The sequence below is a fragment of the Elephas maximus genome, chromosome 7 (genome assembly GCF_024166365.1).
Source record: "Elephas maximus indicus isolate mEleMax1 chromosome 7, mEleMax1 primary haplotype, whole genome shotgun sequence".
NCBI lineage: Eukaryota > Metazoa > Chordata > Mammalia > Proboscidea > Elephantidae > Elephas > Elephas maximus.
Window position 1 is genome coordinate 128,428,831 of NC_064825.1, and position 70,339 is coordinate 128,499,169.

Genomic DNA, 70,339 nt, shown 5'->3' on the forward strand with positions numbered 1-70,339 from the left:
GAGGCACAACTCAATCCATACCTGTTGCCATGAAGTCAATTCTGTCTCATAGCAACCCTATAGGACAGAGTAGAAGTGCCCCATAGGGTTTCCAAGGCTGTAATCTTTACAGGAGCTGACTGACTGCTCCATCTTCCTTCCACGGAGTGACTGGTGGGTTCAAACAACCGATCTTTCAGTTAGATCTGAGTACTTTAACCACGGCACCGTCAGGGCTCCTGTAGGAAAGAACTCCACCCAAAAAAGAAGGAGTACTCCTCTGTGGAGCACAATGCTACCCTGAAACACATGGGGTCACCATGAGTTGGAATTGACTCCGTAGCAACTGGTTGATTGTCAGCCAAAAGCGTCCCCCATGATGGCTCCCTGGGAATTTTGTTTCCTGTTCAGTGGCCTTTGTCAGATCACATGATCTGTGCTTCAGTGCTTAGTGACCAGCCAGCGTGGCAACCCAGAGTCCACCTGGATCCATCTGTCCAGCTCAGTGTGCGGATGCTAGAGGCTGCAAAGGGCCAAGAGCTAAGCAGAGCTTCCCAAGGGTGAGTGGTGGAGAGGCTACAGGTGTGCCTGAGATATTGATGGCAACGGGAAATAACATTCGCACGTGATTAATGCAGCTTCCTCTGGTAATTATTGATATAGCTCCTAAATTTGGCAGTTATTATTTTGATATTTTCAGTTATTTTGGGCATATACCTAGAAGTTTTTTTTATGGTAGTTCTGGAGCCCTGGGGGCGCAGTAGTTAAGAGCTCAGCCGCTAGCCAAAAAGTCGGCAGTTTGAATCCACCAGCCGCTCCTTGGAAACTCTATGGGGCAGTTCTACTCTGTCCTATAGGGTCGCTATGAGTTGGAATCAACTCGATGGCAATGGGTTTTTTTGTTTTTTGTTTTTTTGATTTATCGTAGTTCTATGTTCAACTTTTTTAGGAACCCCCAAACTTTTCCACAGTGGCCGCACCATTTTACATTCCCACCAGCAGTGGGTTCTCATTTATCCATATCCTCCCCGACACTTGTTATTTTCTGTTGCCTACACTCAGGTCCACCTGCAGAGGTCAAAGCATTCTGAATCTAGATTCTATATTAGTCTGTGCTGTCCAATCCAATTGCTACTGTCACAAGTGGCTATTAAATTTTACATTGATCAAAATTAAATGAAATTTCATCAGTTTCACTTGCTACATTCTAGGAGCTTGATAGCCACAGGTGCTCGCGGCTACCCTACTGGCAGCACAGATCTAGAATTTTCTATTGTCATGCTGCTCTAGACACTTCCTGTCCAGCTAATTGCTTTTCAGGTTGATTTCCTACTACTTCTAGGCCGAAGTATCAAGAGCACTTCTGTGCAAGAGGGGATGACTATGCAAAATGGTAAAAATGAGCTTGAAGAATGGGTCCTTTGTTGTCTCCTCAGGGCAGACTTTTATTGGGTTCCCAGGCCCAAGGCCACTTCTCTCTTTGAATAAGCATTCATTCAAAGGCACACCAAGGTCAGTTGTCAGATAATCGTAGCCCACACCAAGCCCTGCCTAGATAGGGAACCCAGCCAGGTCTCCTATTTCCCCAGCAAAAGTTGTTCCCAGTACACCTTTCTCCTCTCACAAGCAAGCAACAGGCTGCAGAAGGAAGTAGTGAGAGAATAATGCAGACCTATGGAGCTTTTTTTTTTTTTTTTTTATGGAGCAGAAACAGAGCAGCTGAGGAGCCCAAGTCTCAAGGAGGGCAGCCTGCCCCAGTGGTCCTGGCCCACTGCTAATACTGACTGGGGGGACCCTCTGGCACTAACCAGTAACGTATAATCTGTGCAGTCACACAGAGCTGCTCAGATAGCCGCCGTTGAGTCAACTCTGACTCGTGATGACTTTGTGTACAACAGAACGGAATGTTGCCTGGTCCTGCATCATCCTCATGATGTTTGAGTCCCTTATGGTGGTCGTTATGCCAGTCCATCTCACTGAGCGATTGATTTCCCCCTGATGATGTGTCCAAAGCAAACAAGTCAGACAGTGTTCCATTCTGATCCATAAGGTTTTTACTGGCTAATTTTTGATGGTAGATTGCCAGGCCTTTCTTCCTAGTCTGTCTTAAACTGGAAGGTCTGCTGAAATCTCTCCATCATGGCTGACCCTGCTGGTATTTGAAATATAAGTGGGATAGCTTCTGACATCACCGCAACACTCAAGCCACCACGAACTGGCAAACGGGTTAATGTTCTGCTGTTGCCATCTTGAAATTCTTAATATTTTTTTTTAACCAGAGGCCTTGCATTTTCATTTTGCACCTGACCTCTAAAATTATGTAGCTGGTCCTGATTGTGGAAGGCTAGTCCTTTTCCATGGAAGTTGTTAGTCTGTGAGCAAAAGACCAAAGAGGCAAGGAAGGAGGATGTGGTGAGAAGCTGAGGGGAGAAGGTGGAAGCAGCTGGGGCAAGAGCCACAGAGGAGCCCAGAGGTGGGCCAGGGAGAGGCTGAGCGGCAGGTGGAGGGTGGAGAGAAGCAGCAGCTTTCGGACCCAAGGCCAACTCAGGCGCCCTCGAAGTTCAGGTATTTAAGGGGTAAACTCTTGACTATCAGGGAAAACATTCCTCTTCAGAGAAACTCCGATTGTACGTAAGCAGTAAGCCAATCGCTGCTGAGTCCACTCTGAGTCACGGTGACCCTGTGTGTGTCAGAGGAGAACTATGCCCCACAGAGTTTTTAATGGCCGATTTTTTAGAAGTAGACTGGCAGGCGTTTTTTTCAAGGCACCTCTGGGTAGACTCAAACCTCCAACCTTTTGGTCAGCGGATAACATGAGCCTAGATAGAGAGAAAATCCCAAAGAATCCACAAGAAAGCTACTAGAACTAATAAAGGAATTCAGAAGTGTTGCAGGGTATAAAATCAACACACAAAAATCAGTTGTGTTTCTATACACCAACAATGAACAATCTGAAAAAGGAAATTAAGTACATAATCCCATCTCAAAGTTCACCCTTCAACCAAAGATTAGACAGGTCTATAAAACAATAACACACATGAGGAACATGCTTCTTAGTTTACTCGTTTATATGAGACCAAAAGTAACGCCCAAAGTAATGTTACCAGACCGTCAGGTCTCGCTTGGTGCAACACTGAGGCACAAGTCGGACAAAAGGGAAAGGAGAAAAACTCCATTTGGTTGGCCAAACAAAGGAGCTCACCAGGACCTGGGACACCAAGATGGTGCTCTGATGGGCAGGCACAGGGGTTTACATATGGAGAGGGAACAGAATAGGGGTGGGGTCTTGTTCAGGGCATATTCAGGCACATGGTCCATCAGGACCGGTGGACAGCCCCTGTAATGATGCTGACATCAGGTTGGTGCAGTGGCACTGGGGCCATGACGGAGGGGAAATGGCGGATGGCAGCTTAGCTCTGCAAAGCCACCATCCGGTGATTCCCCCTCCCCCCCTCACTAATGAAAAGAAGGCAGGAAGAGACAGGAAAAATGGACAAATGGAAACAGGGAATTGGGGTGTGGAAGGGGAGAGTGTTGACACATCGCAGGGATTGCAACCAATGTCACAAAACAATTTGTGTATAAATTGTTAAATGAGAAATTAATCTACTTTGTAAATTTTCACCTAAAGCACATTTTTTTTTAAATTCCGTTTATGTAAAAGAATAAAATACCCAGGAATAGATTTGACCAGGGAGATGAAAGAATTGCTCACTAAAAACTATAAAACATTGCTGAAAGGAATTAAAAAAAAAAAAAAAAAAAACATTGTGGTCAAGTTGATTCTGACTCATAGTGACCCTACAGGACAGAGTAGAACTGCCCCATAGGGTTTCCAAGGAGTGGCTAGTAGGTTTGAACTGCCAACCTTTTTGGTTAGTGGCCGAGCTCTCAACCACTGTGCCACCAGGGCTTCAAAAGAAATTAAAGAAGACCTAAATAAATGGAAAGACATCCCATTGTTAAGATGTCAATATCCCCAAAACAATCGATAGATTCAACACAATCTCTATCCAAATACCAACAGCCTGTATTGCAGAAATGAAGAAGCCAATTCTCAAATTGCGGAGGCAAATCTGCATTCAGTTCTAGGTTGGGATTTCTACCAGTTACAGACCCAAAGCAAGTCTCTCTCTTTCAGCTTCCTCCTTCGTTCATTCAGGGAATAAGCATTTATTGAATGCCTACATGTGTAAAGTACCAGGGACGTAAAAATAGACATGCTGTCTGCCCCCGTGGAGCTTATGGTGAAATGAGCTGGAGAGATATTAATCCAAGAACGAGAAATAAATGCGAAATGGAAGCCACGATCAGGGCTATGTAGGAGAGCTCGCAGAGGTCAGGGAAGACAGCTCTGAGAAATGCTGCTGAGATATGAAAGATGAGTTGGAGTTAACTCTGTGAAGACGGGAAGGAAAAGCATTCCAGACAGGGGCACAGTGAGGGCGAAAGCTCTGTGGCAGACGGGCTAGTGTGGGTGGGCAAAGGAGAACAGGGCAAATAAAACCCCACCTCATGGTGTCTCATGGGCCAGGATGAGCGGCAGTGTCTTCATCCTCAATCTAAGAGGAACCCACCAAAAGGGCGCTAAGCAGGGTTTTGAACTGGTTCCTTCCAGCTCCAACCCCTGCTGAAAATTTGCATTTCTACTTCAGATATACTGAATCAGAATCTACAGTTTAACAAGATCCACAGGTGATTCTTATGTATCATAAATTTTGAGAACCACTGCTTTACTAGTAGCACAAATTCTCAGCAGGGGTTTGAACCTGTCCTTGTGTTAAGCAGCAGACAGGCTTGACGTGATCATATTTGGAGTTCAAGCAGATACACTGGCCACAATATGGAGAACACAGCGGTGTAGGGGTGGGCAACAGGAATGGGGGATCCTCATTTGTCCATTGGCAACAGCGACACCAGACACACAGCGTTGTCGTAAGGAGTAAAGATAACATGGAGACAGCCAGCACAGTGTCCAGCTGTCTTAGTTATCTAGTGCTGCTATAACAGAAATACCACAAGTGGCTGGCTTTAACAAACAAATTTATTTTCTCACAATTTAGGAGGTTAGAAGACTGAATCAGGGTGCTGGCTCTAGGGTAAGGCTTTCTCTCTCTTGTCTCTAGAGGTAAATCTTTGTTTCTTCTGAGCTTTGGCTCCTGGGCCATCTTCACGTGGCTTGGTATCTCTCTTCCCCAACTCTGCTTCTCTCACTTGCTTGTTTAATCTCTTTATCTCAAAAGAGATTGATTCAAAACACAGCCTATACTAATCCTGTTCATTAACATAACAAAGACAACCCATTACCAAATGGGATTATAACCACAGGCATAGAGGTTGGGATTTACAACACACATTTTTGGGGGACACAATTGAATCCATGACACCAGCACATGGTGAGCACATGTGTGATTAAATGAGTTCCTTTATGTGGCCCTTTGCCTTGGTTCTTTGGAAATACAGCTTGAGAGGTTTTTCCCCTAAACCCTGAGGAGTTACCTTTGCCTGGTTTTCTACCCCAGAGGGTTTGTTACATTTCCTGGGTAAACTGTAAATAACTTGGTTTGATACTTTTTGTCTGGCCCTGGTTGCAGCCTTCCCTGTGACTGATACCTACCTTGCAGGGATGGATCAATAGGCTATGCAAATGAGGTATCTGTGGCCTACTGAGAGGGGATTGGTTGGTTAGTGCCCCCCCCCCCCCCGCTGAGGGCGGCATGCCTTAAAATTGACAGGAAGTTAGTTGTGTATATTAGCAGCCAACCCCACAGAGCTTTTTGAGACAGAAAGAAGCAGGAAGAGAAGCAGAGGGAAGAAGCAGAGAGAGAGAGAAAAGACCAGGAACCTCCTAAAAAAGCTGTAACATGGGTGAAGGGCTGTAACACTGAAGGAACTGACAGGCCTGAAAGGGTCCCAGTGGCAGAGCTGGCAGTGAGAGACGGCAGGGCCCAGAGGAGCCCATCTGAGGGAGCTGAGAGGAGTTGAGAGAGCTGTCCTGCACAGAAGAAGGGAGACTTTGCCTACATGCTTCTAAATCCTGATCCCAAGTTGTACCCTGTTCCTTAATAAACCTCTTAACTATAAATATGGTCTGTGAGTTCTATGTGGCCATTGCAATAGATTATTGAACCCAGAAGAAAAGTAGAGAGTGCCATGGGAGGGAGGGGAAAAAAGCTTGGAGAGTGGAGGTGTGTCTGACCTCCACCTGATCACCCAAGGCTGACCTTGATTCGCATTATCCCCCGGAGTTAGACAGGTTTGGACACTACTACTACTGGTAGATCCCCACTGCTGTTATTACTCCCTCTGTGCTCCCAAGGCTTACTCCTCTTGGTAAACCACCCTCCTCCCTCCACCTCTCCACCACAGATCCGGCCGAGTGCCTGAGGAAAAAAAAAAAAGTAGTAATTCAATAAACAGCTATTAATTGGTTTAAGGCTCACAGCTGGTTTTTAAAATCTTGCCTCCAAACTAGGGCTTGCTCCAGAAAGCCCTAAAAGCCATTGCCATCAAGTCTTAGTTTCACATAAACGACGTGTAGGGACTCTGGGAAGGAAGGATGAGGCTGAGCAGCATTTACAATCCTGGAGAAACTCAGACCCTGGGACCCTGCTACACTGCCGCCATCTGGTGGCAACATACCTACAGCGCAGAGCAGCGCCTCCAGGCAACATTAGTGGAAAAGTGAGAGAGAACGAAAGAAAGAAAGGCATAAAGAAAGTTCTTTCTCACTTGACTTGAGATACAACGTTGCTTACCTTGGGATTATGTTGTGTCCCCACTTGTATTGTCAAAAATATTTCCATCCTGATTGGTCCAAAAACCTCACGGGAGTCCAAAGGACTGATGGACCACAACTACTACAGCCTCCACCAGACCGAGTCCAGTACAACTAGCTGGTGCCCGGCTACCACCACAGACTGATCTGACAGGGATCACAATAGAGGGTCCCGGACAGAGCTGGAGAAAAATATAGAACAAAATTCTAACTCAAAAAAGAAAGACCAGACTTGCTGGCCTGACAGACAGGAGAAACCCTGATATTACGGCCCCCAGACACCTTTCAGCTCAGTAATGAGCTCACTCCTGAGGTTCAGCCAAAGATTGAACAGGCCCATGGAACAAAACAAGGCTAAAGGGGAGCATCAGCCCTGGGGCAGGGACTGGAAGGCAGGAGGGAACAGGAAAGCTGGTAATAGGGAACTCAGGGTTGAGAAGGAGAGTGTTGACATACCACGGGGTTGTTAACCAAGGTCATAGAACAATGTGTGTACTAACTGTTTGATGAGAAACTAGTTTGTTCTGTAAACCTTCATCTAAAGTTCAATTAAAAAAGAAGAAAATATTTCTCTCCTACCCGCACACTTTCCTCCAAGCCCTTTAAAACTTCACTCTGACACCTTTTGTGTATGTGTGTAATTATATACTATTATGCATTATAAGGAGCCCTGATAGCTCAATGGTTGAGTGCTTGACTGCTAGCCAAAAGGTCTGCTGTTTGAACATATCAGCCAGTCCATGAAAGAAAAGCCCTGGCAATCTGCTCCCATAAAGATTACAGCCTAGGAAGCCCTTCGGGGTAGTTCTGCTCTCTCCTATAGGGTCACTATGACTCAGAATCAACTCGACAGCACACAACAACATATATTATATATATTATTAATTATACATGTTGTTAGTTGTTGTTAGGTGCTGTCGAATCGGTTCCGACTCATAGCGACCCTATGCACAACAGAACGAAACACTGCCACACTGCACGGTCCTGGGCCATCCTTATGATTGTTGCTATGCTTGAGCTCATTGTTGCAGCCACCGTGTCAATCCACCTCGTTGAGGGTCTTCCTCTTTTCCGCTGACCCTGTACTCTGCCAAGCATGATGTCCTTCTCCAGGGACTCATCCCTCCTGACAACATGTCCAAAGTATGTAAGATGCAGTCTCGCCATCCTTACCTCTAAGGAGCATTCTGGCCGCACTTCTTCCAAGACAGATTTGTTCGTTCTTCTGGCAGTCCATAGTATGTTCAATATTCTTCGCCAGCACCACAATTCAAAGGCGCCAACTCTTCTTCGGTCTTCCTTATTCATTGTCCAACTTTCACATGCATAGGATGCGATTGAAAATGCCATGGCTTGGGTCAGGCGCCCCTTAGTCTTCAAGGTGACATCTTTGCTCTTCAACACTTTGAAGAGGTCCTTTGCAGCAGATTTGCCCAATGGAATGAGTCTTTTGATTTCTTGTCTGCTGCTTCCATGGCTGTTGATTGTGGATCCAAGTAAAATGAAATCCTTGACAACTTCAATCTTTTCTCCATTTATCATGATGTTGCTCATTGGTCCAGTTGTGAGGATTTTTGTTTTCTTTATGTTGAGGTGTAATCCACACTGAACTGTGGTCTTTGATCTTCATTAGTAAGTGCTTCAAGTCCTCTTCACTTTCAGCAAGCTTGTGTTATCTGCATAACGCAGGTTATTAATGAGTTTTCCTCCAATCCTGATGCCCCGTTCTTCTTTATGTAGTCCAGCTTCTCAGATTATTTGCTCAGCATACAGATTAACTAGGTATGGTGAAAGAATGCACACCTTTCCTGACTTTAAACCAATCAGTATCCCGTTGTTCTGCCCGAACAACTGCCTCTTGATCTATGTAAAGGTTCCTCATGAGCACAATTAAGTGTTCTGGAATTCCCGTTCTTAATTATACGTGCTATACAATTTTTTTTAAATATATTATATAAAATATTATACACTTGCTGTTTCTGGCTCAATTCTCTACTGATAACCCTCTCAAAGCCACGTTTTCTACTTCAGTTTGCAATTTCCAAGCGTACATATTCTCAGCACCACACTTCATTTGATTTTCACTCTGCACCCGCTCCTGCGGGGTATAGAATACCTGTGACTTGCCCATTCTGTATGTGCCAACAACAGTGTATGACGGTGCCCTGGCATTAACACCTTCTAGCATTTTCCACCAACAGACTTAAGTTCCACGAGATTCCAGCTTGTAGTCAATGTCCAGGCAATCAGCAATGGGAGCTGGTTTCAACTCTCACCTCGTTATTCCCTGAAGGCCCCCCACAATAGATTATGCAGGCCTACTTAACTGCCACATAAAAGACCTGGTCCACAGTTCATTCTCTGTTACTTTCCAGCTCTGTGACCCCCAGCAAATTACTTAACCTCTCTGAGTTTATGGAATCCTATCAGTAAAACAGGATTAATCATGTCTTTCTCAGAGGAATGTGGTAACTATCAAATAATAAGGTATTGTAAAAGAATTAAAAATTGCAAAGCACTATGCAAATATTACATTCCTTTTCACGATGACATTTTTTTTTTTTCCCTGAAATTAAAACAGGGACATGGAGTCAAGCCCTGGGCTGGGTCTGCCTCTGCCATCTAGCGGAGGACTCTCCCTGGACGTATCCCCTCAGCCCATGAGCTCCCACATTTGTGTGGAGAAAACAGAGGCAGCAACACCAACATTTCATGGTCGCTGTGATCATTACCTGACATCCGCCACCACCACCAGGTGCCATGGAGCTGATTCTGACTTCCAGCCTTTCCATTAGCAGCTGAGCTCATTATCCATTTGTGCCACCAAGGCCTCCCAGTGCAAGGATTGTTGTTAGGTGTTGGTTCCAGCTCACAGTGACCCTAAGTACAACAGAACGAAACACTGCTCAGTTCTCGGCCATCCTCATACTCATTGCTATGTTTGAGCTCATTGTCGCAGCTACTGTGCCAATCCATCTCGCTGAGGGTATTCCTCTTTTTTCTTTTTCACTGACCTTCTGGTTTACCAAGCATGAAGTCCTTCTCCAGTGACTGATCCCTCCCGATAACATGTCCAAAGCACGTGAGATGAAGTAAGAAGCTTTCTGGCTGTACTTCTTCCAATATAGATTTGTTCATTCTTCTGGAAGTTCATGGTATATTCAATACTCTTTGCCAGCACCATAATTCAAACGCACCAATTCTTCTTCATTCTTCCTTATTCATTAAACGTGCATATGAGGTGATTAAAAATACCATGGCATGGGTCAAGCGCACCTTAGTCCTCAAAGCAACATCTTTGCTTTTGAACACTTTAAAGAGATCTTTTGCAGCAGATTTGTCCAATGCAATATGTCATTTGATTTCTTGACTGCTGCTGCCATGAGCATTGATTGTGGATCCGAGTAAAATGGAACCCTTGACAACTTCAATCTTTTCTCTGTTTATCATAATACTGTTTATTAGACCAGTTGTGAAGATTTTTGTTTTCTTTATGCTGAGGTATAATTCATTCTGAAGGCTATGGTCTTTGATCTTCATCAGTAAGTGCTTCAAGTCCTCTTCACTTTCAGCAAGCAAGATTGTGTCATCTGCATATCAAAGGTTGTTAAAGAGTCTTCCACCAATCTTGGTGCTGCATTCTTCTTCATATAGCTCAGCTTCTCAGATTATTTTCTCAGCACACAGATTAAGCACACCTACTCCTCACTCATCAACTACCTTGTTATCCAACATTTCGCATTTGTGGCAATAGTAAAAAAAAATCTACTACCCAACTATTTTGTGCATTGCCAATGTATATCTGACAGTAACAAATGCCGAGGTGTGAGGCAAGAGTAACACTGGCTATGATGGCTAAGGTTACGTGTCAACTTGGCTGGGCTGTGATTCTCAGTGGTTTGGCAGTTATATAATGATGTAATTCAGAAATTATGTAATGATGTAGCCATTCTCCACTTTGTGATCTGATGTGGTTATCTTCTATTTTTGCAAAATGCCAATTTTCACATAATGACCTGGTCTTTGGAACTTAACCATGTTGATAAGTGAGGAGTGGGTGCATAGTGAAAGGATACAACCCTGATGTACACCTTTCCTGAGTATATCCCACCTGAATTTAGAGACCATCTTAAGAAAAGATTTGATGTATTGAACACTAACGACCAAAGAGCAGACGAATTATGGGATGACATCAAGGACATCATACATGAAGAAAGCAAAAGGTCATTAAAAAGATAGGAAAGAAAGAAAAGGCCAAAATGGATGTGAGAAGAGGCTCTGAAACTTGCTCTTGAATGTAGCATAGCTAAATCGAACAAAGAAATGATGAAGTAAAAGAGCTGAACAGAAGATTTCAAAGGGTGGCTAAAGAAGACAAAGTGTTATAATGAAATGTGCAAAGACCTGGGGAAAGAAAAACCAAAAGGGAAGAACACGCTTGACATTTCTCAAGCTGAAAGAACTTAAGAAAACATCCAGGCCTCGAGTTGTAATTTGAAGAATTCTATAGGCAAAATACTGAATGATGCAGGAAGTATCAAAAGAAGATGGAAGGAATACACAGAGTCACTATACAAAAAGAATTAGTTGATATTCAAACATTTCAGGAGGTAGCATATGATCAAGAACCAACAGTACCAAAGGAAGAAGTCCAAGCTGCACTGAAGGCATTGGTGAAAAACAAGGCTCCAGGAATTGACAGAATACTAATTATTTCAACAAACGGATGTAACGCTGAAGGTGCTCACTCGATTATGCCAAGAAATTTGGAAGACAGCTATCTGACCAACCAACTGGAGAGAGCCATGTTTGTGCCCATTCCAAAGAAAGGTGACCCAAAAGAATGCAGAACTTATCAAACGACATCATTAATATCATATGAAAGTCAAATTTTGCTGCAGATCATTCAAAAGCGGTTGTGGATGTGGAACCAGGGATATCATTGCTGATGTCAGATGGATCCTGGCTGAAAGCAGAGAATACCAGAAAGATGTTTACCTGTGTTTTACTGACTATGCAAAGGCATTCGACTGTGTGGATGATAACAAATTATGGATAATATTTCAAAGAATGGGAATTCTAGAACACTTAATCGTGCTCATGAGGAATCTGTACCTAGACCAAGACGCAGTCGTTTGAACAGAACGAGGGAATACTTTGTGGTTTAAAGTCAGGATCCAAGGGTAGTGGAGCAGAAAGATGGAAGCACCCAATTCCTAATGAACGTGAAGTCACCATATCATCCCTGGGCTGCCTATCTCTGGAATTCTTTTATATGACGGAGAAATAAACTTCTATTTTGTCTAAGCCACTGTTGTTGTAGGATGTGGTTCTATGTTACTGGTCCAAACCCTATTTGATACACTACCGTAATTAAAGCTTTATTATATTGACACAGAAAGACAACAAATAAATCAGGGGAGTGGAACAGAAAATCCAGAAATACATCTAAGCATTCATGGGGACTTAATATGTAAGATCACAGTTTATTCAGTTGGAAAAGGATATTTTATTTCCCAAAAGTAGCTGACATACTGGCCATTTATCTGCAAGAAAACAAAACTAAATCTTCCTTCCATCATAAATAAAATCAATTCCAGATGCATTAGAGATTTAAAGGTAATATGTAAAGCAATTAAGCTAATAAAAGAAATTAGAAGAATATTTGCATAAGCTTAACGTTGGGGAGACCTTATTAAGCAAAACAGGAAAATCAAACATCATAAAGGCAAAGATAGACATAAAAAATTTAAAACTTTGTCTGGCAGAAGAAACTACAAACAAAATTAAAAAACAGGCAGGGAAAATATATGTGCAACACATTTGATACACAGTGGTCATTGTCTATGATGATGGTTGGCAAACATTTTCTGGAAAGGGACCAGACAGTAAATATTTGAGGCTTAAGGGCCACATGGTCTGTGTCACAAGAGCAGCAATAGACAACATGCAAACAAATGAGCATGGTTGTGTTCCACTAACACTTTCTGGACACTGAAATTTGAATTTCATATAATTTTCACAAATCAAGAAATCTTCTTCTTTTGACTTTTTTCCCCAACTATTTAAAAACATAAAAACTATTCTTTGCTTGCACGTCATACAAAAGGAGGCAAGAGACTGAATTTAGCCTTCAGGCCATACTTTACAGACCCCTGGTCTATGACATACAAAGATTTTCTGGTATTGGGTAAGAAAACGCAAAAGACAAAGGATATGAAATTGCAAGTTGCAGAAGAGGAAATCCAGATGGTCAATAAACATTTGCAACAAGATGTGGAATCAGATTTTCCTGTTGTTTGAGTACAATAAATGACAAATAATCCAAAGAGGGGCATGTGACACACTCTGGAAGACTTTCTAAAGGAGAGTAGAACCAGTCCTGTGACTATCAACCTCCATCGCTCACCTCCAAATAATGACCAACAATCATTCAGAAAAGGAATGAAAAGAGAGAGTAAGGTGCAATGTCAGACCTAGAGTATTTGACACACAGAGCGGATTATTTTTTTAAATTTCCCTCCTTTATACGACAAAATTATTTTCAGTAGTTATCATGAAATGAAACTATGCCCAATGTTAAAGACATTGCATGTTTCAACATAGATCCAGCCATTATTTCAATAACCTCTTCTTTTGCCTTTTATTTTTCTTTGTTGTTCTCCAATGGGTCAATGTCTTTTCACATTGGGATGGTGCCCCCTCTTCACACTAATGTAGATACTACTGTGAAAGGATTTTGCAGAAGTAATTATGGTCCCAAATCTGCTGACCTTAAGAAAACAAGATTTTCTGGGGCGGGGGGGTGGAGGGGGGTGGGAATCCATTGCCGTCAAGTCAATTTTGACTCATAGCAACCCTGTAAGACAGGGTAGAGCTGCCCCATAGGGTTTCCAAAGCTGTAAATCTTTACAGAAGCAGACTGCTACATCTTTCTTCGGATACCTCCTGTCTTCTGGTTAGCAGTTGGCTGTTTTAACACTGCACCACCACGGCCCCTTTCACATGACCTAATCACATAAGTCCTTTAAAAGCAAAGAGTTTCTCTGGCTGGTGGCAGAAGAGGAAGTCAGAGATTTCAAAGCATAAGGGGGATTCGAGTCCCCGTTGCTGGCTGGAAGATGGAGGGGGGCCATATGGCAAAGAATGTGGGTGGCCTCTGGAAGCTGAGGGTGGCCACTGGCTGACAACCAGTAAGAAAACAGGTCTATAAAATATTAAAAAAAAAAATAGCCACATGGAAATGAATTCATCCAACAGCTTGAATGAGTTTGAAGAAGATTTATTCCCTAAACCTCTAGAAAAGAATGCAGCCTGGTCAACAACTTGATTTTAGCCTTGGGAGACCATGAGCAGAAAACCCAGCTAGTACATGGGTGTTGTTTTAAGCCAATAAGATTATGATAATTCGTTAACGTGTCAACAGGAAACTAATACACCCCTATTGCCTGCGCCCAAGGTGGACTATGCCCACCATCAACCCTTGGAGCCCACCAGAAAGAGGTCTTAGGGGAGAGCAAGGTGGCTTTTTCTCCCTACCCCTCCCTTGACTGTGAAAGCAGACCACACCTTGCTCCACTGTGACTGAGACCCCGAAGGGGTGCTTCAGCTCAGCCTGGGCCCCTGATCCTTGTCTTATGCCCTGAGGTGCTCCCAGAAAGTCTTTAGCCTCCTTGGTGCCCAGTCTGAGAATTGCAGCTCTGGTGAGACCCCAATACTTTCCTTAATCAGCTCCCTAATATTGAATGTTCAAGAAGTTTCCAATTTTTTGATGTTGTAAATAAGGCTATGATGAACATCTTTGTGCAAAAAGCTTTGTCTGGATTTTGGATGGAAATGTTGATCCAAGAGGGGATGAACATTTTTATGGCTCTTGACATATACTACCAAACAGTATTCTACAAAGACTATCAGTCTACCATCCCAGCAGCAGAGTAGGATACAAAAAACCAATTGTTGTCCAGTCAATTCTGATTCATGGTGATCCCGTATGCATCAGAGTAAAATTGTGCGCCATAGGATTTTTCAGTGGCTGAGTTTCTGGCAGTAGATGGCCATTCTTTTGAGGAGCCTCTGGGTAGAATCAAACTGCCAATCTTTCAGTTAGCAGACCTGCATTAATCCTTTGCGTCACCCAAGGACTCCACCTAAGCTTATCTGAGCTGAGCAAATGGAGAAATTAGGAGAAGTTTTTTTGGAAGGAGTCCTCATCTTGCCCCTAACCTCCTCCTTAGCGACCCATGGGTCTAAATGGATGTTTACCAGAGCCACAGCTCCAGCTCCACCCAAGTTTTCAATCACCCGACGCTCCACCTGAAAATTCCACAGGCATCTCAAAACTAACGTGCTCAAAACAGAATCATTTGTCACTTTCCCCCTCTATATCCACCAAAATGCCCCGGAGTCAGAAAACAGGATTACAGTGCCGGGACTACGTTGATCACATGGCAACCAGGTCCTATGTCACCCTTTTAAGTTGATCCAAAGGCAAGACAAGAGCAGGGATGATGGGGTGGGGGGACAGAGCGCGTACTGCACTCTCATGCGTCAGCCAACGCATGTTTAAGTCATTCGAGGCATGTTCCGGACAGCGCCTGCACACCAAAATATAGGACAAAAGGGTGACGCGCCTGGGTCACCAAGCTTCGCCGAGTAGGCGATGCCCGGAAAACAAGCACTCTCAGCTGCCACAGAAACGCCACTGCCCTGCCGGTGCGGTCAGGGCGTAGCCCGAGCCCGGCTGTCCAGCCCGGTAGGAACCAACTGCGCAGCCGCAGTAGGGCGGGCCCCGAGCCCGGCTGTCCAGCCTGGTAGGAAACAACTGCGCAGCCGCAGTAGGGCGGGCCGCCGGGCGCGGGCGTACGGCTGAGCCTGCTGTCGTTTGTGCGCACGCAGCCACGAGGGCGCGTGCGCGCGCGGAGGCCGGAAATGAGGGGCGGGGAGCAGAGACGAAGGGGTGGAGTTGAACCCAGGTCTCGCGCCTGCGCGCTCTTCGCGAACCGTTTGGCGCGTTTTTCCCGGCACCTCGGTTCTTCCTCTGCTTCTGGGAGGCTCAGGGGTAGCTTTTAGGAAGTGGGACGTTCTCCCCTGGAAAGCGACTTCTGGAGATTTCTTCTCCCTCCCTTCGGGACGTCTTGGGACATCCTCCATTTTCTTTTAAGTGTTGCCCTGTGACTGACGACACGAGCCTTCTTGGTCACCTCCAGTCTCGGTGCCCCGGAGGGTGAAAGGGGGCCTCCCGGGCCACCATGGCAGTGACCGCCCAGCAACTGGCGGAGGAGTTGGAGATCTTCGGCCTAGACTGCGAGCAGGCCGTGATCGAGAAATGTGAGTCCGTCAGACCGTCCCCGACCCCGGCCGTGGTCCGCGCTCTCCCTCCGAGTCGCCTAGAACAGACAGGGGGGCGCTTCCGAGTTTCGGAGTTCTGGGTGGTTGTGAGATAAAGAATTAAGCAGAGGTTTAAGATTTGGGGTGTGGGGGCTTTGAAATGCTGACGGGTACTGCTTGGATCTCAAATCAAAAATCGGAATATGAAGCATGAGTTAGATCGTCGCGCTTCAGAAAGGTGGAATTGGGGTGCGTTAGGAGCAGGCATCTGCTCCAAGGTGGCATCTCTGAGAAGTCCTGACAAGGAAGCGAGAAATGCGGGGTGTAGAATGTAGCTTCTTATGCCTGACCTCACTTTCCAGCCTACACCTTAAACCTCCGCTGATTTCCTCGCTTCTGTCATCTGCACGTTGGTGGTTTGTGCAAATATGAACCCCCTAAGCTGGGCTCCTGAAAGTGATCTTCAGCTGTGGAAAGAGCTTTTAGGAGCTAGCTTGTCAGCTCCTCTGTTTCGGTGAGAGTTCGGTCCCTGAACTGGGTCCCTGGCCCCAGGTGCTGCCCTCCGCGCCGGTGCACTTGCCAGCATACTCGGCAGTCTGGAGGGCAGTGTAAAGACCTGTTTAAGGACGACAGAGAAGTCTCAGGAGATTGAGAATCGGGATGAATGTGCCTTTGCCTTACCCAGACATGGACACTTTCTTTGAGCTTCTTTTGTGTGTGTGTGTGTGTGTGTGTGTGTGTGTATATATAAGGCCTGAGTACAAATGTTAATTTAGAAGGAGAAATTGCTTTCACAGAATCCAAAATACTGTTCAAATTCTTATGCTCAGTGTATTCTCTTCCTAAAAGGAGACCTAAATAAGAAACCCAATCAGAGCAATTTATCTGCTGAGCATGAAATCAAAGCAAGAGAAGTTATGGGAACCAGACTTTGTAATGGCTTCAGCCCAAGATGCTTGTTGCTTCCATCTCACATGGCACTACCTTGGCAGTGTGACGCAGTGGTTAAGAGCTTGGCCACTAACTAAAATGTCAGCAGTTCAAATACACCAGCCACTCCTTGGAAACCCTATGGGGCAGTTCTACTCCATCCTACAGGGTCCCTATGAGTCAGAATGGACTTAATGGCAATGGGTTTAACTTGGTGGCGCAGTGGTTAAGCAGTTGGCTGCTAGCCAAAATGTTGACTGTTGAAATCCACCAGCTACTCCTTGGAAACCCTGTGGGGCAGTCCTGCTGTGTCCAGTAGGGTCTCTAGGAGTCAGAATCAGCCTTGCAGCAAAGGGTTTTTTAACCTTGAGTGAAGGAGCCCTGGCGGTACAGTGGTTAAGCACTTGGCTGCTAACTGAAAGGTTGGTTTGAACCCACGAGCTGCTCTGTGGGAGAAAGATGTGGCAGTCTGTTTCCTTAAAGAAACCCTATCGAGCATTTCTACCCTGTCCTGTAGGGTCACTATGAGCTGAAATCAACTCAATGGCAGTGGGTTAATGCGTAACTTCAAGTGAGACTTTAATGTTAACCTAACCAAAACAAGGATGGCAAGACTACATCTCACAGGAGGGATGAGTCCTTGGAAAAGGACATCATGCTTGGTAAAGTAGAGGGTGAGGGAAAAAGAGGAAGACCCTCCGTGAGGTGGACTGACACAGTGGCTGCAACAACGAGCTCAAGCATAACAGTGACGTGAGGATGTCAAAGGACTGGACAGTGTTTCATTCTGTTGTACGCAGGGTTGCTGTGAGTCAGAACCGACTCAACAGCACCTAACAACAACCAAAACAAAACCAAACCACTGCTGCCAAGTTGATTTCGACTCCTAGTGACCCTATAGGACAGAATAGAACTTCCCTATAGGAGCAGCTGGTGAATTACCTATTTTCCTGGTCTGTACACTGAGTCTTCTAGATGATTGTTTTCCGTCTTCTCAGCCTTAAACATCCCCCTCCCCCATTGTCTTCGTGTCCTAGTGCTGCCATAACAGAAATACCACAAGTGAGTGGTTTTAAAGAACAGAAATGTGTTTTCTCACAGTTCTAGAGGCTAAAAATCCAAATCAGGGTCTCAGCCATGATTCCTTCTGTGAGTCTTCTCTTAGCTTCTGGTGTCTGCTAGCAACCCGTGGTGTTCTTTGGCATCCGTCTTTCTCCTTTGTGTGTCTCTGTGTCTGTTCTGGTCTTTGTAATGACTCAGAAGTGATTCGGTTTAGGATCTACCTTACAGGGATAACCTCATTAACATAAAAGAAAAATCTATTTCCCAAGAGGATCATATCTACAGGCACGAGGACCAGGAGTTCAACACATATTTTGGGGGGACACAATTCAATCTCTCACACCCACCCTTGCTCTCAGCTGATGAACTTCCTGTTTCACTGGAAAAATAGAAGCAGTTAGAAAACTTCCATAAACTACCACCATTCCTTCTCACCTACCTGCTTCTATTGCAGTGAATAAGCTCCGTATTCCTAGTAAAAGCCAAACCCTCCACTTGAGTCCTCTAGCCTACTCCTTCCTGCCTGCTTAAGAACTTCACTCCAGTAATCCTGCCCTCTTACCTATTTTGTCTACTTTTCTCTCTCCGAGATTTTTTTTCCTGTTAGCATAGAACCATGGTTCTTCCTCCTGCCTTTGAAACAGTGTTCACCCCACTTCCTACTCCAGGTGCTCCCCCGTGCTCTCCCTCCAGTCACAGAACCACCTCAAAGAAGCTGTCTGTACTCACTGCCTTAACCCCATTTCAGTAAGCATTTTCACCTCCTCCTCCTGAATTTTCAGCAGCATTTGACAGTGTTCATCATTTCCTCTTCTTGAAGACACTTTTTCCTTAGCTTCTCTGACACTACCAGCTGCCGTGGAGTCGATTCCGACTCATGGAAATCCCCTGTGCTGTGTCAGAGTAGAGCTGTGTTCCACAGGGTTTTCAGTGGCTGATTTCTTGGAAGTAGATAGCTAGGCCTTTCTTCCAAGTGCCTCTGGGTGGACGTAAGTCTCCAACCTTTTGGTTAGCAGCCGAGCACGTTAACCATTTGGACTACCCAGGGACTCCACTCTTAGTTTTTCTCCTACCTTGCTGGTTGCCAGTTCTCAGACTTTGCAGATTCATTCTCATCTGAATGCTGGAGCACCCCATGGCTCAGTCCTTGGACTACTTGTTGTTTCTAGATATGGTCACTCCCAGGTGATCTCCGCTGGTCTCAAGGCTTTACGTCACGTGTATTTGCTGCTGATTCCCAAATTTATATCTCAGCCCAGACCTGTCACCTGAATTGCAGGCTGGTCCATCCAGTTGCCTACTTGGTGTCTCCAGTAGGAGATCTAAGTGGACTCTTAAGCTCTACATGTCTAAAACCAAGTTCTGGTCTCTCCTCCCACTCCTCAAAGCAGTGTTTCCTGCTGTCTTCCCAGCTCCATTGATGGCAGCTCTACCCTTCCAGTTGCTCAGGCTGAAAACGCTAGAGTCACCTTTGACTCCTTTCCTTCTCTCATACCTCACATCCAGCCAGTCAGCAAATCCCACTGGCTTTACCTTCAGGTATATCCTGCTCAGAGTTCAACCCTCTCACCATCTCCATTGCCGCCACCCTGATCCAAGCCCCCATCATCCCTTACCTGGATTTCGCCATGATTCTCCTAACTGGTCTTCCTGATTCTGCCCTCTCCCCCTTCAGTCTATGCTGAACACAGCAGCTAGAGCTAACCTGTTAAAATGGAGTCAGATCCCATCCCTTTTCTACCCAAAGCCCTCTAATGATTTCCCACCTTACTCAGAGTACTAACCAAGTGTCTTAGTTACCTAGTGCTGCTATAACAGAAATACCACAAGTGGGTGGCTTTAACAAACAGAATTTATTTTCTCACAGTCGAGGAGGCTAGAAGTCCCAAATGAGGGCTCTAGCCCTAGGAGAAGGCTTTCTTTTGCTGTCAGCTCTGGGGGAAGGTCCTTGTCTCTTCAGCTTCTATTCCTTGGCTCTTTGTTGATCTTCATGTGGCCTGGCATCTATCTTCCCTTCTTCTCTGCTTGCTTGCTTGCTTTTCTATCTCAAAAAAGATTGACTTAAAACATATCCTGTATTAATACTCTCATTAACGTAACACAACCCATTCCCAAGTGAGATAATAACAGAAATATATGTTAGGATTTACAACACATATTTTGGGGGACACAGTTCAACCCATAACACAAGGTAATTACAATGGCCAACCAGGCCCTGCACAATCTGCCCCCTGTTTACCCTTTCGGCCTCATCTTCGGTCCCACAGTGGCCTTGCTGATCCTGCTTCCACCTCAGGATCTTTGTACTTGCTGCTCCCTCAGCCTGAAAGCTCTCCCCCTAAACACTGCTTGGCTCACTCCTTCACTTCCTTCAAGTCGACTCAATTGTCTCCTTCTCAGTGAGGCCTTTCCTAATCGGCGTATTTAAAATTGCCAACCCCTCTCCCCACTTTGTTTTTCTACATAGCACATTTATTTAACCATCGAACATACTACCTCATTTATTTATTTGTTTTCATGTTTTCTGTCCTCCTTCTCCCCACCAATAAGAAGCTTCCTGAGAGCAAGGATTCTTCTGTCTCGTTCACTGCTGTATTCTCAGTGCCTGGAACAGTACCTGGCATTAGCAGGTGCTGAATAAATATCGATGGAATAAATAGAGGATTATTTTTTCACATTTCAAGGTAAAAGCAGCAAGAAATGAACCTAGTTCTTGTCCACTTTTCCTTCCTCCAGTGGTAGAACTGTGTATTCTGCATGAACAGAATGAGGAGGAAATGGCAGGTGAGCTCGTCGCCTTCGTCAGCACACACGGAGTTAACCTTACCTCAGAGACCTTAAACTCTTTTCAGCATGAGGTAAGAACAAAATGTAAGCAAACCGAGAATGCAATTCTCCATTTCTGTCCTACTGGGGAGGCACCATGACATATTGAGAAGAGTGTGGGCTTTGAAATCAGCCAGACCTGGATTCCAGTCCCAATGTGAGCTTGGGCAAGCTGTTTAATATCTCTGAGCCTCAGTTTCCTCTTCTGTCACATGGCCCTAACAATCCTTCTTTTTTATGGTTGTTATAAGGATTTAATGAGAATAAATGACATACTGTGCCCAGCAGTGGTAGCTATTCAACAAATAATTGGTGTTATTAGAATTGTGTATCGTAAAGAAACAGGGTAAGTCTTCATTTTTAGTCAGTGGTACATCTTCTTAAGGAATTAATTCTTACTTTGAGGAATTTTATGTCTTTTGATTTTTTTTTTTAAAAAAACCATCTACTGAAAACGCCATGGAGCACAGTTCTACCCTGACATACAGGGGGGCCATGAGTTGTAATCGACTCGTTGGCAGTTGGTTTTTTAATTATTACCTCAAGGATGTACAAAATGCCTCCTCTGTTACTTTACTGGAAACCTTGGTGGCATAATGGTTAAGAGCTACAGCTGTTGACCAAAAGGTCGGCAGTTTGAATCCACCAGGCACTCCATAGAAACCCTATGGGGCAGTTCTAGTCTGTCCTTTAGGGTTCCTATGAGTCAAAATTGACTCAACGGCAATGAGTATTACTTTACTATGAAATAACATATTCACTATCTTTTATTCCTCAGTTTCTGAGCAAAAGGCTGTCCAAAGCCCGGCACAATGCATCCAACGACAGTGGGCACGCAGGAGCTAGAGACATTGTGTCCATTCAGGAGCTGTATCCTTTCCTGCTGAGGGTCTCTGCATGGAGTGACATATTTTATTTTATAATTTCTCTACAGTTGCATGTGTAATTTAAAAACAAATAGTAAAAATGGCCTAATAATCACATTTCTTATTGAATCAGCCCTTGCCTTAGATTTTGGGTGGAAGTTTATTTTTATCCATTTATTTTATTTTTGTTGTTGTCGTTGAGAATATACACAGCCGAACATATACCAATTCAACAGTTTCTACATGTACAATTCAGTGACATCGATTATGTTCTTCGAGTTGTGCGTCCATTCTCACCATCATTTTCCAAGTTGTTTCTTCTCCATTATCATAAACTCCCTGCCCCCTAAAACTCCTATCTAATCTTTCAAGTTGCTCTTGTCAATTTGATCCCGTATAACCAAACCCATTGCCATCAGGTTGATTCCAACTCATAGCAACCCTACAGGACAGATTGAAACTGCCCCATAGGGTTTCCAAGGAGCAGCTGGTGGATTTGAACTGCTAACCTTCTGGTTAGCAGCCGAGCTCTTAACCAATGTGCCACCAGGGCTTCTTGATCCCATATGGATAGATCGTGAAAGAACACAATGCTCAAGGCAGACAGCTTTAAGTGAAAGTTTACAAATCAAGTCAGTCTCTCATACAAAAATTTATATACACCTTGCTATGTACCCCTAGTTGCTCTCCCCCTCATGAGACAGCATATTCCTTCTCTCCACCCTCCATTTCCATGTCCATTTAGCCAGCTTCTGTCTCTCTCTAAGTTAGACATTCTTTACTAGTTAAGTAAACTGTTGTTTGGTTTTAAGCAGACTTCGGGGGATATTTTTGGTTTAAGGCTTAAAGATTATCACAGGGCAATAATTTTGGGGATTTACCAGCCTCAGTGGCTCCAGAAAGTCTGGATTCCATGAGAATTTGAAATTCTGTTCTACATTTACCCTCTTTTGATGAGGATTTGTCTATAGTACCTGATCAGAACATTTAGTAATGATAGCTAGGCACAATCGTTCTTCTGGCCTCATGGCAAAGGGGGCAGTTGTTCATGGAGGCAGTTGGCCACACATTCCATATCCTTCTCCTGATCCTGACTTTCCTTCTTCTGTTGCTCCGTGTGAATAGAGACCAATTGTACTTTGGATGTCCACTTGCAAGCATTTAAGACCCCTGACACGACACAACGAGCTAGAAGTACTAAACACAGTATTAGGCCAATTAAGTAGGACGTCCCTTGAAACTATAACCCTAAATCTTGGGTGGAAGTTTATTATAGTTTTCCTTAACCAGTGTTTTTAGAATTGAAGTGGAAGAAGAAGAGGAAACCCTCTTAAACTCTTACACCACACCCTCTAAGGTGAGTACACAGTGTTTGGAAATTGCATTTTACAAGTAACATTTTTTTTCCTTTTTTCTAAAAGCATTATCACATTTGAAAATCTAAGGGAGAACATTAACTACTCATACAGTTCCTACCTACTCTATTTCCACTTACGCGTCTTCCTTTCCGATCACCTGCACAGATGTTTTTACCTAGTGGCTGTCTTTGTGAATGAATAGTTATCTTGCTTTTTTCAGTTGGTATATCATAAACGGGAACCCTGGTGGTGTAGTGGTTAAGTGCTATGGCTGCTAACCTAAAGGTCAGCAGTTCAAATCCTAGGGCAGTTCTACTCTGTCTTATAGGGTCGCTATGAGTCAGAATCGACTTGATGGCAACGGGTTTTTTTATATCATAAACATTTCCATAAACACAGTTTCTCCATACCTGCCCTTTTAGTGGTTGCATAGTTTTGTATCAAGGGTACTATAGTGGAATAATCCAGTTCTGTGGTGTTGGATCTTAGTGTGAGTGGTAGAGTCAGAAAAACTAAACCTGTTGTCGTTGAGTCTATTCTAACTCAGAGTAACCCTGTAGGACAGAGTAGAACTGCCCCATAGGGCTTCCAAGGCTGTAAATCTTTGCAGGAGCAGAAAGCCACATCTTTCTCCCACAGAGCGGCTGGTGGGTTTGAACTTCCGATGTTTTGGTTAGCAGCCAAGCAGTTAATCACTGTGCCACCGGGGCTCCATAGAGAGGTAGAGTAGGGTCCTGGAAAAGCATTGTCTTCAGAGTCTGAGTCAGAAGGCCTGCATGACCTTGGGTGAGTGATTTTATCTCTGAGCTACAGTTTTCTCACCTATAAAATTACAATTCGTTCATTCATTTATTGAGCAGCTGTATATTGTAGAGTCCCTGGGTGATGCAGATGGTTTAAGCACTTGGCTACTAGCCAAAAGATTAGTGGTTCAAATCTACCCAGAGGCACCTTGGAAGAAAGGCCTGGTGATCTGCTTCCAAAAGAAAACTCCATGGAGTACAGCTCTACTCTGAAACACAGGGCTGCCGTGAGTTAAAACTGACTCAGTGGCAACCGGTTTGGTTTTTTATTTGTTTTGTTTTGTTTTTTAGTATTTGCCAGGCAGTGCACTGAAAAACAAAGCCGTTGCCATCGAGTTGATTCCAACTCATGGCAACCCAATGTGTTATAGAGTAGAGCTGCTCCACTGGGTTTTCTTGGCTGTAATCTTTACAGAAGCAGATTGCCGAGCCTTTCTTTCATGATGCTTTTGGGTGGGTTCAGACAGCCAACCTTTAGGTTAATGGTTGAGTGCAAACCATTTGCACCGCCCAGGGATCTCTGGTACAGTTCTAGGCACTGGGTAAACAGTGGTGGATGAGATCAGCATGGAGGGGCACTGCCCTCAGGAAGCTCACAGCCAGGGGATAATACGTCCACTCTTAGAGGGCTTGCAGATAAAACGAATATGTAAAATCCCAGAACCAAAGCAAAGTATACAGTAATAGTAGTTACTCTTTATATATACTAAATAAATTAGTGGAGATTCATAATCATGGAGTAAGCCTTAGTTTTCCGAAGTAGTTTTCATCACAAGAAAGAAGGTAAGTAGTTGAGGAATGCCTGTGGGGAGTGAGAAAGCACAAAAGTGTCCCATGAAGTTGCTGAGACAAAACCAAGTGCATATAATTAAAGGCAACAATGAGATTTTCCTTAGAGTTTGTTGAAATCAGAGAAGCCTCAACTCCTGATTTTCTCCCTCAAGATGGTCCTCTCGCAGAGTCCATTTCTCAGTTAAGGGTGCTTCTCTTCTTCCATTTGCCCAGACCAAGAACCTTGGAGACCGCCTTGAATCTTCTTTTTTTCTCACACCCTATATCTCACCTACCTGCCAGTTTCATCAGCCCTCCTTCCAGGATGTGGCTGCCTCTCACCTCCTGCCACCACCAGGTCCACAGCACCATTGCCTCTCTCTGAGCGACTGTGTTAGCCTTGCTGGTCCTCTTGCTTCTTTCTGCCTTGTCCACCTCCAGCCAGTTCCTCCCCACAGCTGCCAGAGTAGTGGTTTCGAGTGAATATCAGGTCATGTTTTCCTTGCTCACAGGACTCCGCTGGCTTCTCACCTCTGCTAGTAACATTTGAAGACTGAACCAGAGTGGTTAAGGTTCTGAATGAGCTGGCCCTCTGCTCCCTCTCTGTCCTCTTTTCTCCCCATTCTCCCTGTCCCTTCATTCCTCCTCTTCGGCTACACTGGTCTCCTTGCTGTTCGTCAAACATGTCAAAAGTGTTCCACCTCAGGACCTTTGTACTTGCTGTTCCCTTTGCCTGGAACACTCTTCCTCCAGATACCTGCATAGCTTATTCCCTCACTTCCTTCCTTCTCTCATCGGTCCTCTTGTCAGAAAGAATATTCTGCCTAAAATAGCAAACTCTCTTCTTCCGCTTCTTCATCTTCTTTATTTTTCTTCACAGGACGTAGTACTACCAGACACGTTATAATTTTATTTCTCTGTTTTGTAGTCTGTCTCCACTCCATTGGAATAGAGGCCCTTTGAGGACGGAACTCGGTTTTATCCGTGGCCGTTTTGCCAGCGCCTGGCACATAAGAGACATTCATTCACAGTCGGAAGAAAAACAGAATCAGGGAGGTTAATGGCTCTCTAGGTAGGATCTTCTAAGATTGCAGTACCTGATGGGGCCGTTACAGTTTTGACAGAGTCACAGACCCAGAATTTATCCGATTTGTCTGTCTTGGAGTACTGGTCCAAGCTGATCATACGCCTGGAAACTAACTCATGCTAACCCAGCTCTTGGTAGACTAGTGCAAAAGCCAGGTGCAAATGTATTGAACTTACTGTTGAAGTATGTACCTTTCCAGTGACTGGAATACCATATTTTGGACACCCCATCCCTGCTATGAAAGTACTTAAGCTATATTACAAATCAACGTTTCTGGCCATGGAACCGGAGCTAAGTGAGTTGGATTGAAATGTTGAGCAAACAATTTGGAATATGTGCCTGAAGCTCGGAGGAGACACAGTATGTATCGAGGCTGGAGATGTGTGCAATGCTTGGAACAGTACTCATCACGTGGAAATGCTTGGTCATTGTTAGACCATGTATCATGGGCAGCATGGTAAAAGTCCTGGTGCCAAGCGTTGTCCTTTCCCATACAAACAGAGCCAGGTGCAGTGCCTGCCCTTGTCAGGTCCTGGGGGCAGATAAACGTCTGCTGCGGTGGTGACTCCATCAGTGGTCTTAGCTTATCGTCATTAAATATTTGACTTGGGCGATTGACAGCCATACTGCAACCGTAAGTCTTCTGGTTAGAGTTGGCTTTCCTCGTGTCTTGTCTACCCAGAGAGATTTTGTTAGTCGCAGGATTTGAAGTTTCTATGCCTCAGCGTGTATGTTTCTGAGAAAATAATAAACTGGCATGCTTGGTTATAAATCGGTTTTCTATGTGGTATGAGAATGTGCTTACCGCAGGATATGAGTACGGTGCCCTCAGTGACTGTATTTCTTGTTAAAAATGAGTAAACTGGCATTTAGTGATAATAATGAATCCTAGGAGCTTGATTAGAGTGAGCACATCCCTGAGAACTGTAGCCGGAGTTGGTGTGTTGACACAACCAGGATTCACCGTAAGGCTGAGGACTAGACGCACTGGACTGGTTTGTTGACCAAAGTGCCGTCGTGTTGCCATGTCCTGGGAGACGGACTGCCCTTCTGTGGAAATATCCCTGTACCACTACACTGGCCCTCAAGGATTATAGCCCACTGTGTATTGGAAGAGTTGTCTGAGGAAATAGTTTGAGAACGCATATCAGAGCCATAAAATCTTTACTGTCCTTTCACCCTGTAATTCCTCCTCGTGAGACTCTCCTAAGGAAACGATCCAAAATGCAGGAAAAGCTGTATCCAGATGTGTGTCTCAGCAGCGTTTATAATCGCCCAAAGTTACAAGCAGCCCAGACATCCAGCAATAAAGTAGGTACAAAAGTTATTACACGTCGATTGAGTCAGATGACCCCACTACTAAAGAAGACGAAGATCGCAGCAATGTAGGAGAATGCTCATAATTAATATGGAGTGAAAAAATCAATACGTAAAATATTTAAGATTATAACTGTTACAATTTGTATATTTAATAGGAAAAATATTAGAAAAGTAATCAAAAATGGCTATTGTATGAGGGCAGTACAAGCCTAGTTTCCATTCTGGCCACGGAATGATGCTTCTGAGCCCCCTCTCACTTTCTGTCCTTCAGTCGCCACAGTAGACGGCTTGGTGGCACAGCTTAATTCAGCAGCCAGGAGGAGCCCGAGGGCAGGAGAAGCCGCTGCAGAGGAGCTGGCTGTGGTCCAGGCAAGGACTTTGTCTTTTCCCTGTCACAGCCTATTCTCCTATGGAGTGGAAAAAAAAAAAAAAAACCAAACCCCTTGTCATCGATCGATTCCGACTCATAGCGACCCCACAGGACAGAGTAGAACTGCCCCGAAGAGTTTCCAAGAGATGCCTGGTAGATTCGAACTGCTGATCTTTTGGTTAGCAGCTGTAGCACTTAACCACTACGCCACCAGGGTTTCCCTGTGGAGTGGAGACAGACTAAAAACAGAGAAGTAAAAATAAAACATGTCTGGTGGTAATAAGTCCTGTAGAGACAAGGGAAGAAAAGATACATGAGGGGAAGAGGAAGGGTTTGCTATTTTAGGCGGGGTCTGACGAGGGATCATAGAAGAGAATGAAGTAAGTAAGGGAATAAGCTGTGTAGATATCTGGAGGAAGAGTGTTCTAGGCAGAGGGAAGAGCAAGTACGAAGCCCCTGAGGTAGAACACTTTTGACACGTTTGAAGAATAGCAAGGAGACCAGTGTAGCGGAAGCGGAGGAAGGAAGGGACAGGGAGAGTGGGGAGAGAAGAGGACAGAGGGAGCAGGGGAACAACAGCCTCTGGACTATGGGTTTCATTCTGGGCGTATCTTCAGATTCCTGTTGATGACCAAAACAAAAACCAGAAGTGACCGTCCATGAGGTATTTGCTAAGGACTCTCCAGACATGCGCCCAACCATGTTGTCTGCCTGGAGTCATTCCCTTCTTTAATTCAGAAAAAATGTGGTAGATTTTGTCAAAATACGTAGCAACATGGTCCTATCCCTTCTCAGAAAGCATATAGGCAGGTCAGAACACTAGGTGTCACAAAGCTCAGATCTGTGCTAAGGGAAAGAGGTGGGAGAAAGTGAACGCCTGAAAGACTTGATGGGGCAGGCTACCCGCCAATGCTGTCCTTTCTGAGAAACGTTTGCATCTTTCATAAATGCCTTCAGAATGGGGACAGCGTTCTGATGGACACTGGGAAGATTTCTGTGTGGGATTGTACTCGGAAGACAGGGCCTGCAGAAGAGAACCAACCCAGCCCCATCTCATGCCCTTCATTTAGGCCTCATTCTCCCTTTCCTTCCTAAGAAACTGTACGTAATTAGCAACTTGGGTCTAAAGTGACTGGGGTTTTTGTTTTTTTCTGTTTTGTTCCTAGGGTTCTCAGAAGCGACCTATCACCACCCCAGAAACCCCCCTGACAAAAAGGAATGTGTCCACCCGTAGCCCCCATCAGCTTCTCTCGCCATCGAGCTTCTCTCCAAGGTATAGTTCATAATCTACTCAGTTACCACACAGCAGCCTCCCTTCTCATTCCCTGGTTACCTGACCGAGGCTGACGCCACAGAGTCCCTGATTAACGTGGGTGGGTGAGCACACTGCAGGGCACTCACTGGCTTCGAGGCCAAGTGCTGTCCCCTCCTGCTTTCTCTTTCTCTGTGGAAAATTACTGCTTCATACAGTAATTAAGGAAACTCACTTTTCTAGGGCTCATTTCCTAGGTCGGGAACTGATAGCTTCCCTTGAAAACAACCTGTCTATTCAGAAGTCTAGGAGTCTTATGAGTCTCACCAGTAGAGACAAATAGGTTTTCACTTGCTTCTGTTAGTTTGTGTGTCGCCGGGTTTCTTTTCTTTCCTTTTTTAAATCGAGAGCATTTATTTTTTAAAGAGAAAGGCACCTGTCTTTGTTCATAATGTTGCGTAACGTGTGGATTGTTCTTCGCCCAGGTTACAGCTAGTTTCTGAGCGTTTACCTGTCGCTGTGAATCCACACTATCTTAATGGGTGTTTTATCCCTGCTGCCCCATTGTACATAAATCCACCAAGATCTTATGTGATTTTTTGAAATCCGTAAATGACATGCTGACTAGAAGGGTTTCTCAGTGCCGCCTCATCAGGGTGAGGCTCAGGGATGGGAACGTTAACCATTCAGGAGACACTAGGTGCCAGGAGCCTACCTCTACCTTGGGTCGCTTCTCCTGGGCTAACCAGAGCTTAAGGCTTCCTAACTCTGCCCCTTAGAAAGGAGACAGAAGCTCCACAATTACTCAGGGTGAGTTGTCATTGAATTTTGAAGGACACTTTGACCTTCATGTGTTCTGCTGCTTGGGGGAGTTCTCCACCCTTCTTGGGGAGTGAGCTTTCTAGATTTACAAGAACATCTTTGAAACTCAGTATAGAGGGATCCTTCTCATAGGTGTGCCAGCACCATTACAGCATCGCATTCTCGAAACCTGCAATCCTTTGAAGCTTGTAAATCTTTTTACACCTGACCTCCGTGAGCGTCCTGTTGCATTTAAGGGTCTGCCACAGTGGATGTGCCACAGAGTTTTGCACGGAGGAGCCCAGAGCAGTCGTGATATGCTGGCTCGTCATTTTCTAATGCACGCTAATAAAGCTGACATCAGAAACTGGTTTTGTAATTTATGAAAGTAACTTCTGAATTACTCAGGAAGAGGCCAACACTGGAGATAGGGATCATTAATTGAGCTCATTTTCTGTAGCCTCTCTGCAAAGAAGGAACGATGGCACCAAGTATAGTGGTGCCCCCACGGAGAAGTGGTTCGTGGAGAGTTTCAGGGCAGTTAATGAAGCCTGTTATAAATAGACCTGTCTGTGAGTTATGTCCACGACAAAGGAGTCAAGACCTCACTGCTGGGGTTGTGTTGTCATCAGAGCAGATCGGCAACATTCTGTAATTGGCCAGTCAGTGAGGAGAAATGAGAAGCGTCGCTTGTCAGTGGAGCTTTGGAGAAAGGGAATATTTGCTCCCCAGCTGGCTGTTAACTCACTGCGTCTTCTCCTCCATAGACACTGGGGAAATTTAATTAATTTCATTTAACTCCATCTTACTGTTTCTCTGGTATTGTGAGGGTTCGTATATGTTCAGCGACTTTTGGCTCAGATGATGTTCTAACGAATGTTAAAAATTCGTAAGAGGAAAGGAAAGAAAGTGGTACTTGAAACCTGCTTTTTAATCAGTTCAGAGAGCCTGGGTTTTAGTTTACTGCCACGGGAACAACCTTTGTAAATACGTTCCTGTCTCTAAACTTCTCTAAACACGTTTAGTATTCCTTGGCCTGGTGTTCCTCAGCCTCTCATTCCTGAAATTCCTTAAAGAAACAGAGATGTCAGACCCCATTAAGCTGATTCGATTTACAAAACGTGAAACCAACCTGACTTTTCTCTAATCCTCATTTCCAAAAGGTAACCTCACTTTTTCCTTTCCCCCTTTAGATAGGAACACAGTAATATTCTTCTGATTTTGCTTCCAACCAGTGCTACTCCCTCGCAGAAATACAACTCGAGAAATAACCGAGGAGAAGTAGTCACCTTCTTTGGCTCGGCACAGGGAGTGTCCTGGTCTGGGAAAGGAGGGGCTGGTAACATCAGCTTGAAGGTCTTGGGGTGCCCAGAGCTGCTAACCAAGAGCTACAAATCTATGTTTCAGAAGCTCTCTGACATTCGAGAAGGTGATTGGTTTTCCTCCCTTTGACAATCCTCATGGATATAAAACTACTTGGGGAGGGGTGGTTCGGAGAAAGTAAAAAGCTTCACCTGTGCTGGTGGAACAAGGTTGCCTTTAAGCATATCAGTGTGTAGATGTCCCCATTAGTATAGGAACGTGAAGTGATATCATTAGTAATTCTCCCAAGCCACAACACTTTGCAATATATTGCTAAAGGAAAAACACAGAACCATTTCCCAGTAACAAAAACGCAAACTGTGGAAAAGGACCCAACTGAGAGATAAAGACATTTATGGCTTCCTCCTTGTGAAGACTGGAGGCTCTTCCCCAGGCTGGGCTTTCCTTCCCCTAAAACCCTAAACCTCAGGGATGACCCGAGTAAAGGGAAGGCTGGGGGTGTGGGGGTGGGGGTGCAATTGTGCCACGTGATCTCCTGGGGCCAAATGGGAGACCACATTCAGCAACCTGATAGCAGAAAGCTGGCTAGGGCTTTAGGAAGTCTGAGCTGATTGACCAGACGTCCTAAATACCCTTCCTGCTCCTGTAAAATGACTGACTTTACGCCTTTACAGTGGGCTGTGTTTTCTCTCCTTGGCACATTAAGTTTCATAAATGCACTTTCTTAACCTCTGGGATTTCAGTTCTGACCTGTAAGGTCGAAGAACTTGGCAGTGAACTCAAGGAACACTACAAGATTGAGGCTTTCACTCCTGTTCAAGTGCCGGCACAAGTAAGAGTTGTTCTGATAGTTCTCGCTAATTGATAGGTACTTTTCAATCATTGACGGTGAAAAGGTGTCCTTCTTGCTTCCTTTTTCACCTCTTATGTACATTCTAGCTAGAACCTCTATCTCAATCGAATTTGGCAAATTGAGTCCTTTGAAGAGAGACCTATAAGTGCCTTCTGGTTTTATGACGAGAGATGGTTGTTCTCTGCATTTGGAATAGGGTCTTGCACGTGAACAAAAATTGAAGGCCTTGTTCCCCTTAGTGATAGAAGTTGTGGTGAGGCAGGTGGCCCCTTGAGGGTGTCCCACAAATAGAAACATTTAAATATATCAGAACAATAGTAAGGGTAGGATTTCTAGAATCTCGTTATATTGAAAGTGACTCGGGTCCTTCCCCTAGTTTAACCTCTTGTTATATAGACCAAATGCTTCCAGTCTTATCTTTATGTCATAGTTGAATCAGCAGACATAACAGTACTTCCTCTCTGGGACATTTTTTAATCTAAGGAAAGATAAGTTCTAGAAGATTCTTTAAGGTACCTCTAATCATATGTTTCATTCAGAGAATAATGACCAGTTGGGGAAGATATGTGAAACCATGTCATATAAGGAAGTTTTGGAGGGTTAATAAAGGGAAGGCAAGAATGTATGGTAGTGTAGAAGATTAGACTTCCTCAGTGTAGCCCCAAGAGTGGGAACAGGATAGCGGAAGCCCTAGGGAGAGAGATTTCAGCTCAATTTAACAAAGAACTTCCTGCTAAGAGGCAGTTTAGTGTACGGGTAAGGATATGGCTCTGGAGCCAAACTTTTGGGCTTTAAACCCAGGCTCCACCCACTGTTTGACCTTGACTAAATTATCTAACCTCTCTGTTGCTCGTTTTTACTCCTCTGTAAAATGGGCACAATAATAGTATCCACCTCAGGGTTGTTGTAAGGATGAAATGAGTTAATACATGTAAGCCTTTACAGCAGTGTGTGTTGTTGTGTAAGCTCAATAAAGGTTAGCTATTATGAACAGTTCTAGCTGCAGTGGGTGGTCTTGGGGGTCAGAGGCATGTTCCTCTTGACTAGAGATGCCCAAGCATCAGGCGGGTGGGGGCCTCAATGTCCTTCAAGAGTTCTTCCAATAAAGAAAACCAAGGACACAGGAAAATACTAGCCCAAGGGGCTAAAGGACCAAATGAACCAGAGACTCCACCGGCCTGAGACCAGAACTAGATGGTGCCTGGCTACCACTAATGGCCACACTGACAGGGAACACAACAGAGTCCCGGATAGAGCAGGAGAAAAATGTAGAACAGAATTCAAATTCATGTGAAAAATCAGACTTAATGGTCTGACAGACTGGAGGAACCCCCAAAGCTATGGCCCCCGGATGCTCTGTTAACCCAGAACTGAAACCATTCCCAAAGCCCACTCTTCAGACAAAGATTAGACAGGACTATAAAACAAAAAATAATGCACGTGAGGAATGTGCTTCTTAGTTCATTAAGATATCCGAGACCAGGGAAAAGTGGGCTACAGACCTCAAAGTCTAGTAAAAAGACCAGACTTAATGGTCTGACTGAGACTGGAGGGACCCCAGAGGTCATGGCCCCCAGACTCTGTTAGCCCAAAACGAAAACCATTCTCGAAGCCAACTCTTCAGACAAAGATTAGACTGGACTATAAGACATAAAATGATACTGGTGAGGACTGTGCTTAGCTCAAGTAGACACAGGAGACTAAGTGGGCGGCTTCTGTCTGGAGGCGAGATGAGAAGGCAGAGTGGGACAGGAGCTGATTGAATGGACACAGTAAATACAGGGTGGAGAGGAGGAGTGAGCTGTCACATGGTAAGGAGAGCAACTGGGGTCACATAACAATGTGTGTATAAGTTTTTGCATGAGAAACTGACTTGAATTATAAACTTTCACTTAAAGCACATTAAAAAAAAAAGAAGCTATCTGAGACCACATGGGCAGCTCCTGACCAAAAGCAGGATGTAAAGGCAGGAAGGGACAGAAACTGGACAAGTAGACACTTGGAACCCAGGGTGGAAAGGGAGAGTGTGGTGTCACATTGTGGGGATTGCAATCAATGTCACAAAAAAATACATGTCTAAATTTTTAGATGAGAAATTAACTTGAGCTGTAAACTTTGACCTAAAGCACAATAGAAAAAAAACAAAAGTTCTTTCAACCCTGAGAGTCAGTGATGAGACGCTGAGTCATCTCAAGGTCAAATGCTGTCCCAGAAAGGGTTTACTGTTGTTCGGGGTTTGTTTTGCAGTCACCCTGTGGACTTCAGATTTTGAGCTCCTTTTCCAGAGACAGCCGTTCTTAAGTTGCCCCTCCTTCCACAGGAGCCCGTCACTCTGCTGGGCCAGATCGGCTGTGATAGCAATGGAAAGCTGAACAACAAGTCCGTGATTCTTGAGGGAGACCGGGAACACTCCTCAGGGGCTCAAATCCCAGTGGATTTATCTGAGCTCAAAGAATATTCTCTGTTTCCTGGACAGGTAAGACTGGAGGTACAGCCTCGGGCTGCGGGTATGCGATTTACACGCTGGAGCAGGGCGCATTTCCTCGCGAGGCAGCTGCTCCTCCACTTCGCTGCGTGACGCAGTCAGGCATGCTGGCTGGTGCGCGAGACCGAGGGTGGATGCCCTGCGGGGATTCAGTCCTTCCACTGCCTGTGTGCTCCAAACCATGGCTCTGGGATCAGACTGCCTAGGTTTGAATTCCAGCTTCACCCAAGTCTTGTGATTATGGCAGGTTACTGAACCTCTCTAAGCTCTGGTGCTCGCATCTGTAAAATGGGAGTAATAATTCTTACCTCATTGGATTGTTGGGAAAATTAGATCATTCATGTGGAGCATAATTATTAGCACTAACAGGACTCCCTTAGTTTGTTTTCCAGAAGGAAGCCCCCACGTTTACAATTTTAGAAAATGAGAGTTGCTGGACGGTAGTTTTAACTACATCACAATAATTAATTCCAGACCTCTTGTTTATCTGCCAGCTGTACAGTCCTGTTTTGCTTCTTGTCTTTCAGGTTGTAATTATGGAAGGAATCAACAGCACTGGTAGAAAACTCATCGCCACCAAGCTCTATGAGGTACTCCATTGGCCTTCCCACCTTCCCTTCCTGGTTGACTCTGAACACGGGATGGGCAGTCCTATCTGTCACAGAAATGGGTCCTTTGTAAGAGCCTGTTTGTTTGTTGGCTTTACTTCTATGCCAAGGGTTAGCACATTCTTTCTGAAAGGACCAGGCGGTAAATTTTTAGTCTCTGTGAGTCAGTGGTCTCTGTCACAGTGTCTCAGCTGTGCCATTGTAGCACGAAAGCAGCCATAGACAACCCAACAATGAGTGTGGCTGCATTCCAATAAAACTTTACAAAAACGGACTGCAGCCAGATGTGGCCCATAGGCTGTAGTGCACCAGCCCTGCTCTAGGCAATAATCCAAGATTTTCAGAGCACAAGGAAAACTAGCAGCCGCTCTTCCCTCCCAGCCTTGCCTAGGAGCATACTGATACTCCAGGCATCTGTCTTGTTCCCACTTTTTGCTGGGTGTTTTGTAAGACAATAGTAGTAACCTCTCAAGGAGCCCTGGTGACTCAACAGTTAAGCATTTAGCTGCAAATCAAAAGGTTGGTGGTTCGAACCTACCCGGCAACTCCGAGGAAGAAAGGCCTGGTGATCTGTTTCTGTAGAGAATACAGCCTAAGAGACCCTATGGGGCAGTTCTACTCTCATGTGGGGTTGTTATGCATCGAAACCAACTTAGTGACGTACAGCAGAAACAGTCACCTCTCGTTACCTGTGCTTCCTTGCCACTCAGCAGTGTAGAAGAATGGCAGGTACCATCAGCTGTATGGGCCTTTAGTGCCAGTGAGCAAGACACAGGCTGCTGCTCCCCTCTGTACCCCTCCGTTCCCCGCCATCTCCCACCGCCCACCTGCAAAACCCCCATCCCATGCCCCACCACCTCCCATGCAGGGCAATGCCTACACGCCTCACCCAGGGCACTGTGTGGAACCAGATCTCAGTATAACTTTACTTCCTTCTGTTGTTAAGGGCGTGCCGCTTCCTTTTCATCAGCCCACGGAAGAAGATGGAGGTGAGTTTGGGTTCCAAAATTGTTGTGCCAGCCTTGAGGGTTGTGGACAAGGGTCCAGGAATGTGGCTCTCAGGCCCTGAGAAAGCTGTGCAAGCTGTTCAGAGCAACATGGCAGAGTAGCGGAGGTCAGGCCCTGAGAGAGCCACACAAGCTGATGAGAGCAGCAAGGCCACGGCTGGACTGGTGGTTCCACAGGCCCTTGTCAGACAGCCACGGTCTGAGCCTGGTGGTTCCGCAGGCCCTTGTCAGACGGCCACGGGTCTCAGCCTGGTGGTTCCGCAGGCCCTTGTCAGACAGCCACAGCTGGACTGGTGGTTCCGCAGGCCCTTGTCAGACGGCCACGAGTCTCAGCCTGGTGGTTCCGCAGGCCCTTGTCAGACGACCACAAGTCTCAGCCTGGCGGTTCCGCAGGCCCTTGTCAGACAGCCATGGTCTGAGCCTGGTGGTTCCGCAGGCCCTTGTCAGACAGCCATGGTCTGAGCCTGGTGGTTCTGCAGGCCCTTGTCAGACAGCCATGGTCTGAGCCTGGTGGGCTTCGTTAGTTTGGTCACCTGGGTCTGATGACGCAGAGTGTGTCATTTAAAGATGAAGATTTAACGGGTATTTGCAGGTTGCTTTGAGAAGGAAAAAATACAAGCAGTTTAAAAATGAATTTCTCAAAATGCAGTGTGTTATCTTGGTTTGGATCCTGGAGGGGAGAAAAGAACATCAGTGGAAAAACTGGTGTCATGCAAATAAAGTCAGGTGTTTAGTTAACAGTAAGGTACCAGTGTTCGTTCCTTACTTTTGACCAAATGGTAGAATTCGCACCTTCCGTGCGTGGGTCGTGGGTTCGACTTCCGGCCAGCACACCTCGTGCACAGTCACCACCCGTCTGTTGGCAGAGGTCTGCGTGTTGTTGCAATGCTGAACAGACTTCAGTGGAGCTTCCAGGCTAAGAGTAGGAGGAAAGGCCTGGTGATCCGCTTCTGAAAACCCCGTGGATCACAGTGGTCCAGTCCGCAGCCAGTCGTGGGGACGGCACAGGACTGGGCAACGCTTCGTTGGGTTGTGCACGGGGTCACTCCAGAATCGGGCCAGCGTGGGGGCAGCCAACAACTGTGGCTGTGTAAGATGTGAGCGTTAGGGGAACTGGGCGAAAGGCACGCAGGAACTCTGTGCTGTCTTTGCAGCCTTTCTACAATCCTAAAGTTATTCCAAGATAAAACATTGATTAGAAAAGAAGAGTTTCTGCGAAAGCCTAGAACGATTTGGTAACTAATCTAGGTGGGGGAGAGGCCCCCCAAAACCTTAACAAACTTTACTTCAAAGTATCCGCAAGCATTTTTGTAAGCAAAGTAGACCAATATTGAGGATTTTGTCAACAGCGCATACACATGAATAGCGTGTGAGGCCATTTTGGAATCGGGCATGAAATCAGGAGTTTTGTGACGTTGTGCGTCCTGTCAGCAAATGTGTTTGTGGGGGCAAGGGTGGCATGGTGGCATTAGATTGGCTTCCGGTATTGAAGAGCAACGTGGCTAAGATGCTGAGGGCCAGTGCTATATGCCTGGGAGGCTTTGGCATGAGGTTTAACAGGCGGTTAACAAACATGTTGCGTGTGGAGCAGTAAGCTAGGGCCTCACGGAGACAGAGAATAGGCCGTGGACCCTGCCCTTCAGGCACTTACTGTTTTCGTGCTTACGTATCCTGCAGACTCCTCAGAACCGAACTTACAGCTGCCCCCTGTCCACTTCCCCAGAAGTCTCCTCTGCCCCTTGAATTCTCCATCTCAATAATGGGGCTACTGCTGTGGTGGGCTATGTGATGCCCCCCCATACCCAGAACCTGTGAATATGTGACCTTACCTGGCAAAAGGGACTCGGTAGCTATGATGAAGTGCAGGATCTTGAAATGGGGAGATTGTCCTGGGTTATTTGGGTGGGCCAAAAGTCATCACAAAAACAAAAACAAACCTGTTGCTGTCGAGTTGTTTCCAACGCATAGTGACACTACAGGACAGAGAAGAACTACCCAGAAGGGTTTCCAAAGCTATAATCTTTACAAAAGCAGACTGCCACATCTTCCTCCAGTGGAGTGGCTGGTAAGCTCAAACCACCGGCCCAGCGCTTAACCACTGTGCCACCAGGGCTCCTATATCATCACAAGGGCCCTTGAAGAGCAAGGTGGGGGGTCAGAGCAGAGAGGAGAAGGCTGGAAGAGGCCGGGTTGGCTGGCTGTGAATGGAGCCAGGAGCCCAGGAATGCAGCCGGCCTCTGTCGTTGTTGTCAATTGCTGTCGAGTGGGTTCTGGCTCCTGGTGACCCCTTGTGCACAGAGTAGAACCATAGGGCTTGCAAAGCTGTGATCTCCCGCAAGGAATTCACCAGGGTGTGTTTGAACTGCGAACCTTTCAATTAGTAAGTGCTTAACCATTTGCTCCACCCAGGGACTTCTAACCAGCCTCTGGAAGCTAGAAAAGAGACACAAAAAAGCAAACAGATCCTCACTAGAGTCCCCAGAAGGGACGCAGCCCTTCACATGGTGTGATTATTTGCACTGCTGCCTGTCTCTGCCACCTGATGGAATATTCTTTGCAGGCAAGAATGAGGTCTTACTCGTCTTTGACTCCCAGAGCTGTACAACATGAGGAGGTTCTCAGTAAATGGAATTCAGTGGTGTTTTATTCTCCCTTCTCCCACCATCCTGCTATCGGTCATCTTCTAGTCCCATCAAAAAAAAACCCATTGCCGTTGAGTCAATTCCGACTCATAGCGACCCTAAAGGACAGAGTAGAACTGCCCCATAAGGTTTCCAGGGAGCACCTGGGGGATTTGAACTGCTGACCTTTTGATTAGCAGCCATAGCACTTAGCCACTATACCACCAGGGTTTCCATCTTCTGGTCAAGACCTTGCAATCCTTTCTGTCTTAGATTTTGAGCAAAAAATGGTCCTGGTTGCCTGTGGGCCCTACACCACCTCTGACAGCATCACGTATGACCCCCTGCTGGACCTGGTCACCATCATCAACCACGATCGGCCAGACGTCTGCATTCTGGTAGGAGGCCCTGCGGGGGCGGCCTCGCTCACAGCGGCGCCCATCAGAAACGGGGGAGACCACTTAGGAAGCAGTCTCCGATGTAGTTCTAGACTTCTAGGAAGCATGTCTGTTTTGCCTCCTTTTTAAAAATACATTTTCATTCTTAGTCTGTGTCTTTGGAGAGGTGTGTGTGATCACCAGGCATTCATGGACTATAAGAGCCCAACTTTTCCGTTTCCTGCCTTGATTTCCCAGGGTTCTTACCCCTGTCTTGTTGCTCCACCTTCTGAACTGATGTTAGTTTTGGAGTTCAGAGCACAGCTGTTAGCATGGTGGTAGGCTTCCCTTGCTAGGTGTGGAAAGTTGGTAAAAGGCCCCCTGTGGTAGCAGCGCCAATCGCAGCACTTGTTATGGGACTCTGGTGGCCTCCCTCCACCCAAGGCTCATGTTCTCCCGTCTGTGAGCTCAGTTCGGCACTCCTCCTCCTCCAGTTCCCCATCACCATCTGCTAACTGCCCCCAGGCTCTGCAGGCAGCCTAGGAGGGACGGATGGGCTCTGCGCAGGAACTGCTGAAGAGGTTCTCTGAAAGTGTTCGCAAACACGTCTGGTTCTGATTTGCTCTTTGACACCTTTGTTTCTCCCCCTCTGGCTCCTTTGCAGTTTGGACCTTTCCTAGATGCCAAGCATGAGCAGGTGGAGGTAAGCGGCTCAGGTGGCTGGGCAGGACTGTGCGCTTCTTGCCTTCAGTTGAGCCCTCACTGTTACTGTTATTTTTGGAGTTTGTCCCTGCATCTGTGACAAACCAAATCAGTCCCCGGGCAGACCAGAGCACACTGTGTCGGGGCACGTTTATAGAGATAGTGAGTTTGAGGGGTCGTATCACCGGAACACAAGGCTGCCTGGAAGCTGAGGGAAGGGAATATACATATATCCGTCCTAGCGTCCCTCCATTTGTGACACATGACACGAAGGCACATGAGCACTCGCACAGATGTAGGTGTTCATGGGTCACGGAGCTGTGCTTGTGAAAGTACCTTTCTTGGCTGCTACCCTCAGCTCAGTAACTCACATTATGTCTTGCAGTCTTTTGATGCATAAAACACAAATGGCCCTTTGTGCGCCATCCCAGGGTGGAGTTGATGCCTCCTGTCCTTTGTCTCAGGATGCTTTACCTTCCATGGAAAAGATTTCAAAATCCTCTTTTTTCGTCTCTCTCGTAACTTACATTCAGAGTGATTTATTCTACCCCCCGCCCCCATCTCCTGCCCCTGACTCAACTCAGTTCCTGAGAATGGACCATGTTGTCTTCATCTTGGTGTCCCTTTCAGCTCCTAGCTCAACAGCTGGCACCTGAGAGTCATGTAGACAAATGTTAGACAAGAGAAGAAATGCCAAACATCTTTTCTCTAAATGTGTCTCCTTTCCTTTCTACAGAACTGTCTGCTCACAAGTTCATTTGAAGATGTTTTCAAGCAGTGTCTACGCACAATTATTGAGGGGACAAGAAGGTGAGAATTCAAAATGCTGCACAGAACCTTAAGTTCATAGGTTTTCCCGGGGATTCCTATTAAGAAACCGAGGCTGTTCAAAAGTAATGATAGTTCCATCCTTTCCATCCTTTTGAACTACAGAAATCAAATAGAACTCTTGACCTACAAGTGCACAGACGCCAAGTCAAGAGGCATCTTTGTAAAACACAAAGATAAACACACTTGAAAAGGCCACATCAACTCTCGCTCTCCCCTTGCTCTTTCCTTCCTTCCTTTTCTCACTCCCTTTTGCATAAACTCATACTCCATGGGAATCTTCCCAGGAGGAGTCTAACAAGTGTTTGGTGCCTTACACAGAAAAATCCCTGAGGAACTAAACTTCTCGTGGTGTGAGTGATGGGTTGGGGGTGAATCCAGGTTCTTCCCCTCCGCCAGGGCTTCCCTGTGTTAGGCCAGAGCCAGCGATGGTCAATGAGGGTGGGGGCCCTTGAATCCCTGCCATCTGCCAAATGGAAGGAGCTGTGAGAGGTCACATCAGCGATGACAGAGACATGCAGTTCTAATCTGGTAGACAAGTCGCTGTCCAGGAAGTACCCACAGCCAGAATAGAAAGTTGTTCCGGAAGCTGACATCCTCCATTCCCCCGCTGCTCCTCCAACGCCCAAGTATGGAAGACATTGGTCGAGGTGATAGAGCTTCCCCTCGTGGGATTTGCTTGCCTGTAGCTGAGCCCACAAAAAGCAAACATTTCTGAGGCTAAGCTTTCAAAAACAAGTCTGTTACAAAGGTAGTTTTTAAAACAAGATGTATAATCTTCCTTCCTTTGGCTGTGAGAGCTGATCTCAGAGTCAATTAGGCGTAATACTACCTTCTTGTACCGGCAGTGGGGTGTACAGAAGGCCCTGCGACTAGGGAAGAGAATCCCCCCTAACTTACCCCAGAGTTGGGGGACTGGGCTGGGTGGTAACAGGGGGCTGGGTCTGCCCTTTCCTCCCTCGCCTTCCCCCACGTCTCCCAGGTCTGCCGCGACCCTGAAGGAGTCCGTCAGTCCTGGAGAGAGCCTAGAGCTCCTCGGGAAATAAACTTGGAAAGCAGGAGCAGGGTGGCAGCTTATCTTGTCAGCCCCTGGTCTCCTCCGGGAGAGGCAGGAGTTGTAGCGGCAGGGCTGGGTGCTTTGGATTGGAGATTGAGAGGTTTTTTGGCTCCTCATCCTGTGTGGTATTGACAGCAGTGATGCAAACAAAGAACAAACCAGACATTGTCACGCTGGGGGCGAGTGCCCAGCACCACCAGGCACTTTCATCTGCGGTCAGTGTATGCCACGCGGGAGGGAGCTGCTGCACCCTTCCAAAAAGAGCGCATAAACGTTCCTCAGTTGGGGAACTTATGTTTTATTCCTGAGAGGTCAGAAATGCAGAGAACTGAGCAGACAGTAGAAGGCAGAACCAGGGAGGCAGCGTTCCCGCCCTCCCAGGCGCTGAGCAGAGCCTGCTGGGGGGAGCGGCTGAGGCCCCACCCACATGATGTATGAAATTGTGCAATGCTAAGCATAGTTGGAATTTTCCTTCTGATCCCTCCCTCTACAGCCGGTTTATAACCATGAGCAGGAGGGCTGTTTGCTCTTTAACTGTTGCATCCCCGGTGCCTATAGCAATTGGGTCTCCTCAGCAGCCTCCTGCACCCCAGCCCTCTGCGTTCATCATAAAGCAGGAGCCCTTGGGATTTGGGGCGCAGATTAACCCCGTGAAGTGCCCACTGGCCAGCTGATCAGACTCCAGCACGGATGGGTGCACTTGGATAATTAGGACCCTTCCTAATGGGAACGTCAGTGTCAAGCGAAACATAGCTGATACGCCAAGTACCTTTGGTCTCCAGCTTCTGATCTTCTGTTGCGGAAGCCTTGGTTCACACTTGAAGCTGACACTACAAGCAAGTGAATAAGTGTGATGACAACCACCAGCATCTCTGTCACGTGTGCCTGGGCAGCTGAGCCTGGGAAGGTCAAAACATTTTAAGCGGAGGGAGCAGGCTGTCTCGTTAGGGAGAGAGCAATTAGGAGTATGTAGCAAAAAAAAGGCAAAAACTAGTTTTTTGGGTTTTTTTAGCAAGGTGTATATAAGTTTTTGTGTGAGAGACTGACTTGATTTGTAAGCTTTCACTTAAAGCACAATAAAAATTATTTAAAAAAATTTTTTTAAGCAAGGAGGGGAGCTGGAGGTGAAGGGTGAGGGCTATTGGTGGGTTTTAAATGGGCCCCTCTGCAAAGGACGGCTCAGGGAACCAAGGAGACGGGATTTTTTTTCCTTTCCTCTTCTGTGTGGCTGAGGAAGATGAACAGTTGGCCCCTAGAGTTACGGCTCCTTTCTTCACTTATATGTTGTAACCCTAGAGAGTTTCCTTCTGCCTCCATCAGAGGCAACATCTGCTGTCATCCGTGCTTTCACTGTCGCTGTTAAACGTTTCATTTTCACAAGACATCTGCTGAGAAGTGAATACCAAGGGCCTCCATTCCCTGTGGCAGGCAGGGGCTGAGAAGCTAGTGGTGTGCGTCCCCTCTCTCTGAGCATGTTCGTGTCTGCATCGTCCAGTGATTACGGCCCAGCATTTGTCTGGCCAAGAGGCTTCGAGTTGATCTTCTAAGTACCAAAGGTGTGTCAGGATCTGAGGCGCACACCTGGATTCTCCCTAGGAAGGAGGACCCAGTGTGGCTCTCGCATTATGGAGCTGTGTGTCGGGAGATCACTGAGATGCCGGTAAATAACATCCATCAGACAGTGAGGAGCCAGAGCACTGGTTTCACATTTGGCTGAGGCTGCGATGCTTTGAGCCAACCCCTTTCTTTCTAGCTCTGTTTCCTCTCCGCCACTCCAAGCACTGAGACTGTGTCTCGAGCAATCTAAGCCTTGGCGAGCTGGATGTATGCAGATTAGAACAAATCGCCTTCCATTCGCAGCGTCCTGTGGAAGGTGACATCTTTCCTCATCCCGTTGCTGTCAGGGATTCCAACTCATAGTGACACTATAGGATAGAGTAGAACTGGGTTACCATGACTGTCATCTTTACAGAAGCAGACTGCCACATCTTTGTCCTGCCAAGCAGCTGGTGGGCTTGAACCGCCGACCTTTCGGTTAGCAGTCGAGCACTTAACCACTGCACCACCAGGGCTCCTTATTTTTCTTCATAGAATTGTCCAATTCCAGAAGTCTTCCTGGAGGTACAGTGTTGCTTTGTCCAACTTCTGACATTGTAAGGCTGTTGCCCAGCTGTTCTAACTCAAGGGTGCTCACATTTCTCCCTCTTCTGTTTGTTTTCTGACAAACTAGCTCTGGCTCCCACCTCGTGTTTGTCCCATCGTTGAGAGATGTGCACCATGAGCCTGTGTACCCACAGCCACCTTTCAGCTACACAGATCTCTCCAGAGAGGACAAAGAGGTACTCGGCCAGCAGGCAGCCAGAATTAAGATGTGCCTCCGATGACCTGGCTCTGTCCCCAAAGTGGAGGGTGGAGGCACCTTTTCAGGCATGCATGCAGCCTGTATCTTAAACTTCTCTTGAACAGGCAGATGTGTTCCTAATTTTGCTGTACGTTGGCTCAGTCTCCCCTTTCAGTGGTCCTCCCCAGCCCTTGGTGAGCCCCCACTTTCATGGGGAAGAACTTTCTACGTTTGCTGGGCAAATGTTCATTTCAATCCCTTCTCATTGTAGCGAGTACAGTTCGTGTCTGAACCCTGCAGCCTCTCCATAAACGGAGTGATCTTTGGCTTGACGTCCACAGACTTGCTGTTCCACATGGGGTCCGAGGAAATTAGTAGGTAAGAAGCACGCTCCAGCCCACTAAGCACGACTCCGGCTCTCTGTATCCCGGTCCTTTGCTCGGCCAAGAATATCAAGGGACTGCTTGACCAAGTCGTGACCAGCAGCACTTTATGCCAAACCCGTTAGCTGTTTGTGGTCCCCTGTACCCAAGAGGAGTGGTTGGATGCTTTATTTTTATCACCTCTGGTTTATACAGTGTGTAGGACTCCAAAGAACCACATCTGTTCTGTCTTCACCCTTAATGTATCCACCTATTCCTCACTTATCTACTTTCTCATTATATGACATTTCGCATTTATGACAATAGTAAATCTGTCCAACTATTTCACGCAATAATGACACACATGTGGCAGTGACGAACACCAAGGTGCGAGACAAGAATAGTGCTGGCTGTATGGTTAAGGTTATGTATCAGCTTGGCTGGGCTGTGATTCTCAGTAGTTTGGCAGTTATGTACTGATGTGGTCATCCTCCATTTTTGTGATTTGATGTCATCCTCTTTTTTCACATAACAACCTGGTCTTTGGAACTTAACCACATTGGTAAGTGAGGAGTGGGTGCAGACATACAGGTTCCTCTACATTTTCTCCTATACTGCCCTTTTCTTCACACCCCAAAAGTGTGACTTAAACAAATGTGGTGTGTCCCTCTGTGGAGGATGGATGGATTGTGAGTTCATTTGGAAGGTTTCTCCCTTACCAGAACTGAAGGTAGTTCTGCAGAGACTCAGACCTAGCCACATCTGTTCAGTTGAGACTCAGCTGTTGAGTTGAGACTGAGCAGCTGAGTTGAGACTCAGCAGTTCAATTCTTCCAGCCCGTGGTGGAGGGGAAGGACCAGCTGGAGCAGTTCATGTGTTAAGCGAGATGAGTGTGTGTTGTTGGCTGAGGTCTGAGGCAGGGTCACCAGCTGCATGCTTGCCTCCTGGTGGTGCAGACTGCATTCTTTTGTACACTATGGGCTGGCTAATGGCCTTCCTTGATCTTGATTACAAGGGACTCCTGCTCTGTCCTTTCTCAGCCCAGCATTCCCGCCTCCCTTCTCCTGTGGGAGCAGAGAGACTGGTGGGAGGGCCTGTAACTTCCCCAGAGGTGTTCTCTTGTTGCTGTGCCTTGTCCAGTCAGCTTCTGTCGAGTTTATTAATTCCTTTGGTCCTCCCTGAAAAGAAGCAAGAGCTGAAAAATGAGGTTCTGTGTTCCTTTTCTTGCTTGTCTTCCTCCCTCAGTTCTTCTGGAACCTCAGACAGATTCAGCCGCATACTCAAGCACGTTCTGACCCAGAGGAGGTGAGCTCCCTTGTTGGGGTTGCCTGGCCATGGAGAGAGGGCCTTGGGGTCACAGAGCTATGACCAACGTGGTTGTAGGCGCCTTCACCAGGCCACTGCCAGAGAACGTCACCCCGTGATGATAGGCCTGCCTTCTGTCCCCCCAAACAGAAAGAGAGGAAAAAAATAGCCTATTGGAAACAAGTGACATCAAGGGTATCCGGGGGGGCTATCCCCAAGTCACCTGCTGCTGACCCTTTAACTATTTCTGTCTCTGTAGCTACTACCCACTGTACCCTCCCCAGGAAGACATGGCCATCGACTATGAGAACTTCTATGCCTATGCCCAGTTGCCTGTCACCCCAGATGTCTTCATAATCCCATCGGAGCTGAGGTATTTTGTGAAGGTAGGCTTGAACTCAACCTACATTTTTTCAGGAACAAAGAACCAGTCTCTGGCTGTTCATTCTAGATCGCCCAGTGCTCACTCTTCACAGGTCTCCTGATGAAAACAGTGCCTTCTTAGCCCAGCACTGAGACCCTGTTTCTTTGGAAGGGGGTGGGACTAGAAGACAAATCTGTCGGTAAAATGCTTGAACGAACTGCCCACTGCCCTCTCTCCCCAGAGGGCCATGCTGGGTCAGCCCAGCCTTGGGAGCACAGGTAAAAACCAAAAACTAAACCCGTTGGCATCGAGCTGATTCCGACTCATAGCAACCCTATATTGGAAACCCTGGTGGCGTAGTGGTTAAATGCTGTGGCTGCTAACCAAAAGGTCGGCAGTTCGAATCCACCAGAACGCCTCTTGAAAACTCTATGGGGCAATTCTATTGTGACCTGTAGGATCGCTATGAGTAGTGAGTAGCAAGGCCCTCAAATAATGGCCCTTACGCAGAGCTGTGTCAGGGTGACCTTGGGAACATTCCACATAGCCCTTACCCACTCTGAAGAAGCTCCGGGGTTATTCTAATCTCACACACTACCCCTTCTCCACCCCAAGGCCCCACCGCATTGGGATGAGGTGCAGGGTTTCACCTGGACCAGCCCCCCTCTCTCAGAATTAGACACAGCCCGCCTCCAGTCATTTTGCACATTAGAAAACAATAAACAGCTAGATCACGCTTGCCTCCAAGCCTGGGAGCTGACTGTCCTCCCGCCGGCTCACCTCACTCTTTATTCTATTCCAGAGTCTCAAGAGGAATTCAGACTGTTCCAGTCACGTTAGCATATTTGACTTAAAATGTGTTTGTTTGCCTTTGTTTCCATTCAGAAGAGCCTGTTTGAGTTTTCACCTTTATCCTAGTTAATTTTGGCCTTTTTCCTTCCTCTCCCCAGGACATCCTCGGCTGTGTCTGTGTGAACCCCGGGCGCCTCACCAAAGGGCAGGTGGGAGGCACCTTTGGCCGACTCTACCTCAGGAGACAGCCTGTGGGCAACGAGGGGAGGCAGAGTCCGTGTATCGCCGCCCAGGTGGTCAGGATCTGAGGGTCTGGCCTTTGTCACCTCATGGTGCAGAGCCCTTACGGATGTCTGAGCCCCCAGGAGTTGGCACGTCCAAACTTGTGGACAGGGGAGGAGAGGGAGGCAGCCAGCCGTGGAGCAAGGCTTCAGGGCTGGGCCCCATGGGAAGACCTTGTACAGCTGGACTCTGGCGCCGAGGTGAGCAGCTCTGGAGGAAATCAGTTGTTTCTTAATGGCTACGTGGTGTCCAGAGGGAGCTGACATGGATCCAGCATGCTCAGAACGGGCAAGAAGGCTTTGTGATTTTGTTTATGACTTTTGGACTAATAAAAATAAATTCTGAGTGTAACTCCTAGGGTTAATTCTTTCTTCTTCCTGGTAGTTAACAAAGAATGTTCCCTACTTGACCTATGCCCAGAGAAGACAGAGCGCCAGTCACGCTGGGTTTCTGTCAGCCCCTGGGAACTCCCTTGGTCCCATCACTACCTCACGCTCCTAAGACCGCTCCAAGGAGCAGATGCTATCTGCCCAGGAGGTGTGCTGGGCCCCCAGGCCGAGGGGCTGGGGCTGCAGAGCTAGCCGTTGGCCGCGAGCCCAGCCTCCCCGCGTGGCCCCCACATGCATGCCGTGATCCCGGCCTCACCCCTCCATCTGGAGGGGCGGCCTCACGGAACTATTCCAAAGCTGGATTCCAAGTCGCTTGGCAGCTTGCAGCTTGCCTGTAACCCAGAACACTTGGCTAGGATGCCTTCCGGGGTTCCCAACACGTCCCAATTCCATATATGCTGGCATCTTGGAAATAGCCTGTCCCTGAACGTGGAGTGGGTTTCTGCCCTAAGCTGGAGGCTCTCCTGCTGCACATGCTGGAGCCAAGACCAGGAAACCCCAGCTCTTGGCTCGAGGAAGTAGTGAATTGCTGACGTGTGTGCCCTTAATAGAGATAAATAGGTAACCAAACAGTTCTTAAACTTTGCCCACCCAGCCCCCACCTCTTTGATGGTGAAATGGAATCTGACCAGGGCTGGGTCAAACTGGTCTCCGTTTCGAAGCCTCAGGAGCTGCTGTTTTGTTTCACTCGTTTTATAGCTGCCTCCTTATCAAGACAAGAATTAGAAACAAGCCCCAATGTGGCAGGATTTTCCCTCCTCCTCCAGCTGTGGCTCTCGGAAGCCTCTAGCCTCATCCAAGGGGCAGCATTGTGGAGCCCAGGCCTTCTTCACAGCCTGATGCAGTTGCCCCTGTTCAAGAACATCACTTGTATGTATTTCCACCAAGGTCAGTATCAGCTCGGAGCCCGCCCCGCCTTGGCAAGCCCATGCCTGGGAGACTAACTCACAGCCCTCCAGCCAGATAAACCAGGCTCAGGGCTACAGATCTCCTAGCCCTTATGGGGGAGCCCACACGTGGCTCTTTAGGGAGCTGCGGTACAGGACAATGCTGTTCCCATTGCCCCAAGCCTTGTGGGGAAGACAACATCCTGGTCCCCACTCGGCAAGGCCTAGAGCCCCTGTTCTTGGACCTCAATGAGATTCAGGAAGATCCGGAGCCCTGTGGATGGGAGTGACTACAGGAGGAAGGACAGGTGTGCCTCCTGGTGGGGGAGGTTTGCAAAGGGAGGAAGGGGGACAGACCCCCCTCCCCTGCTGCCACCAAGCCTGGAGCAGAGCCGGGAAAGAATGGGAGCCCAGCGCCCCGTTGCCTGGATACCAGTGACTATTGGAAATGCCACAGGAGGGCCAGCTACACGTTCAGAATTCAAACTAAAAGAAAGCAGAATGCGAACCCCAGAGAGGGCCAGGCTGCCAGATGAAGCCCCCTCTGCCACCAGACGGTTCCTTTTTGCTCTTGTCAGCGAATCGGTGCCAAGTGACTACAGGCTGATTCTTCCAAAATTCCTCTCCAGCTGTGTCATTTGCTTCCTGCTCCTGAAGGGACCTAGGTCCCTGCCGCTTCAGGGCTCACACCCTGGGAGGGAGGCCTTGGTGATGGCACCCACTGCTGAGGAGGCGGGATTGGGCCTGGAGTCCGGGGACCATCCCTGCCTGAGGTGTTACCTCAGAGCCCCCTTCGGTAGAATCTCCCCTTGGTCATTGTCACACCCCGTGCCCTTGAGACAGAAGCCCAAGGGTGAGGCAGACTTGTGAGGGAAACAAAGTCCTTGCACTCTTGCCCAAGGTTTGCCCTCCACCCCTCGGTGCCCCCTGGCCTGGCAGGGTGGCCGCTTCCTCCTGGCCCCCTCGCTTGATCCCTTGTGTGGCTGCCCTTTAGAATTCAGGCCTGGGAGGGTCAGAGGAGAGTGGCTGAGGGGAACAAAAGCCCCTCATAGCTCCCATGCGTGGGAACCCAAGTGGATGCCAAGAGCCGAGCTGGGGATTAGGGGATGAGGGGCATGAGGGTGGGGGCACAGGGCCTGGATGTGCTCCTCAGGCCCTGCTGTCCTGATCAGTGTTTTGCAGCCACCTCGGGCTTGCCGTTTCCTTTCCCTTAACCTTCTGCTGGGGTCACCCAGCCCAGCCCTGCTGCTTCCCCTGGTGCTGGGAGTGGCCATTGGGCTGATCTGTTTCGTTTTTTTGTTTGATACCGATTTCCTTTCCCCTGACCCTGGCCTCTTGGTCAAGCCACCTGAAAGCCAGTTCCGGATATGCCCACATTGGCCTCTCCCTCCAACTGAGGGCCCTCGGACAGGCCTGAAGAGCCTGGACCCACAGGAGACCTTCGATATATATATATATATATATTTTTTTTTTTTTTTTAATTTTTATTGAGATACAATTCTCAAACCACAAAACTCACGCTTTTAAAGTGTAAAATTCAGTGGTCCTTAGTATATTTGCCATGTTCTTCAAACATTGCCACTAATTCCAAAACGTCATTGCCCCAAAAAGAAACTTCCTGTTAGCTGTCACTTCCAGTTCCTACCTCTCTGCAGCCCCTGGCAACCACTAATCTACTTTCTGTCTCTATCTATCGCCTGTTCTAGAAATTTCATTTAAGTGGAATTGTACAATATGTGGTCTTCTGTGACTGGTTTCCTTCACTCAGCAGTGTTTTCAAGGTTCATCCTTGTTACAGCGTGTATCAGCACTCATTCCTTTTGATGACTGAGTGACATTCCATTGTATATCGAATTTTGTTTATCCATCAGTTGAGGGACATTTGGGTTGTTCCCAATTTTGGGCCATTATGAATCAGGCTTTTATGAATATTCATGTTCATATCCATTTTTGTTTGAACATCTGTTTTCGGTTCCTTGAGTATATACGTAAGAGTGGAACACTCAGGTCTCCAGCTGTGGAGACCAGAGCAGAGCTGATGCCCTGGTCTTGCAGGTTTCAGGGTGCTGAGGCAGCCACCCCTGGGTGGGAATCCGTCAGCAATCAGGCCACTCTGTCACCCCTGCCCTCCATCGTTCTGGGTTTTCTGTCCCTGATGGGCCAGACCTATCTCTGTTCCTGCCGGGTTTGTTCTGGAAGTTCTGGGCCCTGGGGTCCTAGAGGCTGGCCTGCCCTGGACCAGCTCAGCCATGGCCAGGCTCCAGATTCCGCCCCCAGACCTGCCCCCGGCCTGGACTCTGGGCCCCAGGCTCCTCCCCACCCCATGCCCTCCTGACAGCTGAGAGGCCTGCAGCTGCCCAGGCCAAGGGGCCCCTCAGAGGTCTCAGGGACAGCTGCTGCCCGTGACCCCGCTGACCCCTGATGCCTACACCCCACCCCCTGAGGGCCCAGGCATCTGCCCAGTGGCCGGCGGGGCCCAGCCAAGCCGTCACCTCTACCCCCAGATCTTCCAGGGTCTGAAGAATTTTGTGCTGGCAAAGAGAGCTGGAGACCTCCCGGGCTGACAGGCACCACCCCATCTGGGATCCAGGGGAGTGGGGAAGGGGAGAAGCAGGGCCTCACCGCTGCTGCTGCCACCTCAGAGGAAGCAGCTCTACCGCTAAGCAGAAAACAGACACCACCTTCCTAAGCAGAAGGAGCCCTGGGCGGGGAGTCTACACCCTGGGTCTCTGTGGAACCTCACGGACTCTCTCCTCCCCCTAGCCCCCTCAGGATAGCACAGGGAATGTGAGAGGCCCAGGGTGAGGCCAGGCAGGCCTGTGGGAGAGAAGGCAGAGCATCACTGATCCCCAGGAGGCGCTTCACAAGGGCTGCTTGCCCCTAGAGGGCTAGAGTCCTCTTCCAGTTTTCTGTCCCTTAGAATACTTCTGGTAATAGCAGTTGCCTCTGGGGATGGGTGTGGAAGGGTTAGAGGTCAGGAGTGGAGGGGGGTACTCAGAGAATTATTTGTCATGTCTATCCTCATATCCTGTCTGAAAATTTTTATCATGTGCATGATTAAAACAAACGAGAAAAATTTTACACGTACATGTACACCTTTCCCGTCCTCTGCTCCCGAAGCCCTCCATGTCCAGTAACTGTTTGTAATATCTCTCCCTGTGAGTTTGTCCCTCAGGACATCTACCCCTGAGGGCAGGGACTCTGTCTCTTGCATACTGTTGTCTCTCCAACCCCTTTAGGGTGCTCAGCACATAGTAGGGCCGCAAGAAATACCTGCGGAAGGAATGCTTTCTGGCAACACAGAAGCAGGCACTTGCAGAGAAGGGGAGGCACGAGCCCCGTGTGCCGACATTAAACCCAAAGCCAGTCAGTTCAGGCACTTGTGCGAAAATGCTTGTGAAGCCTGCTCTGGGTAGGGATTTGTTCTCGGCCTAGGGATACAGAGATAGATGAACAGATTAGACAGAATCATTGCTCCCTTACAGGGCTTCCACCCCAGCGCAGAAACCCACAAACAAGTAAACACCTTAAGAAGTCAGACTGAACATGGCAAGGAGGGGAGGGGAAGGACAGGAGAGGAAGGGGTGGGCAGGCTGGGAGAGTGAAGAGCTGCCACTGGATTTCAAATGCCAGGCTCTTAGGCTTGCTAAATCCTTTTCTCCTGTATGCCCCCTTCCTGCTGTCCCCAGCAGTCCTGCCGCTCATTCATTCTTTCATCAATACTCACTGAGCACCCGCTGTGTGGCCCTCACTCTGAGAAGACAAGGGTGACTATGGTCCAGTGGGAATAGCCGTGACTCAAATGAAGGCCAGACAGAGAGGACAGGGCTTCAGAGTTTTTCAGAGGGCATCACAGGGAACTTGACACTGACTAGGAGGCTTCCCCCTAAGGAGGTGAGCCCCACAGCTGACAGCCACAGGATGTGCCAGGGGTAGCCAGGAGAGGTGCTGGCAGCAAGTGTCTCAGGCTCTGGGGGCTGGACATGGCTGAGGAGTATTTGGACACTGAGACAGGGTTGGGGAAAATCTAAATATCCATCCGTGGAGAACTTTAGTGTCAATGATGGCCTACCCTTGTGTGGAATACTATGCAGCTGTGAAAAGGTGAAAACAAGGACCCACTCTGCGTACTGACATGGAGTGGTCCCCATAATATAATGCTAACTCAGCAAAGCAAAGCACAGCAGTGTGAATGGCAGAGGTTCAATAGGAGGCAGTTTCCCACAGCCCCTGCACAGTCGCCCTGGCTGCCTCCCCTACTGTTACCAGGCCCACAGGACTGTGGGGCTCGAAATCTCTAAATATCACCATTTGTGCAAAACAGACAGGAGGGGCTTGGCCTGTAGATGCAAAGACTATCTCAGAAGCATTTATAAGAAACTGGTGACAGCGGTTACCTATGGGGAGGAGAACCGGGTACCTGGGGGACAAGGGTAGCAGATATTTTTCCTCTTGTAACATTTGAATTTTGAACCCTGTGAAAACATTACCTCGACAAAAAAAATAAATAATTTAAATTAAAAAATGCAATTCTGATGATGTCAAACCCCTATAACCACACCTTTGAGCCCCTTCCACTGTATTCAGTGAGCTATCATGAGCTATCTCCTGCCTGTAAGTTCATAATGGGCAAGATTCTCATGTCAAGTGACAGAAAGCCAACTGGATGAAGCAAAATGGAAATTTGTAGGCTCAAATAAATGGAAGTCTGCTTCAGGCATGGCTGGATCCAGGAGCAACATCATTGCAATTCATTCTCTTGGCTCAGGTTTTCTCTGTGCTGGCTTTATTCAGGCAGGTTTTTCCCTCAGTGTGGCAGAGCTGACCACCAGCAGCCCTAGACCAGAATCTTGACTCTGTAACCCTCACAGTCCCAGCAAGTCCCCAGGGCTGTTGCTTATTTGCTTATTTGCGTCACCTGCCTAACTCTGAACCATCCCTGTTACTCAGATTGGCTGGGCCTGGGTGTCAGACTCACTTCTAGATGATGCGGTCAGTCACAATGGAGACTCTGGATAATCGAGAGGCTGTCACCAGAATAGGAGGAAAGGACAGGGAAAACAGTGGTCGTCCACCGCCCTCTTGGATCTTCCCCTTCACCTGTGCCCTGGCTGTACTGAACATCTCTTGCTTCCTGTTCGTATCAGGCATCTACTATCACTCCTCCTGCCTTTGCCTGCTCCCCCTGAAATGTCTTTCCCTTTTACTGACAAACTCTTAAAAAAAAAAAAAGTTGCCGTTGAATCACCTCTGACTCATAGCAACGTCATGTGTTTCAGAGCAGAACTGTGCTCCAGAGTTTTTGATAGCTGTGATCTGGGTAGCACAGACAGTTTGCACTCAACTACTAACCTAAAGGTTGACGGTTTGAATCCATCCAGGGTGCTGTGAAAGAAAGACCTGGAAATCTGTGTCCGTGGAGATTATAACCAAAAAAAACCCTGTGGAGCAGTTCTACTCTGTAACATGTGGGGTCACCATGAGTCAGAATCGCCTTGATGGTAATGGGTTTGTTTTTTGGTTGTTGATCTTTCAGAAGTAGATCACCAAGCCTTTCTTCCAAGGCTCCTCTGAATGTATTTGAACCACCAACCTTTTAGTTAGTAGCCGAGTGCTTAATCATTTGCACCACCCAAAGACTTTGACAAACTCCTACTCATGCATTTGTACCCTGCTCAAATATGACCTCCTCCTTGAAGCCTTCCTAACTCTCCCTCTTTCTCACTGCTGTTCTCCTTGGTGCTTCATTCAATCTACACCCACTGACTGAACCTCTTTGTGCTGGGTCTCTAGAGGTGACTCAGGGTCTGGGGTCTCTAGAGGCGAGTCAGGGCTGGCCTCTGCCCTTAAGGACCTCCATTACAGCCCTGATTGTACTGTTTTAGAATCCGTTATCTGTCTCCATCAGGGACATCTGTTCTCCCAGGGCTGGGGCCAGCCGTGCCCATGTCATGTGTAGTCCAGCATAGCCTTAGGCATGGGGTAGATAGAGTCATAGATGCAAAGAAGGGTTTCCAGAAGAGCAAATAAATGGCAAGGTGCCTTAAGGGGGGTGGGAAATGTTGAAGACAGCTTCTGCCGACTCCACAGTTTGTTCCCATGGCCAACATGACCGCTGTGGGCTTGGATACTCCCAGAGGCCTCTGGGAGGAAGTGCCTGGGCCAGTCCCTGCCAGGACAGTTCCGTCACCACTCCGGAAACCCCCATGGCCCTGGGCTCAGGGCTAAAATCCAGACCCAAAGGAAAGTCCCTGCAGCAAGACCTTCCCACCCCAACTCCCAAGGAGGAGTCCACAGCCGAGGCAGCAGCTGGGGTGACTCTGAGGATAACTTCACGGCTGGAATCCCAGCCCACAGGGTGAAGAGTGAAGAGGGTAGGGCTGGAGTTGGCAGGAGCCCAGAGGAGAAAGGAAACAAGAAAAAATCAAGGAAAACGCCTGGGGTTGGCTCAAGCCACAGCCACAGGCCGAGCCCAGGCTGGGTTACAGTTTTCTAGGACAGATGGTTCTGCTTCCCAGCTCTCCTTCAGGGAGCTCAGGTGCCTCCAGAGACCCTCTCCTCTCAGTGCCTCCCATAGATTCTCACCGCCCTTGTCTGGTGACTCTGCCCCCTCAGACCTGCTCCCAGACTCCCAGCTACCATCCCACCTGCCTCCCAGACTCTGGGCTCCTGGCTGGGCGTGCTATGGAGAGCTGGCTCTAGGGGGTAAGGCGGTAGGGAGTCTTTCCTGGCTGGCCCCCGTCATCTTCTCCAGCCAGCTTTGGGGGAGAGGACTTCCGACTCCATCCCCCACCCAGCCCAATGACCAATGACAAGGCAATTTCCAGGAAGAAAGGGCTGGGAGTGGAAGGAAGTGCTGAGTCAGTCCCGGTGTGACGATTACAGTGTGGGGAGGCAGCCATGGGCTGAGGGGGTTAGGGGAAGGCTGACCCATCTCAGGGCCAGGAGAGGCTCCAAGCTGAGGAGAAGGAAGCTAAATACCCAACTCTCCAGGCGTTTCTTCCTTGCCACCTGCCCAGTTTCTAACCCTGCCCAATTGCCCTCCCAGGACCCGGCCCTGCAGCCACCAGGCTGTCCAGGCCCTAGCTGAGGCATGAGACCCTGGACACAAGGGGAGGTAGGGAGTTCAGCCTGGGCAGGGGGCAGTTGGAGGGGGTGATGCTTGGCCTGAGTGACTTTTGGTCGGGCTGGGCAGAGGAAGTGGGCATAGGAAGGAGGCACCGTCGGAAATGTAAGGCAGTCTGCCCATCCAGGCGGCTCAGGCTTCCAGCCCCCACCATACCCAGGCTTTACACACAGCCAGAGAAGCTGCTTAAAGGGGCATTTCAGCAAATGAAATCCTGTTTTATAAATGCTCATGAATTGCAGGGCCCTGTGGCAACAGTGGGTGTGTAAGTAAAGACCGCACTCATTGGCGGTCCCGCCAAGCGACATAACCTCGTCTGTGAATGGGAACAATGTACCCTGCTACCTGAGGATCAAATGCAACAACAGTTGGGGAGTGTGGGCCCCTAGCTTGACACGAATTCCTCCTTAGCTGTGGGACTTGTCAGTGCCCATGCTCTGGATGGTGGTGGGGGCACACCCAGCACCGAGCGGCAAGTGCTGGACAGAATCTTGTCACATACTGGGTAAGCAGAGGGTCCTGGGGCTTCCAGCCCTAGTCTGAGGCCATGACCTGGTGGCCAGGCGGGACAGTGAATAGTGGCTAAGGGAGAGAAATGGGGCTTGGGCCAGGCTTTGGGGCCAAAGCTGCCCCTCTCTAGCCCTCGCTCAGTGTTCCTCAAAACCCTAACCCAGCCCCTCCAAAGAGCCCTGGAGTTGGTTCCCAGCTGTGTGGCCTTGGGTGTGTCTGCCTCTTGAAGCTTCCATTCTGGTAACTATTCCGGTAACTATCTGCCATATCACCAGCTCTAATGAAGCTTCTGACCCCCCCTGGGTTGCCATCTCCCAGTGGAGAACTCCCAGCATATGGGAAGGCAGTGGGGGGCTGCGGCTTCAGCCACATTTCCTCATGCTCAGGTGATTTCTTCCTTGGGGTCAGTCCAGGTCAGGTGGCAAAGCCAGGCCACCATCCCCTGTTGTTCCTTTACCATTCTGCTGCCTGCTGGGGAGGAGCTCTGGTGGTGCAGTGGTTAAAGCACTTAGTTGCTAGCCAAAATCTTGGTGGTTCAAGCCTACCAGCCACTCCTTGGGAGATAGATGTGGCAGTCTGTTTCCACAAAGATTACAGCCTTGGAAAACCCTGTGGGGCAGTTCTACCCTGGCCTATAGGGTCCCTAGGAGTAAAAATCAACTTGACAGCAGCAGGTTTGGTTTTTGGTTTGGCCTGCTGGGGCTGTGCGTTGCCAGTTGCCATTAACAAAGCATGTTGCATGTCTCTTACCTTGTTTGGGACCCGATAAAGAAGGTGCTATTATCCCATTTTATAGGCAAGGAGACTCAGAAAGGGACTGTCCTTTGCCTGTGGCCACAGAGCAAGTCAGCACCAGAGCCAGCTCAAAACCTGGGTCCATGGCTCACAGGCCAGTACTCAGGGCTTGCAGGAGCTGGCCCGCCTCCCAGGGTCACATTGTGTGGGGAAGGGGAAGGTGCAGTGACTGCCGTTGAGTAAGGAGCCTGAGGGGAGGAGAGAGCGCTCAAAGGCCCCAAGTCCTGCCACTCTGGAGTTAGGCAAATCACCAATCATGGCCAGCACTCCAAGCTTCCACTTCCATCTCTGTAAAATGGAGATAGTGATACTGGCTCTGCCCACCTCATACGGCTCTCAGGAGGATTGAAGGAGTTCAAGGTGGGGAGGCACTTGGTAAAGTGCACAGGTGGGCTTGGGTGGGTGGGTGCCTGGCAGAGCCGTGGTGGTGAGAAAGAAGAGGAAGGAGGCACCTACCTTACCCACAGATGCCACAACTTTGCCCAGGGCAGCAACCATTCCCCCACCCGCCGCCCAACCCCCAGGCCTCAGTTTTCCCCCAGGCCATCAGCTGGACCTGGCAGTCAGCCCAGCCTCCACCTGGGGAGTTGAGGAAGGGGCAAAGCAGGCTTGGGGTAGTAAAAAAAAAAAAAGCCACTCCCATTGCCCTTGTGTTGATTCTGACTCAAGTGGTTGTTAGGTGCCATAGAGTTGGATCCGCCTCGCAGTGACCCCACGTACAACAGAACGAAACACTACCCAGCCCCGCACCATGCTATGTTTGAGCCCATTGTTGCAGCCGTTGTGTCAATCCATCTCGTTGAGGGTCCTCCTCTTTTCAGCTGGCTCTCTACCAAGCATGATGTCCTTCTCTAGGGACCAGTTCTTCCCGGTAACATGTCCAAAGTACGTGAGACAAGTCTCACCATCCTCGCTTCTAAAGACCATTCTGGCTGTTCTTCTTCCAAGACAGATTTGTTTGTTCTTCTGACAGTCTGTGGTATATTCAGCAGTCTTTGCCAATGCCATAATTCAAAGGCATCAACTCTTCTTCTGTCTTCTTTATTCATTGCCCAGCTTTGGCATACCTATGAGCTGGCTGAAAATACAATGGCTTGGGTCAGGCACACGTTAGTCCTCAAAGTGACATCCTCATAATGATCCCATAGCGACCCTATAGGACAGAGTAGAACTTCCCCACAGGGTTTCCAAGGCTGTAATCTTTACAGAAGCAGACTGCCACGTCTTTCTCCCATGATGGATTCAAACTGCCAACCTTTCAGTCAGCAGCCGAGCACTTTAACCACTGCGCCACCAGGGTTCCGCCTGGGGGAATGCTCAGGGTGAAAACCTGAAACCTCCCTGTATTTGTTTCTTTCTTTCTTGCTTTTAACTGTGCTTTAGGTGAAAGTTTACAGTTCAAGTTAATCTCTCATTCAAACATTTATACACATATTGTTTTGTGACATTGGTTGCAATCCCTACAATGTGACAGCACACTCCCCCTTTCCAGCCTGGATTCCCTGTGTCTATTCATCCAGTTCCTATCCCTTTCTACCTTCTCGCCTTTCTTTTAGACAGAAGCTGCCCATTTGGTCTCGGATATTTGATTGAACTGAGAAGCATGTTCCCCATATGTATTAATTTTTTGTTTTATAGACCTGTCTAGTCTTTGTCTGAAAAGTGGTCTTTGGGAATGGTTTCAGTTCTGGGTTAGCAGAGCGTCAAGGGGGCTGTAGTTTTGGGGGTTCCTCCAGATGCTGTCAGACCATTAAGTCTGATCCTTTCAGGTGAATTTGAATTCTGCTCGACACTTTTCTGCTGCTCTGTCTGGGATTCTGCGTTGTGTTCCCTGTTAGGGTGATCATTGGTGGTGGCTGGTGGTAGCTGGGCACCATCTAGTTCTTCTGATCTCAAGCTAGCGGAGTCTCTAGTTCATGTGGTCCTCCTGTATTCATTTCTTATTGCTGCTGTGACAAATCACCACAAACTTGGTGGCTTAAAACAACACAATTTATTATCTTACAGTTCTGTACATTAGAAGTCCAACACAGGCGTCACTGGGCTAAAATCAGTAGTGCTGCATTCCTTCTGGAGGCTCTGGGGAGAATTTGTTTCCTTGTCTTTCCCAAGTTTGGGAGAAGTACAGTCAGAGTGCTCCTTGGAAGCAAGGATGGCAAGACTTCATCTCACGTATTTTGAACAGTCTGAGAAGAGCATCACACTTAGTAAAATGGAGGCTCAGCAAAATAGAGGAAGACTTTCAGTAAGATGGATTGACACAGTGGCTGCAACAATGGGCTCAAACATAGCAATGATTGTGAAGATGGCACAGGACCAGCCAGTGTTTCTGTTGTACATAGGGTCACTATGAATCAGAACTTACTCGACGGCTCCTAATAACAACAACGGGGCTGCCCACATTCCTTGGGTTGTGGCCTCTTCCTCCATCTTCAAAGCCAGCAGCATAGCATCTCTCTGACCCTTCTTTCATTGTCAAAACTCTATTTCTGACTCTCTTCTTCTACTTAGAGGAATCCCTGTGAGGAGGGTGGGCCCTAATGAATATTGTCGTACTCTATTTTAAAGTCAACTGATTCGCAACCTTAAATTCCACCTACAACCTCAATTCCCTCGTGCCATCAGGTAACCTAACATATAGGTCGTGAAGGTTTAGGACATGGGCATCTTTGGGGGCTGTTATTCTGCCTGCCACACTCCCTTCTCCTATATCCCCTCCCTTCTGGCTAGCTTGCCACTACCCCCCTCAGTATTCTTCCTGATCAGCTGTCACTTCATTCCACATGCCTTCCTGCCCCCTCCCTAAAGGTCCTCCCTCATTTGCAGTATGGAAGCCTTCACCATCCTGGTCACACTGGGCTGTCCCAGCCGTTACCTTCTGGAAAGAGTTCCCCCCACCCCATCCCCACCCAGCCCTTCCTCTGCCTCACTCCTCCTAGCACTGACCCACCCAGAAGTGTATCACCAGTGTACTTGGGGACTTGGGTTTCCTCTCTTCCTTCATTGGGTTGTAGGTCCCAGTCCAGAGGGGGTTGAATCTCCAGTGACAAGAATAACACCTGACATCTAGAAGGTGCCCAACAAGTATCTGTTGAAATCAATGCATGGGACAAGAACAAAGTTTTCTTCAGTCTATTTCCAGCGTTTAGCCCAGGGTCTGCCTGTCAGAGCAGGTTCTCAATGAATGTATCCTGTACTGTATAAGGAAACCCTGGTGACACAGTGGTAAAGAGTTTGGCTGTTAAAGGATAAGGTCAGCAATTGGAATCCACCAGGCGCTCCTTGGAAACCCTATGGGGCCTTTTTAGTCGGTCCTATAGGGTTCCTAGGAGTCGGAATCGACTCGACAGCAGCGGGTGTGTTTGTGTGGTACTGAATGAATGAATGAATGAACGAAAGAAAGAACAAATGAATGAGTCTAAATCTAGGATCCACCCCCTCCCCGCTCCAGGCTCGCTGCCTGCACACTCTCCACTTCGGTGCACAGGGCGCATGGCTAACTCTCATTACTTTGTTTGCTAGGGGATGGAAAGCTCTTCAAAGCTCTCGGAAGTCCGTAATACTGGGACATGGGCGCCTGCGGGGCTTCATTCATGCCCTCTGCAGTCACTGAGCACACACGCGGGCTCCTCCCCCGGACCTAGCCCTCCAGGGAGGGAACGTGTCCAAGGTCACTCAGCGAATTCCTGCCACCGCCCCCTTGAGTCCTTCTAGAACCAAGGGTTTGGGCCCCGACGGGCACTGCCCAACTCCGCGGAGTCCAACCAGGGAACTTGATGCGTCCTCGCCGGACGCGGCCCCAGCTAGGCCCGAAGCCAAAGCACGCACGTCTGCGGACCCGTTCGCCTCCGCAGAGCGAGCCCTGGGCGGGGACGCAGCCGGAGGCGGGCCCTGGCTGGACGGCCCGACATTGGCTCTGAGAGCCGGGGCGGGGCCTCGAGGGTCGTGGTCCGCAAAGCAAGTTCCCAGCCCGCGTCGGTCCGGGTGTCCCGCCGTCAGGCTGCGCAGCTCTTGCCGCCCGCCGTCTGCCGCCTGCCGCCAGCGCGCCTCACGGTGAGTCCATGCGGGGACTCTGAAGCCCCCTCCGCGACTCCGGGGGGACCCCCGAGAGGCCTATCCCTTTTGCGCCCCGCTCCAGCTCACGCCCTAGCCCCCGTCTCCTCTCCGCGCAGTCCCTAGCGGGCGCTTCGAGCTCCTCGGAGTTTCCCGCCCGCGCCCCACGCCCGCCGGGCTCCGCGCCCCCAACCCGAGCGCCCCGGCCCGCCTCCACCCTGCTTGGAGCCCTCCGCCCCACGCCTGCCGGGCTCAGCGCCCCGAGCTCAAGCATCCCCGCGGGCCCTGCACCCCGCCCCGAGCCTCCGCCCCCACCCAGGAGCCCGGAGCGCCCTCCGCCGCCAGCGGCCCGCCCGGGATAGGGTCGTATTTTTAGCCGACGGCTGAGTTGTCCTGTCCTTAGCCGCTGCCACCGAGCACCCTGAAACCAGCAGGGCTGGGCTGGACGGCGCCCGGGAAAGGGAGGAGAGGAGTGGGCGCCGGAACCCGAGCCGGGGCTGCGGAGCCGGGCCCGAGGGAGGGACAGGGGCCGCACGCCGGAGCGCTGGCCCTGAGCCCAGCGGACGCTCGGACATCGCCCAGGCCGGAAAGCAGTGGGAGGCTCCTCCCCGAGCGACGGGGCAGGGTCCCCGCCGCCCCTTTCTCTCGGATTGTCTGCTGTGAGAACAGAACACCCCGCCCCCAGAGAAAAAGACCCCGCAGACCGTTCGCACACGGGACTGGAACGCCTAGCCCCTCGGGGGCGCGGGCGTGGAGCCCCAGGCTAGCAGAGACACCCGTGCGCGCTCGGACCCCGGCGGGACGCGGGTTGTGGCGGGAGCGCGCGCGCCACCTAGCGGCCGCGGAGCTGGGCGCAGCTCAGCACGGGAACCCAGGGAGACCCCGCGGGTGGCGAGGGGGACTCCTCATGGGTGACACCAGCGGGCGGAGGAGGCTGGTCGCCTGGGGCTGGGGACCATTCATTTTCGGTCTTGTTCGCGGTACTGTCCCCGAAGAACCAAAGTGCCTGAGGCTGGGCCTGCGGACATTTGCCATGTGTGTGAATGATGGGATTGACAGTGACTCCCGTGCCCTGCTGTACAGGTGCTTGCAGTGTGACAGTGGGGGCTCCAGCAGCTACTCCTGATGGCTTTACTGTCAGCCCCACTTTATAGATGGGAAAGGTGAGGCCCAGAGAGGACAGATGTCTTGCCCAGGGTCACAGAGTGAGTCCCAGACTAGGCTGGATTCAAGGTCCGTTTCCTGATTGAGATCAAGGAGTGGCTCCTTGAACACCCCAGTATTGAAGGGGTGGACCAGTAGTCTTCGTGGCAGGAGGGGCTCTGAAGGAGACCCTGTCCAGGACAGGCCCAGAGACCTGGTACGGCTCCTAACTGCTTCCCACCACTGCAGGCAGCCAGCCCCAACTCCCCACAGCCTTGTCGGAGTGGAGAGTTTATTCTCCTATCCCTGGACACTTGCAGGTGAGCGGGGGGTGGGCAAGAAGTGGGACTTAGATGGGGAGGCCTGGGGGGCTGGTCCAGCACTCCAGCTGGAAGCTTGTTTTTCTCCTGCACCCCAACTAGATGACACATTGGCGTGACCCCACTATATTGGAGTCAGTTGGACCAGCCAGGGTAACAGTGCTCACTCTTCCACTTACTAGCTGAGTGACCTTGACAAGGTTACTTAACGTCTCTGTGATTCAGTGTCTGCCTCTGTAAAAGGACAGGAGTTACACCAGTGTGCCGTTGCTGAGCATGAAAACGGGAACTGGTCTGTTCAATGTTCAAGGGCCAGGCTGGAGCTGGGGTCTGGTTGTTGCCAAGTCTGAATACTTGGGCCCTGATGGCTGTACTCTCCCAGTTCTCCCCCGGGTGGTTGATGCTGGTCCCACCCTCTTCCCCTAGCCTCTGCTCTCCCCACATCTGGAATTGGGCGGCTACCTCTGGCTCAGAGTAAGGCAGCTGTCAGGGACGCCCAGTTTGTTGTGGAAACACTCAGCCCCTCTTGGCAGCCCTGTTTAATGGTGGGAGTGAACCTGGCCTGGGCTCTGGGGCGAATCCCACACATCAGTCCCCTCCCCACCATGGATGGGAAAAGGCAGGAAAAACCACTCAGGACTTCTTGCCTGAGGAGGGGGCAGACTTGATGTTTGTCAGCATGCCCTGGTGGGCACGGTGGGCACAGGTCAGTGTCTCTTAGATGAATGGGTGGTGGGATTCCACTCCCTCCCCTGCCCTCCCCCAGCGCCTCCTAAGTCCAGCTGGAAGTTGGCCACTGGAGAGTCATTCCTTTGTTTCCTGTTAAGCTGCAGGTGCTCCAAGAGGGGCAAGATGTCTGGCCTGTGTGGCTCAGCCTGACTGACCCAGGGTGTCCGGTCTTGGGGGTGGTTTCCTGAGTGAGGCCTGGGCGGCAGGGGGTGGGGGGCAGCACTGGAACTCTGTTCCTCCTGCGTCCTCCTTCCTGCTCCCCTCCTCCCAGCCCCCAGACCCACACTCCCCTTGGGGATGAATTCTCACCCTCACCTGCCCAGGGTGAAGGACTGGACCAGAGGCATCAGCAGAGCCTCCCTGCCAGGCCATCGCACAGCCTCTCCTAGGCTGACTGCCCATCTGCTCAGCCCCTGGCTGGCCTGGGGGGGTGCAGGTCGTGGGAGAGATCAGGCTTACCTGACTTGAATCCTGGTCCTGGTCTTACCTGATGGGTGCCCCGGACAAGTTTTTTTCTTTTCGTTTTCAATTTTTTGTTGTGCTCTATTCTACACATGGGCTCCCTCCCTGGTAGGCGGCCCATCAGGCCTAATGTGCATCCCCCGCCTCAGAGCTAGAAGAAAGGCTTGCTTGGTTTGCCTTTGTCTTAGGTTCTTAGTGCTGCTGTAACAGAAATCCCACAAATTTATTTTCTGACAGTTTAGGAGGCTAGAAGCCTGAATTCAGAGTACCAGCTCTAAGGAAAGGCTCACTCTCTGTTGGCTCTGGGAGGCGATCTTTGTCTCTTTCAGCTTCAGGTCCTCGGTTCCTTGGTGATCTTTATGTGACATCTGTCTTCCCCCATTTGTGCATCCTTGTCTTTGTCTCTAATCTGCTGTTTTGTATCTCAAAAGTAATTGGTTTAAATTTTGATCAAAGATTCTGTAGAAGAATTGTGAACAAAAGGGGGAAAATATAGAACAGAATTTCAAATTCTCATGGAATCCAGACTTTCTGGAGCCCTGGAGGCTGGATGAACCCCTGAAACGATTGCCCTGAGATCATCTTTAAACCTTAAGCCACAAATATTTTCTGAAGTCATCTTAAAACCAAACAATAGTGTAGTTTAACTAGTAAAGAATGTTTGCCTTGAGCGCTGTGCTCCTTTCAGATTTATCTATATGGGATCAAATCGACAATAGCAACTAGAAAGATAGGAACCTTAGGGGGCAGTGCGTTTATGTTAATGGGCAGGAACAACTCAGAAAAGGAGGGTGAGAATGGTTGTACAATTCGAAGAATGTAATCAATGTCACTGAATTGCACAGGTAGAAACTGTTGAATTGGCGTATGTTCTGCTGTGTATAGTCTCAACAACAACAGAAATCAAATAAATTTTTTTTTAAGTGATTAAAAGATATACCCTACAGTGATACGGCCTCATTAGGATAACAATGAAATTCCTATTCCCAAATCGGATTACATGCACAGTTTAAAATCAAGAAACCAAACCCACTCCTGTCGAGTTGCTTCTGACTCCCAGCAGCCCCATAAGGCTTCCAAGGCTGTACATCTCTGCGGAAGCAGACTGTCATATCTTTCTCCCACGGAGCTGCTGGAGAGTTCGAACTGATGAACTTTTGGTTAGCAGTCTCTTGCTTTAACCACTGTGCCCCCAGGGCTCCTATTCACAGTATGGGGGTTAGGATTTACAACCCATTTTTGGGGGGACATAATTCAATCCCTAAACAGCCTTTTTCTGTTAAACTAGTATTGCAGCCTTTCAGGTTATATTTTCCTTTTCCACATAGAAATAACCTGATTTTTTTCAGATTACATAAATAATAAACCCAAAAAAACCAACGCAGTTGCCATCAATTCAGCTGCAACTCATGGTGACCCCATGTGTGTCCGAGTAGAACTGTGCTCCATAGGGTTTTCAGTGGCTGATTTTTCAGAAGTAGATCACCAGGCGTTTCTTCCAAGGCACCTCTGGGTAGACCCCAACCTTCCAGTTAACATATGTCCACATAAATAATACGTGCTTATGATGAAGGATTTGAACTTATAAATGTATGGGCAAAAAAGAAAAAGTCACCTGAAATCTTAAAAAATAAACTTACTGCCATCAAGTCAATTCCAACTCATAGCCACCCTATAAGACAGAGTAGAACTGCTCATAGGGATCCAAGGCTGTAAATCTTTACAGAAGCAGACTGCCACATCCTTCTTCAATGGAGCAGCTGGTGGGTTCGAACCGCCAACCTATTGGTGGGCAGCTGGACGCTTAACCACCGCACCACCAGGGCTCCCCTGAAATCTTAGCTACCTTAAAAAAACCAACAACGATGACAAAAAACCTGATGCCATTGAGTGGATTCCGACTCACAGTCACCCTATAACAGAATAGAACTGCCCCATAGGGTTTCCGAGGAGTGGTTGGTGGATTCAAACTTCTGACCTCTTGGTTTACAGCCATAGCTCTTAACCACTTTGCCACCAGGGCTCCATCTGATGGAAGAAGTTGGGAATGGCTAAGGGTGATGGTTGAACAACGCAATAAGCATAATTAATGTTACTGAAGGGTGCGTATGAAGATTACTGAAATGCTAGATGTTTTGTTACATACATATTTACCAAAAAAAACTATCATTTTGGTGTCCGTCCTTTCATTTTATGTGTATACACATATATAATACATTGTCGTTGTTAGGTGCTGTCAAGTTGGTTCCGACTCATAGCGACCCTATGCACAACAGAAAGAAACACTGCCCAGCTCTGTGCCATCCTCACAATCGCTGCTGTCATACATATATCATGCATATATGTCATTGACTCGACAGCAGTGGGTTTTAGTGGGTATGTCATTTTAGGATAATAGGATCAAAGAGAACTTTTATGGAGGACACCTTTCCTCCCCCATTGGTGACCCCCCATCCCAGTCGAGATAGCCCATATTACAACCTAGTACTGGCCTTCCAGATTCTTCTCTGTTCTTATATAAGATATAAACCTGTACAGACTGGTCTAGGTAGGTAGATCACGTGTGTGTTTGAGAACGGTGAGGAGCTGCTAAGTGTTTTCAATAAATGGGATGGTCTACGTGTCATGCATTTTGCTTCTCACCTTCTAGGATACCTTGTGGGAATCCCTCCAAAATGTCTTACAGCAATAATTTTTACATAGGGACAAGAGAGTAGTTGTGATGATGAAGTGAGATGTGTTTGCGAAGAGCTCAGCCGAGCGCCAGGCACAGAGCAGAGCTCCCAGCAATACCTCTACTCACCTCTTGGAGGCTAGGTGGGGGGAGGGACAGAACCGGTATTAGACTCGGCCCTCCCTGAAGGAACTCATAACCCGGGGGAGGAGAATAGAGAAACTCGGAGGTGTTTAAACACCTGCTGTGCATCTAGCCCATGCCAGGCCTGGGTGGGAGAAACAGGTGACAAGATCTCTGTCCTCAGTCAAGGAGGGTCTGGAGACAAGTGTGTGAGACCCCTACTTTGTCACTTGTCACGTCATGGGGCACAGACAATGTACAGTGGAGGTCAGGGTAGGGGGCGAGACCAGGCAGGAGACCTGAGCCAGGACTTTGTGTGTGACTTTGGCCTGAAACTCAAGTGCCCAGGCCTCAGTTTCCCCACATGCCAAGCAGGGGGTCTGCCTTGGTGATCCAGACTCTCGACTGGATCTGTGAGTGAGGAGACATGTCTTCTTCTCAGGAGGGTAGCCTCACCCGGGCTCCCAGGGCTGATGTGGGATTCTCAGGAACAAGATGGGTGCTTTCTGACCTTTGTCCTTCTGTCCTTGACTTTTACCCTTCATGTTTCAGAGCACGGCAACTCCTCAGCCCTGGACCAAGGAGAAATTTGAGGGGACAAGATCAAAGAGCCTTGCTACCTACAAGACTTCCACCTTTCTGCTTCCAGTTTCCAGAGAGAAAGTGACTTTTGTCATCTCAACTCTCCAACTTCCATTGTCAATCTCCAATCTTCCTTTGTCTAATTCCTTGGACCAACTCTGGTCAGGCCTCACACCCTAGTCCCTTTGACAAGTTCTGGTGCCTGAAACCACCATCTGGAGCTGGTGTTCCGGTTGACGGTGGTGGAGAGGGCAGCGTGAGGCCTCGGTCTCGGCACCAGGCCCAGGTGCTGAGGTCACAATGTCCACCAAAGTGCCTATCTACCTGAAGCGCGGCAGCCGCAAGGGCAAGAAGGAGAAGCTACGGGATCTGCTGTCCTCGGACATGATCAGCCCACCGCTGGGGGACTTCCGCCACACCATTCACATCGGCAGTGGTGGTGGTGGTGACATGTTTGGCGACATCTCCTTCCTGCAGGGCAAGTTCCACCTCCTGCCGGGGACAGCAGTTGAGGGGCCCGAAGAGGACGGCACCTTGGACCTCCCCTTCCAGTTCACACGCACAGCAACCATGTGCGAGCGAGAGCTCCCTGACGGGCCGTCGCCACTGCTCAAGAATGCCATCTCCCTCCCAGTCATCGGGGGACCCCAGGCCCTCACCCTGCCCCCCACCCAGGCCCCACCCAAACCCCCTCGGCTGCACCTGGAGACCCCTCAACCCTCCTCCCAGCCCTCCCCGCAGGAGGCAGGGGACGTGGACATCTGGAGGACTCCAGAGGCTGGCCCTGCCCGCAACGGGCTGACCCCCCAGTCCGGGGCAGAGGAGCCCTTCCTGTCCCATGCCAGCTCCCTGCTCTCCCTGCACGTGGACCTGGGGCCCTCCATCCTGGATGATGTGCTCCAGATCATGGACCAGGACCAGGACCTGGACCGCGTACAGATCCCCACGTAGCACCTGCAGCCAGGCCGGGCAGATTCAGGGCAGTGTGTGGACACAGCCCTGGCCTAGGAGGCAGACCCCAGGTCCCACCTGTTTGGTGGTGGCCGTGGTTTCTCACTTTGAGCCTTTGTTTCTCTCCCTCCATCCTCATCCATGGGCAGAGTGCCCACATGGCTTCCCCCTAACAGCCCACCAAGGACATGGGCAAGAGGCGCCGGCCCAAACAGCCCTGAACCCCCCGACAATGGCTCTTCCTCTCCTCAGACTCCTTGGGTAAAGGCTGTGCTGAAGAGAACTCCCCTTCTCACCTCCTTTCTGCTCAGTCCAGTGGGGTGTCCTGACTGGTGGGGGGAGGTGGGGGTGAGGAAGGCAGGGCTCAGCCAGGTGGAGGTTTGGGACCTTTGGCTTCACATCTTAGTCCGGGGGCATCACAGCAGTGACTGAAGGTGTCCTGCTTAGTCCCCTTCCACATGACTGGGGGATTCTGGTTGTAATAAAACTTGGTGCTGCTGGTGGCTGTCTTCCCATGCCTTGTCCCGTTTGTCTTAGGTTTCCTCCTGAAGCTGGGCCACTGTCTGCACTGCGAACTCACCCTGCAGGGGACCCCAGTCCGAGAGGCCTTTGTGGGGATTAGGCCCTGGCTGTAGTGAGGATGGAGCAGGAACAGACCAAGTGACCAACTGTGGCCGTTCCCACATTGGTTGGGTGCTGGCTGGTGTGGGCTGGGCTTGGGGCTGGTCGTGCCCAGGCAGCCAGGGTCTGTTGGAGGAGACCCAAGGGTAAGACGAAGCACAAAGGCTGTACAGGGGACTCTCAGGGAGATTCTCTGGCATCAGGGGGCTGGGGAGCATGCAGGAGTGGGGGACAGACCTGGCCGTGTTGCCCATCAGCTGGAGCCACAGCTGTTTACTGAGCATCCACCATGTGCCAGGTGTGGCTCCAGGTGCTGGGGTACAAGACAGACTAGATCCCTGCTCTCTTGGAGCTGACATTCCAGCGTGGGAGGAGGTTGATAACGTTTGTAAACAGGTAAGATGATTTCCAACAATGGTGGATGCTATGAAGAAAACAGTGTGATGAAGAAAACAGCTGGGACCAGTGCCGTGGTGTCAGGGCACATAAAGGTGATCAGATGTGATTCTGTGATCTCCGGGCCGCTCTTCACTGGCCTGGGTGGTGCCTTTTTGAAACCTAGTCTGACTGTTCTTTCCTGCTTCAAATCCTTTGGGAGCTCCCCCATTGCCTCAGCTTCAGCCTTGCAAGCAAAACTGCTCTAAGGTGATTTGAACCACTTTTCCAACATCAGAGTCCTGCCTTTCTGGAGCCCCAAGTCACACACCACAACCATTTTGGAACAGTGATCTCTAATTTTCTCAATAACCCTGTGAGGTGGGTATCTTTAGCTCCATTTTACAGAAGTTAAAACTCAGTCTCACATAGTCAGACTCCAAGGTCAGTGCTATTTCTGTCACATAGCAGTTCCTCACCATCATTTACTCTGGTACCTCAGTGCCCTGGTAAAGTTTGTGAAGGCAAAGGGTTAGGGAGCTGAAGGCCCAGCACCTTCTTGCCTGCAAGCTCCTCCTCAGTGCTTGGGCGTTTGTTCTCTTCTGCCTTGGAAGGGAAAGACAAGAAAAAGAGACACTTCCTTATTGCTGCACCCACCCTGAAGGCACCACCTCACCCTGGAGCTGAGCTGAGGCCAGAGTAGCCACAGAAGGAGGACATTTCTGTGCTGGGTCCCCCTGGACCTCTCTCGATCCACCTTACATCAGGCACCAGCCAAAGGACCCCGGGAACCACTTAGGGCTGTGACATGGGGTGGATAAAGAACTAGGGAGGGGACCTGAAGCACCTGACTGAACTTGGACTACCAGCTTACTCCAAGGTAGCCAGGGGTAGGGAGAAAAGGGACTGTACCTCTTCAGCTTTTATAATGGGGTTCAGGTACCGTGTCCCCAAAATAGGAAGAAAAGTTGTTGGACAGCCAGAAAAATTACCAGTGTTTCTAAGGGTCTACTGTTATGGATATTCAACTTCCATGCATGTCTTATATTAGTGTTTACTCTTAAAATACATACAAATGTTGTTAGGTACTATTGAGTCGATTTCCCACTCAGAGTGACCCCATGTGACCAAGTTGAACTGTCCCACAGGGTTTCCTAGGCTGTAATCTTTATGGAAGCAGATTGCCAGGTCTTTCTTCCATGGACCAGATGAGTGGGTTCAAACCACTGACCACTGAACCATTGTGCCAACAGGGTTCCTTATACATGCACCCTAAGGAGCCCTGGTGGCGCAACGGTTAAGTAATTCTAAAGTTCCTTACCACCAACATACCCTATGTACAAGAGTGAATGGAGGATGAAAATACATAAAAAATATATTTGACACAGCGAGAAAAAAACACACGTAGAAGCTACAGACTTTTTCTACAAGGAAGCTGTAGCTGGTATGAATAACTCCCCTCCTTCATGGCCCAGAACATGTTCCGTTGGCTTTCAGCCAGTATCTTGGCTGGTCAGGGTTCTTTACAAGGAGATGTGTCCCAGACCTCATTTTGGACCACCCAGGTAGCCTGATCAGGGCTGCAAGTCCGAGGAAGTTGGAGTCCCAACTTAGTGTGTGTGTGTCTAGGAGGGGGCCGGGGATCTGATTTCCTACCTTGGACAGACTCTGCGTTTTGATTTTTGTCCCTGTCCCCAAAGACTGCCAACCAGTAGCTAAATTTCACAGTCATAGCTTCCAGATTAGCAAATGCCCGCAGGGC

At 48.6% G+C, this 70,339-nt stretch overlaps 2 protein-coding genes across 4 annotated transcripts; both read left to right on the forward strand.

Annotated features, from left to right (window-relative positions):
* The first annotated feature begins 15,710 nt into the window (after window positions 1–15,710).
* Window positions 15,711–47,179, forward strand: POLA2 (DNA polymerase alpha 2, accessory subunit). Of its 3 annotated transcripts, XM_049892453.1 has the most exons (18): window positions 15,711–16,084; window positions 20,813–20,934; window positions 21,681–21,772; window positions 23,068–23,125; window positions 28,644–28,750; window positions 30,766–30,959; window positions 31,597–31,685; window positions 34,027–34,182; window positions 34,719–34,781; window positions 35,746–35,788; window positions 38,701–38,825; window positions 39,469–39,507; window positions 40,243–40,316; window positions 43,622–43,730; window positions 44,004–44,110; window positions 45,340–45,399; window positions 45,659–45,785; window positions 46,714–47,179. In XM_049892453.1, the coding sequence occupies exons 1-18, from the start codon at window positions 16,006–16,008 to the stop codon at window positions 46,861–46,863; spliced, it is 1,794 nt and encodes a 597-aa protein (XP_049748410.1). In that variant the 5' UTR covers window positions 15,711–16,005; the 3' UTR covers window positions 46,864–47,179. The 3 variants fall into 3 exon arrangements, with proteins under 3 accessions (XP_049748410.1, XP_049748412.1, XP_049748411.1); XM_049892455.1 differs by lacking the exon at window positions 45,340–45,399; XM_049892454.1 differs by lacking the exon at window positions 39,469–39,507.
* Window positions 47,180–60,325: 13,146 nt separating this feature from the next.
* On the forward strand, window positions 60,326–68,463 carry CDC42EP2 (CDC42 effector protein 2). The gene is made up of 2 exons (XM_049892456.1): window positions 60,326–60,597; window positions 66,601–68,463. Exon 2 carries the CDS (start codon window positions 66,931–66,933, stop codon window positions 67,579–67,581), a length of 651 nt encoding a protein of 216 aa, XP_049748413.1. The 5' UTR covers window positions 60,326–60,597; window positions 66,601–66,930; the 3' UTR covers window positions 67,582–68,463.
* Window positions 68,464–70,339: the final 1,876 nt, after the last annotated feature.

Bases quoted from the DNA above. Each gene is read 5' to 3' on its own strand.
- POLA2 (XM_049892453.1), top strand. From the start codon at position 16,006: ATGGCAGTGACCGCCCAGCAACTGGCGGAGGAGTTGGAGATCTTCGGC. The intron at 34,183-34,718 runs GTAAGACTGGAG...CTTGTCTTTCAG, and splicing joins ATTCTCTGTTTCCTGGACAG to GTTGTAATTATGGAAGGAAT. The intron at 40,317-43,621 runs GTGAGAATTCAA...CTGACAAACTAG, and splicing joins ATTATTGAGGGGACAAGAAG to CTCTGGCTCCCACCTCGTGT.
- CDC42EP2 (XM_049892456.1), top strand. From the start codon at position 66,931: ATGTCCACCAAAGTGCCTATCTACCTGAAGCGCGGCAGCCGCAAGGGC.